This window comes from Panthera onca, chromosome A1 (genome assembly GCF_046562875.1).
Source record: "Panthera onca isolate mPanOnc1 chromosome A1, mPanOnc1 haplotype 2, whole genome shotgun sequence".
Lineage (NCBI taxonomy): Eukaryota > Metazoa > Chordata > Mammalia > Carnivora > Felidae > Panthera > Panthera onca.
In genome coordinates, this window is record NC_138339.1 from 5,168,082 (window position 1) to 5,240,170 (window position 72,089).

The following is a 72,089-nucleotide window of genomic DNA, read 5'->3' on the forward strand; positions in this document are numbered from 1 at the left end:
TCATCCCAACCTTGGTGTTCCCCCCCCCCCCCCCCCCCACCGCCCAAACCCTCACCACCCACATTCTGGACCTCTGGTTTCATGCCTTCCCATTTTCTGAGTCTAGACCCCAAGATGGGAGTGATCATCGATGACACCAGCCTCTCTCTGGCTTTGCTGGTTTCCTTTCAGCTGATTCGTCAGTCGCCTGTCACGCATGCTGTCGCTGGCAAAGACTTGGTCTTCCGGCTGCCATCCTCGCTTTCCCTGGGGGAATTCAGCCATCCTTTTGCTTTTTGTTCATCTGACACCTAAATAAATAAGTGTGTATGTAAATAAATAAATAACCTTGCTTGCTGGCCCTGCCGAAGTCAGAAACAAACTGTCTTTCTCCGTGAGATACGATGCTTGTAACTCTCTTCTGTTTGTCTTCAGGCAGCTTTTAATTCCAAATGCCCTGCCCTTGCTCAGCTCTCCAAGTGGATCTCTGCTGCACAACCCACCCAAGGGTCTGATGGCATTTTCAGCTTTCTCTCAAAGTCCTTCCTCTCCTGCTCGCGGTACATCCGGGGGCCCGATGGGCCCTCCCTTCCTCCTCACTGTCCTGAAGAGTAGGTCCGTCCTTCTCTCTGCCACCACCCCCTCCGGCCAGGCGCTCTGTCCCTCTCGGCCACCTTCCTCGGGGCCCAGCCGGAATCAGTGGTCTCCTCCCCTGTGCCTTGTAAGTCCTTTCTCTGCCTTCCTGCAGACTCTCTCGCAACAACACCCACCCCCCTTCCTAATCGTGAGGTCATGTCGGCCTCCAGGACCCCGCTTCTCTTTATCCCCGGTATTAAAATCTGACTTCGTTCCCTCCATAGCCCTTCAACCCAGTTGCTACATGGGACGGATCCTTTCAGTTTTGCTTGGAATGGCCATGACACCTGCTACTCTGGTCCTGTTTCCACGGCTGGCCCAACCGCTCTGCAAATGCCAGGTAGAGAGACTTCTAAACGTCACCTGCCAGGTCCCTCCTCTGACTCACGTCTTTCAGCTTGGGCTTCCCCGCTCCTTCGGGGTGAAATCTGAGTTTCTTAACATGGAGCGTGTTACTTAGCCATTGCCACAATAAAGCTTCATGACAAAGTGTCACAAAGCATAGAGGCTTGCACCTGTGTCCTGGGCGACTGCTCTCTTCCCTCTGTGCTTTGCACGTACCCTTTCTTCTTCTGCGTGAGAGACTTCTGGAAGTGCTCTGTCCACCTCCCTACACCAGCACCGAGATCTCTGCCTCCGAAAGCACCCCTACCTTCCAGGCTGGGTTAGGCGCTCATAACCCACGTTCCCATCATGCCACACACCCCCCCCCCCCCGCCCCACTTTCTGAACACTTTCTTTTTGGTGAGTATCTATTTATTCTTATTCTGTCTCCTGCAGCAGGTTGTAAGCTCCTTGAATTCAAGATGTTTAGTCTCAACTCCTGGTAGAGAACTAAGTCTGTCCTAGATGCTCAGTACGTATTTGTTGAATAAATGAACAGATGTGTGGATGGATGACAGTTTCTGAGCAGCCAGTTCATTATCCAGTTCATGCTATGAAGTTCTAGAACAATTACGAAGGCATATTTTAACACCTATTTAAAAATGACACACACATTCAAAGCCGTTTACGTACAGAACAATGATTTTCTTCTAGCCACCTTTTATGACCATCCTTGCTTTCTTTAATAGCTATGTTAGTTTAGAATACTAACTAAAAAATACTGTATTTCCCCTCACATTTTGGATCAACTTGATTAATTTTCTTTCAGCAGCATCTAAAGTGGGTGACAATTACATGGAAGCCTTGTTATTTTTGGATTTTCGCCTCAGGCACAGAGCAACTACATTTCACCTATAAAAGATGAGCACAAAATAAATTCCTTATTGCAATCCCCAAATTAATTCAAATACCACCCAGTTTTGACTTACACTTCAGAACCTGTCTGACTTATTTTGTTGTCCTGAAAAACCAAGGGTAGACTAGTCTTTAAGCTGATCCCAGCTGGTGCTAACCAAATCACATGCATTTTGATGTATCAAACCCCGAAGTTTGTTTATGCCCGGATCAAGGACTTGGGGAATGTGAAATTAACAAAAAATATGCTTGAACAAATACGTGGGCTTTGCTTGTGACCAGAAGTCTGAGTGACATTAGCAGTTTATTAATTCATGGTAAACTGGAAATTTAAATTTGTATTCGTCAAATACGAAAGAACTACATTACATTTCAGGGTGTCTTCTTACACTGTGTCCTTTCCACCCACAGTTTTGTAGCATAAAGCCAGACCCTGTAAGCCCTTTCTCAGGTGCTTGTACCGAGGTGCCCTACCGTTCTCCATACTGTGGGTTCTGTCTCACTGCAGTGAGTAGTAAACACAACTTGTTCAGGTACAGGTGTGTTCCCAGGGGCCCTTGGCTGGAGGAGAATGGCAGCACTTAACAGAAGACCCCAAATAATACCGACTTAAGCCATAAGGGTTTATTTTGTCTGGAGAAGCTGGGGGGGGGGGGGTTGTCAGTCCCAAGCTGCTGTGACAGTATCTGCATGTCCTCAAGGACCAGCCTCCTTCTATTTGATTACTGTCAGCATGTGGCTCCTACCACCATGTACAACTCACGGCCCAAGAGGCTGCTGGAGTTCCAGCCATCACGTCTGCATCCTATGCAGCAAGAATGGAAATAGGGAGGAGGGAGAAAAGGGTTCCCCTTCTACTTGTAGAAGACTCTTTTAAGAAGACCTCCCAGAAATCTTGCACATATGTTCGCTTATATTTTTTGGCCACAATGTATTCACGTGGCCACACGTTATTACCAGGCAGATGGGACGGGTCGTCTTTTAGCCGGACACATCGTCACCCCAAATAGTGTTAGGATTCTGTTCCTAAGGGAAAAGGGAGGAGGAGACATTCGGAGCACAACAGCCATCTCTACCACAAAGCGTTTCTGCTTCTTTATGGTCGAAGTCCCTTCTTTGACTAAAACTGTACATGGCTTGTACTTGCTCCCGAGGGTTAAGTGTCCACAGTTCGGAAATGGCTCTTCAAGGACCCTGTGTTGCCAGGCTTAGGTCAGAATGCTCCTTCCAGGCTGGCGTCCTTGCCTCAGGACGTGGACACCTGCCACCTGGGGGACCAGCCCCCGCACGTCTCCATGTCTGTATGTCCCACTTACTGTCCTGGGCCCCACCGAGTCCCGGGCCACACCATCTGCCCGTTCCTTGAGCAAGAGAAGCTCCAGTGGGGCAGGGAGTGCTCTAAGTGCTGAGGCTGGAGGCCGGGGAAAGCCAAGTCCTTGCTCTGTGTCATGTCTGTTCCACAAACACGTGAAAAAACCTCCTTTTCATGTGTGGGGGCTGGGGGAGAGGGGGAGGAGTCCAGAGGAAAAGAGAGGTGGGAGTTACAAGGAATCCATAGGGCCAGGATGGACCTTCCGCACGAGCACACAGACCCTGTGACTGGTACGGAATTGTAATATGGTCAGATCCCGGCCCCTCTGGACCTCTGGACCCAATGTCCCCTCTTCTCCAGGCTTTTCTTGCTTGTTCTGAACAAGGAAGAAGGGACGGAGGAGAACGAGATGGGAGGGCAGTTTTAGATAAAGTGTCTGTGGGAAAGTCTAGGGAGAAAGTGACATTGGAGTGTGATCCTGAAGAAAGGGAAGGAAAGAGCCTTGCGCGTGGTGGGAAGAGTATTCCTGGCTTAGTGAGCAGCTGTGCAAAGGCCCTGAGGTCTGCACTTGATGGACATATCCAGGGAATAGGAAGGAGGCCGGTGTGGCAGGGAGTTCAAGAGAGTGAGTAGTAGGAGATGAGTTCCGGAGGTGATGTGGTCAGGTCAGGTCACATAGGGCCTTGGGGCTCTATGTATAAGGACTTTAGATGAAATGGAAGAACTTGGGAGGTGTGTGTGTGTGTGTGTGATGATCAGTTGGTATCTTTTGCTGTGTCTTTCTTTAGCAGAGCCCCTGCCAGATGGAAATGTTTGTTAAGCCCCAAATGAAATTTTGGGATTGGTTTGTATTTTCTCGATTGTTGATGAAGGGTTGATTTTGGTTACCCCAGAGCAGAATACGTTGGTTTTTTGTAGATTTATTTTTTCTTTGCTCAGACTTTGAGAGTGTCAGATTATCCTTGCCGCTGGAGCACGTTGCTTGGAAGATTGGTTCCAAGTGACAAGTCACATGTAAAGACCACAGGCCACCATGTGTGGACACGAAGGACGGGACTGATCTCGCGGTGATGCTGAGGTCAGTGGACCCATTATGGATGCACGCTTTTCCTGGTCCCTGTCCTTTGTGTCTTGTGCTCAGATCACTCTCAGCTCCTCCCCCTCCCCCCAAAAGAGATTCAAAAGGAAGCGGGGCAAATAGAAAAAGGAGTAGAAGAGGGAAGCTCACCCCTCTCCACAAGTCACGTGATCGGATCACAGCTCCAGCAGCTCTGAGACGGACTTGGCGTTGTTCCGCAGCACAGCCAGCCCGTTCGGGCTGTCATACGTGAGGGCGTGTCATTGAAGGGCGGATGGTCTAGGGCTCCAGGGATTCCGTAGCAAAGGGGCCGGAGGGGACCCCGGAATACCTGGCCTGGCTGCAGGGAGGGGCAGCCCAAGTCGCGGACAGAAGCAGGACTCAGGTCTGGCAGCAGGCAGATCCCACAGGCAGCCACGCACGGGTGGCTCAACGGGGTCTCAGGCCCATTAAGTTTAAGTAATGGCAGTTGGTGTGGAAGAGACAAATGAGAAGACAGCAGCCGCACTGATCAGGAAGCAAATGGAAAGGCCCAGAAGGAAAGCACCTTCTCTGAGTGTCTCCCAGCATTCCGTTTGATCATTAGCCCTCCCAGCGCCAGGGGTGCTGAGATTTCACTGGCAAACACCAGGGGCCACGCGTGGAGGGGCAGAGGGCTCCCGAGTGGACGGGGCCAGGGGCTGGGATGTGGGCTCCCAAGCTAGGGCTGAACGGTGGCTGAGACCCCACCCTGGAGCCGGTTTCTGGGACCTCCCTTCCCCAGGGGGCTGGACTCGCGGGTCTTTCTGAACAGCACCTGCAGACAAGGGAGAGGTCTGAGGATGTAACTGGGGTGAAGGGGGCCGGGGCCACACCCAACCTACTTTACCCCAGTGCATCCCAGCGCCAGGCCCAGTACCATGGACACGACGGGTGTGTGACATACATTTGGTAAGTCTTAGAATTTGCTTTAAAGACTCATATCCATGGCATAGCCTGATTAAGATTGGAAACAAGCATTTGTCAAGATGGGAGGAGTTTTCAAGAGGTCTTCAAGAAGGTGCTTTGTGCCATGGGACTGCTTCACCAAAGGAGGCTGAGAGTGCACGCCACGTGGTAAATGTCCCCGCACGTGTATCCCGGGATCGCTGCTGATGAGTGACGATGGCCAGGTGGCCGTGGCTCTCGGCGTGTGAGCCTCCGTGGTGAGAGGTCACCGAAGGCCAGAGCGGGGACGGACATTTGCAGCGGGCACAGTCATCTCCGAGTGAAGAAGGTGAGCGATTCGCATGTCCACAGAGAACCTGGGTCATGCGTCCTGGCCTGGCTTCCCTGCAGCTTTCATACGCCCCGTGGAGACGTTCCAGTGGAGCAGGGCTGACCTCTGCTCAGGGCTCTGGGGACTGTTTTCTATAGTTTCGGTTTCTGTTAAAAGCCAGGATTAACATGCTGCTTGTGTCCTAAAAATGTAAGCAAGATGATAACATTTATCTGGGTTTGAGGAATTATACCAAATTTATTTATTTATTATTTCTTAAAAATATTTATTTATTTTAGAGAGAAGGAGACAGAGTGTGAGTAGGGGAAGGGGCGGAGAGAGGGGGAGACACAGAATCCGAAGCAGGCTCCAGGCTCCAAGCTGTCAGCTCAGAGCCCGACGCGGGGCTCGAACTCACGAACTATGAGATCATGACCTGAGTCAAAGTCAGACGCTTAACCGACTGAGCCACCCAGGTGCCCCAAATTTATTTTTTTAATGTTTATTTATTTTTGAGAGGGAGCGAGAGATGTGGGGCTTGAAGTCACGAACCGTGAGATCATGACCTGAGCCAAAGTTGGAGGCTTAACTGACTGAACCACCCAGGCAGCCCCCCCGCCCCGGAAATATAGCAAATTTAAATTGCATATGCATTTAAAGCAAACTACAAATAATATATGAATATGCAAATGTAGAGTCTTTATACATATTGCATTACCACAAACTTTGGGCCTTAAAACAATACCACAGGGGCACCTGGCTGGCTCAGAGGAACATGTGACACTTGATCTCGGGGTTGTGAGTTTGAGCCCCATGCTGAGTGCAGAGATGATGATCAATTAATTAAATTAAATTAAAAAAAAACCAACATCCCATTATTACCTCGCAGTTCTGTAGTTCAGAAATCGAGGCAGGCTGGGCCACGTTCTCTGCTCCGTGACTAGCAGGCTGAAATCAAGGAGCTGGCCCAACAAGACTGCGATCTGTGTCCTGGCGGAGAAGAAGACCTTTCCAGGCTCCGCTGGGTGTTTTCCAAGTTCACCACCTTGTGGTTGTAGGACTGAAGTCCCTGTTCCCTTGCTGGGTGTTGGCCAGGAGTTGCCATCTGCCCCTGGGGTCCTCTCAGCTGCATTCTGGCTGATGTACATGGGCCCTGTTTTAAAACACAGTGTATTAGTAGAAAATTGGAAGGTCAGTTAGGCCATCAAATCAGGAGATAAATTTCTATCGAAAAGATGGTTTGTATCTCATCGCCCCCTAGAGGCAGTGGTGGGTCACAGGGGCCAGCGCCGGGTTCCCCAGGAGGCAGAGGGAGGGAGGGAAAGTTCTGACAAGAGCCTTTATCCTGGTTTCCAAGGGAAGGAACGAGAGAGGTGGGGTAAGCATGCTCAGGATTGGCCGGTTTGGATCATTTCAGGACTCTGGGGCACAGGGGCCACCAGTGGTTGCTGGTACCCGGACCTGGGTCGATTAGGGCAGGTGGATAGTGGCCCAGAGTGTGCGAACCTCATAGAAGAAGTTGGGGTGTGGGCTCTGCATGGGTTGGATTGCATCCAGAAGCCACTCCTCAGATGAGGTGTTCACCGTCTTCAGGAATTATCTAATTCTGGAATGGTGGTCCCCCCCGGGGCCAGCAGGGCATCAACACACTGAAAATAAGACATAGTTAATACAGCCCTCCCATCACCCTAGCCAGTAGCCGGTATGGTACTCTTTCACGTTTGATTCTCTCTGACCTTCCCTTCTGCCACCAGCCAGAGAAAACTCTCTGCTTTTCAGGGCTCACCTATTGGAATAGATCTGCTGGGGTAACCTCCCAGTCAACTCAAAGTCAACTGATTAAGAACCTTAATTACTTCCGCAAAATCCCTTTTGCCATGTAGCCACCAAAATTGTGGACACCATACCTCATAGTCCTGGGGATGAGGGTGGGAAATTTGAGGGGGATGCATCTTAGAATTCTCACACATATAGAAATCATGAGGGTAGTATCTCCTCTTTGAAGAACCTTTGGAAAACCAGAAAACTACACAGAAGAATCTAAACATCACTCACGATTTTATTACTATTAATGTATTTCCTTTGAGTTTCTTTTTTTACTGCCCATATTTTCACGGTTAAAGACGTAATATGCTCGCTGTTGTATGTCCTTCAGAATTTCATAAAAAGTCTCCATATTATAAATTCTTTGCAATAATAATTGCCAGCAACTGCAAAGTCAACATGTACTAACTAACCCTTTAATATTGGATATTTAGGTGATCTCAAAGCTTAATATTTATGACTATTTCCTTAGGAGAAATTCCTAGAAACAGTATTACTGGATCAGAAGGCATAAACATTTTAAGTCTTTTAATACACTCCCAACAGTAGAATCTGCTCCCTGTCTATATCTATATCCATCTATCATCTAATATCTATATCTATCTATCTATCAAACTCTTTCCTTCCTGTCTCCCTCATTTTCTTCCCCTCTATCTTTCAGAATTCATGTTTTCAATAGATTATATAGAAATTATATAAAAATAGAAAATATATCCTAGTTTCACTTCTCTTACCTAAGAATAGACACAAGGTCATCCTTCATCATTTGCACAAAACCACGTGGTTCTGAAATTCCCTGGAAGCTTGTTGGAATACTTCCCATCAACTGACTTAGTATGGAATCATCAGAGATGGAACCCATTTTAATGACTGGGTCTACAGCGGTCCAAGGAAGGCTTAGGGCACTAGTTTTGCTTCTAATAACCTTTTGTCTGGTCCCCAAGGTCCCTCTGCAAGCCCCTGTACATCCAGCAAGGTTCACTGTGAAATCTCACACAAGTCAACTCTGAGAGCAATATCCATATTTTTGTTTCACTAACCCCCAGCTCAGTATTATTCATTCCTTCACTAGTCAGCTTGTAATTTTCCAAGGTGACCAACAGGTGAATTAAGAAATCCGTATTCAAATAGGCATGTGGATAAGAATTATTTTCTCCCCCTAATTCTGGCAGCATGTAATTGTAGTAGGAGCGTTGTCATGAAGCCAGACGTTTACTCCACATGAAGGATTTAATGTTTGCCATTACAACTCTATTTGGACAGGATTTTAGTGGGAGGGCTCTTTAAATCAGTGATCCACAGGCTCCCAGGATCAGAGAAGACAGTAAAGGAGGTCTTTGAACTATTTAACAGATATTTCCAATGACAAACACATTTGCTTGGACAGGGGTATGGAAATAACTAAAATGTGAAGTTTCTTTTTTTTTTTAAGTCTATTTATTTGAGAGAGAAAGTGTGTGGGAGAGAGAGAGAGAGAGAGAGAGAGAGAAAGAGAGAACCCCAAGCAGGGTCTGCATTGTCAGTGCTGAGCCTGCTGCGGGGCTCGATCTCACAAACTGCGAGATCATGACCTGAACCGAAATCAAGAGTGGGATGCTTAACTGAGTAAGCCACCCAGGTGCCCTGTAAAATGTGCAGTTTCAGTGCTGACTGGAATTAGAGCAATTTGATGTACCTAAACTGGTTTTTCTAAATAGACTGAAACCCATTTATCTATGATATTTATAGGATATTTGTCTATGATAAATATAAGTGGTAAACAATTTTTCATGCTGAAGGTTTGTTAAAAGTCTGGTGTACGTGTGGTTTCCTAGAAGGTGAGAAGGTTGGCTCTAATGTGGGAAGTCCCCTCTGCACAGAACCAGAAAAACCTCCTTAGAAAACATTCTCACTGTATGGAGTTTCTATCCTTCTAAAGACTTCATTATGTGGAAGCTGCAAGGTATAGCTAGAGGTGAAAACCTTGGTGAAAGCCTAGAAAATTCACAGTAACAACTAGCAATTCATTAATTACGGTTCTTCCCACTTCAATTGCCAACTATTTTCATGTGCCTTTTCCGGAAACTTCCAGGGCTCATGACTGTTATTAGTCCTCTCAGCACGAGGCCGTGTTTTGAATTCACCACGTATGTCTGAATAGTGGATATTTTTTTTATTCTCTAGCAGGAGTTCAATCCCATGAACCATTGAGAACCATTGACGGTTCTCTTCAAGGTGCCAACTGTTATTCATGCTAAAGTTGATCAGTGTTCCAACATGGAAGGACAAATGGCCACACATTAAATTGATTTAAGGTTTCCATAGCTTAGTTTGTTTCACATCCTACCCTGGACACCTCCTTTACCTAAGGGTCTTTGAGACATATACTCCATGCTGGTCCAAGGTGTGCGGGGCCTGAATGAATATAGGACATCACTTGCTTACCCCTTCATGGGTCTTGGACTTAAACCCACTAATTTCCTCCCTGCCAGACATAATTTTTATATTGTTCTAGATTGTGTCACAGTAAATTATTTTAGGTTGAAGCCATGGAAGATCAGCAATTAATATCTGTGTCTTTCCTCCCTGAATTAGGAACAAGCTGGGAAACAATATAGATGTCCAACCACTGGGGACCAGACTTTATTCCCAATAACCTTTTTTGAATTTTTTATGAATTACACTTTTTTGGAGATGGACTGTCTTAAAGGATTTTGCTAGTGGCATCATCATACCTGGTATAAATGTACAATGTGTCCCTTTTTTCGAAATGGACTAAATCAAGTTTCAATGAGGTGGAATAATGCAAAGCTGTTTCCTGAATCTTTGACGTGGTTTTGTTTTGTTTTGTTTTGTTTTGTTTTGTTTTGTTTTGTTTTCCTGGTGTTGTTGAGTATTGCACTATATTGATTGTTTTCTTTTTACTTTTTGGTACCTTATAGTCTTTTTAAAATTTTTTATTCAATTATTTTTTCTTTATAGAATGTAATTAGGTCTGCGAGTGAGTGGACTTGCTCTCACACTCCTCGATCCTACTTACCCACTCACCCGGTCACTAAGTTTTCCTCCTTGGGGGGACCCCTTGCAGCATGTTAGAGAACGGACCAGATCACACACTTGTGTGCAGGTGGGTAGAAAGTAGACAAAAGAGAAAAAGGGCCTGCGTAGGCCATCCTGTCTCTTCTCTCAAGTGCACCAGGAGAGAAACCATTTCACCTCCCCTGGGGCATGGTGAGGGCAGGGTGGCCCTGGGGCAGGACTGGTACTCCCACTCAGCTCCCTTTATAAGCACAAGGACAGGAGAAAAAAAGGTCTTCCTGACAGTGGGAAGGGGATTTATAGATCAGCCAGTTATTATTGGTGTGTTTGGGGGAGAGCAACTTTGGAAGTTTTTGTCTATAAACACAACTTTCACGAAAAGCTGACTTAGTCCGTGAATTTTCTAGGATCTTAGCATTTCCTTTTTCTCTTTTTCCTGTAAGCCTTGTGGATCTGTTTTACTCTTGGTTGGTCACACCAGCACGTGGGAGAGTGGATTCGTCAGGCTTTGCTGTGATAATTCGTGTAGCAGAGGAACCCCAGTGTCAACGGCTTCCTGCAGCGAATACTGTTTCTTGCTTAAGGAAGCGAGGGCTGGCTAACGTTCGCAGGGCTTGACTGCATGTGGCCCCAGTCAATGTTGGCTTCCATTGTGCCCCAGGTGCTTTCTCCTTCTGGACCAGTGGCCCCCTGGGACGTGTTTTTCTCATGGTGGAAGACAAGGTCACAAGGGCTGAGCAAAGCCATGGGGTACCATATCAAGTTTGCACTTGCATATGCTGCTTGTTCACCTTCCATGAACCAAAACAACCTGTGTGTCCATGCCCAAGGTGGAGCAGGGACCGGAGAGTGAACATTTGCTGAACAGCAAGGTGATCTGCCACACCAAAAACAGAGCTTCAGCAGGTCACAAAGGAAGTGGGCAGGGAGCGTGTTTGGGGACCACTTCCATTGGTTGGCCGTCTCCTCTCTTGCTCTGGAGTCAGATAGAACCGTGTGTAAATCCTGGCTGCAGACCTGTGAGGGGGACAAGGTGACTCTTGAGCTGTGACCGAGAAAAGGCAAATAAAGTCACAAGGGAAGGGAATGCCATATGCAGACAAGGTTATGCGTTTGGTACAACACAGGTGCACCAGCTCAAGGAAGGAGAGTAGCTGAGGAACAGGGAAAGGGTTGTGCGTGCATGGACACACAGATCTATTTCTGTTAGAAGAAACAACTTGTTTATTAACTTATGCAAAAGATCCCAGAAGAGGGAGAAGTTCAGGCACTGAAGACAGCAAGATCTGCACACAGATTTGCTGCCGCAGCCAAGATGCCGTTAATGAGTGTAGTGGGTCTGTCCTCACACCCCTGTGGTCCCCCCCTCACCCCGCCCCAAACGAGACCATGACTGATGGAGGGACAAGGACAGAAATGGAAAGTGGTTTCCGAATGAAGGGGGAGGGAGGGGAAAGCATCCCGGTGCAGGGCTGGGGGGCTGCTCGTGGAATGTGAAGTGAAGAATGGGGAAGGAAGTGGGGTCACAGCAGGTACCAGAGAGGGAGCAGCTCAGGACATGTTGTTTGAGATGCAGATGGTGACTTTCCTGTGACCCCGGTGCCCATACCCGTGCATTTTCCCCCCTGCACCGGCCTGGGGTGTAGGAGCTGGGAGGGTGGACTGCAGGCTCAGCGGGCCCCAGGAGCACAGGGGGTGTGTATGGTCTGGACAGTCCTGAGCCAGCTGTGGAGCCCGAGGGAAAGGGCTTCGGCAGCTTCCTGGACTCTGCACAGAACTCCCCCATCCACGCAGAAGACCAGCCACGGTGTCTCACTACGTCTTTCAGCTTCTGCTCTTCAGGGTCCACTGTGTAATTTGCGGGGCTTAGTGCAAAATTGGGAGGCAGGACCACTTGTTCAAAGATGAATACTGTGAAGATGATGGCAGAACGTGACACCAGGGACAGGGGCCTTCTATGCCCCAGGCCTGGTGGCTGCAGAGGTCACATGCCTGAGAAGCCATCTGTGTCACCCCTCTGTGTCCCACACTCCGATCTCAGCCCACTCACTTGCCACACCTTAGGGTCCCTTTGCCTTCTGTGTATGCCTCCTCCTATCTCCCGTGTTGTTCCTTGCGAGCTTCCATTCTAGAATCAAAATCCATTTCTAAGCCAATTCTTTCTGCTTTTCTGGGACCCTCTTCCAATTTCTGGGAGTACTCTTATCTTTTCATGTTTATACTCTACCTTATGTAAGGTTGTTAAGTGAATAAATGAACAAATAAGTGAACAATGAGCTTCAAAGAGTCAAATCCTATGAAATCACCCCCAGAAGCCCCGTCCACATGACCCCCGTGTGGGGAACTCAGCTCTTTTCTAGAATCAGGGGAACGTCCACATCTCCTCTCCCATTGGCGAGAGCGGTAGAGCTTGGATGTGGGTGTGCGGCTGGCGGCTGGTTCATTCATTAATATTCATTTGTGCCAGACACGTGGGGCAAAATTATGATTTACTTTTCAATCTTGAAAAAGCAAGTGACTTTATATTTACTTAAAAACTTTCCCTTCGGTTTCTTTTCCAAAAGACTTGAGTCTGCTTCTAAGAAAAGATGAATGGAGCTGAGTCATTCAGATGAGATGAACATAAAAGTTCAAGATCACATGGCAGGAGGGGTAAGGCGAGGATACTACAAGTTCAGGATCATAGCGTTTCTTTTGAACATTAGATTTGGCTCAGAATTTCTTGGTAGCAAAAGCAAAGCCAGGGATGTCACTGTTTTATGGATTTCTAGTTGTCAGGTCATGTTCAGATTGGTGCAGATGGGTGCCCCATACAGGTGCCATGGATGGACCCAGCGTTCCTAATCTTATCTGGACAATCCATGCCTCTCCACGAGGATTCCAAGGGAAGCATGAGCACCTGCACAGGGCTTGGCAAAGAGACCCTTTTCTTCCTTGGTGCTTCAGCCCCCACTACTAACTGTAATTCCTGAGAGCCAGTCTGGCCCACAGGAGCGCATCCTTCACCTAGAACATGTGGGCACCGCAGCTCAGGACCACGGACAGCGTCTGCCCATCAAGAGCCCACACCTGAATCTTTGGCAACTGGCTTCCCCTTGGGAAGACAAGGCCAGCCGGGGGACAGGCAGAGCAGGAGAGAATTTGCCTGTAGGGCAGGTCTACATCATCCATGAGGTCCTTTTTCTGGTTGACGCCCTGGTAGCTCATTCTGGCCAATCTCACCTTGCTAGCTTTAGGTAGATGGACAAAGGGAGAGGGAGTCTGGCCCATGAGAGGCACGGTCTGTTTTTTAATTAATAAAAGCTGAGAGTATATTACTAAACTGTAGTCTGCAGTCTGCGAGGCTTGTCTCTGGGGAGATGAGCTCATGTTGTCCGGCTGGGCTGCTTCCCGGCCTTCTAGGTCAGTGCAGAGCCACAGCCTCCAGAGCCTCGTGGGACGAATGGGCAGCATGTCCCTGTGCACCCCTCTGTCTTTCTCACATCAGCAGGTGACAGACACAGTGAGGCTCTGTCAGGAGTTGGGCAGTGGCTAATTTAGAAGCTCTGAGGGGAGATGTTCTGAGTTGTCAATTGAAGGGCATCCAAGGGCTCGGATCTCAGAAGTGTAAGTATTGGTGTTTTATTGTTATATAAATTAAACAGGCACATCCACCCTCCCCATGCAGGATCAGTCCACTAGATATACTTGCTGGTATGAGGAAAGGGGGTGAGCAAAGCACGTAAGACCCCCAAAGGAAGAAAATGAGACTGTTTTCATGTTATGTATACCCAAGACAGTTAAGGGCTTTCCCTTCAAACACAGAGAATGATCTAGAATAAAGTAAAGATCTAAGCAAAGTCATACATCTACACTTTGAAAGAAGTATGGGGTTAATAATACAATTGTTTATGACTGAAGCTAAACAGAATAAACAAGTGAAAAATCTCAGCAGGTCCTTTTGAAAAAGTATACATAAGGGACCCTCTTTGATCAAGTTGAAGCAACTGAAAATAAAAATAATATATTCATATATAATATAAAATAAATAGCAACATGATACAATCTATAATATATAATATTATATATGATGTTATATTATGATATCATTATAACATTATATTATAGCATCAAGTTGAAGCAACTGAAAATAAAAACAATATATTCATATATAATATAAAATAAATAGCAACATGATACAATCTATAATATATAATATTATATATGATGTTATATTATGATATCATTATAACATTATATTATAACATATAATGCAATATTTAAAAAATACCTTTAGGAGGTAAAGCCCTAGTGGACTTGAAAAACCCAAAGTAAATCATAGAAGGTTCAAGGACTTTCAGGCAGGGGTAATCTGCCAGGTAACAACCCTCACAACCAGGCAACACAGACCAGTGATGGACAGAACTTCCACGTTAGCATTGCTATGTGCCCCCCACTTACAAGCCTGGACCTTGAGCAGATGACTTCGCTGTGCCCCATCACTATTATGGGTGAAATAAGGATGATGAATGTCACCTACCTAACGGGACTGGTGGGAAAATCCAGAGAGAACCGTACCTGGTATGTAGTCAGCTCCCCAGAATGTAAGCTGCCGAAGCTATATTTAAACCAGTTCCAGAACTCGTCTACACGCTTAGAGACAAGGTTGTCTGAGGCATTCACTTACTTAAAATGCATCTCTGCTTTGTAACCTTCTGGCCAGGAGTGCACTATTGCATTTCGATTTTGAGCCATACCTTGAAATAGGCATTGTCTGCCTTCATATAACTGAATGGAGTCTGCTATTGGATAACACATTGCGGAGAATTATTATGTATACACATTTAGGAAGAAATGTCCTGGGCCCACTTTGGTGTAATCAGGTAAATAAAAAACTAAGGAAATAAAATATCGAGCATTTCCCTGACTGCTTTTGAAGTCCAGGACTCAGCACTGAATGCAGTAAATCTCAGCTGAAGCAAACCACGTAGAAATGACGTTTCTTTCCAATGCTGAGGGTTGTATGATTATTTTGAGGCTAGAGAATAAATGGTCAATCGAACTGGAAATAAAATTCAGTGCAATTTAATAGGCTCACATCTTGCTGCTGTTGATTTTCTTCTTTTTGTTTGCTTTTCCATAAAAAAAAAAAAAGTACTCCATGCAGCTGGGTTTAGAGCCATCTGTTTGGTGTCGTTTGCAGCTTGCCGTGCTAATGAAGGGGGAAAAATTTTGTCATCTTAAGGAATACTGACAACTCTTGTGATTCTCAGTGAAACAAAACCTGATCAGAAAATGGTCTTTTTGTTTATTGCTGTTTTTTTGATGTCTAATTTATTCTTTTTTTGATGTGCAAGCAAGGTACTGGCATATTCTTGCAAAGGGTGCATACCTTTCTCAGAAGGGAGCAACTTGTTTCTAAGAGTTTTTATTTTTCACTTCTTGTAAATTTCTCATTTTTCTCAGTAGCCCGACCTATTGCTGTGGCCTAGTTTTTAAATGTTTATTTGTTTTGGAGAGAGAGAGAGAGACAGAGAGCAAGAAGGGGAGGGGCAGAGAGAGAGAGAGGGAGACACAGAATCGGAAGCAGGCTCCAGGCTCCGAGCTGTCGGCACAGAGCCCAATTCGGGCTCGAACTCACAAACTGCAAGATCATGACCTGAGCCGAAGTCGGACGCTCAACTGACTAAGGCACCCAGGTGCCCCCTGTGGCCTCGTTTTTAAGAACATTCTATATATTATATGTATGATTTGCCATCATAACCAATGCTAAGTGTACAATTCAGTGGATTCCATCCCCACTGTGCTACAAACATGACGATTATCTATTTCACAAACTTTTTTTATCACCCCAGCCTTGGCCTGTTTTGGAGGCAAAATTCACCATGATTCAGTGCACTGGGCCTCCCGAGAATGTTGTCCGTGTAACCAATGGGAAGTGGGAGAGGTGGCCCTCATCCTGAAAGAGCTGGACAGCGACACAGACAGGTGGGCAACAGGGCTGGCCGGAGCATGGCCGAGGGCAGAGGGTCCCTCAGCGGTCAGCCCTTGGGCACTGACCACCCTGAGCCTGTCTGTAAGGCAAGGGCCTTGTGGGAAGCGGTGGGTTTCCTCCCTTAATTTTTCAGAAAATCAAGTCAGCTTTCTGACCTACGATAACCTTTTCTCAAGTCATGTGCCCTCTTTCCCCACAACAGCCGAACAGGTAAAAGCAGACACTTCCCCTGGCTGGTCTGGCAGCCAGCCACAAGGGCCAACCAGCGCTGTGAACCTCTTCCCTAGCTGTGTCCTCCCGGGCACCACCAAGGGTGCTCCCGCCTGGGCATCGCGTCTTTTTCATGGGGATGGGGAGGAGACTGAATAAAGAGGCCTTGCTCCTTGAGGCTGATTATTTGCCTTTCATCCCAATGTGGTTAAATTATAACCTACCCTTTCCTCAGGGAGCTCCATGAAGTTTCTAACAGAAACCGTAGGGGACCATCTGCCTTTTATTTCATCACTAAACAAACCTATTAAAAGTGCATTTCCCCCCTCAGGCCTACAGAATTGGAAATGAACACTGAATCAGCTAAAATCTAAATTATTTAAAAGGCAATTTAACCTTCTTTGGACTATTTGAACTCATTTAGTTCATTTAAAAATAAAAACAAGGTTTCAATAAGTATTAGGATATAATTGATGTTCAAATACAGTGTGGTCATTCGATACTAGTGAGAACAGAGCCTATACTTATCTCTTGCCAGGAGTCTTTTCTCCCCAGAAATTGTCTACATTTAGAAATTTTATATTACATGATATATGGTATATAATTAATACACAACTATATATCATATTAAATTTTATATTACTACTATTACTGTAATATTACTAATAAATTATTAATATGTTAGTGCTATTTGTTTAACCCAATCTTATTAAGTTTTGCAAAAAGGGAAAACTAAGAGAGACATTTTCTGTTCACAGAGAACTGATTCTCTGGGCTCCATACATCAGCTTGGGTAAGTATCTGCAGCATAACTCCAGGGAGAAACTTATCAAGCATGTACACGAGTCTGCAGAGCTGATACTCATGAGCTATTATTACGAGGGTGCTAGATTTGAAATAACTGGTAAACTTTAGATAAACCTCAGATCTATAAACTCTAAAGAGAAGAAGATAGACATGAGATGATGATTGTGCTGTATTGTTTGGACTTCTGTTGTTATTTTTGTTTGTGTCTTCTTTCCTATATCACTGGGATGGCAGAGGGGTTGGGGGTGTTGAGAAGTGTGTTTTGGGCTCAGACATCTAGAGAAGATACTGATAGCATCAGGAGCAAATAGGCACAAGGGCATGGGGACCTGGTAGACCAGGGAGGGGAAGGGAGAATGTTGGCACACAGGAAGAGTCGTCATCCATAGAGGGGCCCTTGGGTCATTGTCAGTCGTATTAACAATCCCCAGACGTGACCACACCACCTCTTGTAAACAAAGACCATCATGTTGGGCTCTTCAGCTCCTTCTCTGGCTGATTCATCGTCATGAGCTCTCCTGTCTATCACCCAGCTCAGGTGACGAGGAAAAAGAAAGGACTCAGGTGAATATATGCCCAGGGCAATAGTAGGGCAGAGACACGAAAACTTGAAACAGAACTTTTTGTCAAAGAATACTATATTTGGCTTAAAAAATAAATGAGATTTTTATTATTGAAGGAATTAATCAGTGTTGGTCTTCTTTAGCTCATGGTGTAGTACTATTTTTATCATCACATGTGTTAGGCAAAATAAAAATAACACTAAATCAAGAGTTAAAGAAAACCACATTGGTCACCACCCTGATGTTAGTGCCTCAGGGGTCTGCAGGCTGTAACCTGGCACTAGAAGGAACAATCTGTGCCAGACTGATCTTCACATTTTCTAAAGTGCAGGGTGTTTGATGCAATGTTATGAGGGTTCCATCTGCCAATATGGCCAAACAGCTGGCCTTGAGAGATTCTCTTTGCTTGTCTATCTTCAGCAGTGATGGGGATGTTTGTAGTACCACTCTATTATATGGCCACTCCCACCATGGATGCCATCCCAAGAGTTTATGGTGCCTCCTGTCAATGGCTGTGGGAGCCTGCCAGAGGGGCTCGTCATGCTGTCACAAGGCACACAGTGATGGTGTGAAAACTAACACAGCATCAGGGCTCAGTGCAGGGAGATGGCTGAGGGCCATGGGGTCTGCATGGATGCCATTGCTTGGGGGTCTTTGCAAGCCAACCTTGTGCCAACCCTGGCAGCTGAAGGTGCCAGAGAGCAGAGGTTGTGCAGTGTTGGTGGGACTGAAAGGGCTGCCGACAAGAGACAAGAAGTCTCCCAGATTCCTCTAGAAGAAGTTCCACTAAGGTGTGGTTGTTCTGTGATGGTCTCCATTGTCCACTGGCCACATCCCCGCTAGCATGGCCTGGGTGCATCAGGGGGGAGCAAACATTTATCCCAAGGCTGAGATTCTCTAAGTCTTGTCCAGCTTTACAATATTGTGTGTTTCATATGAAGTCATTCAGAGATATGTACTTAATTTTTCAAAACACCCAAATAAGAAACTCTCAGCATCTTTACTGATCCCATTAGAATTTCCAGATTCTCTTAGGTATGGTGCACATCATACCAAAATGGAATTTGTTAGTCAGGCTGTAATAACACAACATCTTTGTTAACAAAGACTTTCAGAATTGACCAGAGACCTCTTTCAGTTGCTACAGAAGAAACATTTCACTACGGAAGTCAAATTGGAATGAGTAGGCTTGACAGCTCTGAACATTTGGGCACAGTTTCATGTGTGGGGTATGTGTGCATGATGGGCAGTGCATGGTCTGGGGGGTGGGTGTACTTGGGTTTATAATTGACAGTAATTTACAAAGTTATTCCCACAAACCCCAACACTTACTATTTTGGGGTCCAGTGAGTAAGCTGACTCTTGCCCAAAGCCTTAAAGGAAGAAAGTGGGATAAAAATGAACAGGCAACAATAGTTACCTTTCCCAGAAGCCTTCCCAGCTGTCAAAGGAAATAGTCCAACAAAAAGACATTAAAGAAATATAAAGGTAACCTTTCATAACTGAAAGTGACAGATTGAATTGCTTCAGTTTCTTCCAACACAGAATTCAGTGGGAATTTAATAGTTGTTGGATTTAAACCATGCAATGGTTTCTAGGTGTAACAGACTCTTCTGTTTACCCCATTCTGTACCACTGTCTCCAGTTGGATGTGGCCAAGTTGGGTCACAGACTCATGGGAACTGATCACCGGAGGGTTCTTGGGGGTTCACTTTGCTAGACTGTGTTGTCTTGGCTTTCATTTAACTTCTGTGCCAGACCTCACCTTCTGACTACAATGGTGTCTTAGGGGGCACCCTGGATAGCCTGTGGGTGACATGACCCACAACACCTTGAGTGGCCCACTGAGGGAGAAAGGAGTGGTCTGTCCCATCACCTGGTACCAGGGTGGCTCAGTGCTGACTCCCAGGCAGGCCATGTGTCCTGGCCTTCAGAACTCATGGACCACATTAGGTCCTTTCTGGAATGAGCCAGAAGGCAAGTCATAGATGCTCAGAGTACTGGCTGTAGACACTGAAATACACCATTTTTGTCCATACTGGATTTTGCAGAGAGGGTACCTCCATGTCAGGATGGGCCATTCTTTGTGTGATGTAGGAAGCAGCCATCCTGATGAGCACAGCAAGGGTGCTTCTGGAATGTGTCCAGCCATCTGTGTAGGATGGCTCAGGGACCGACCCAAAGCAGCACCATGGGAGCCTGTCCCACGGGCACTTTTGCTGCTGCCTTTCATAGTAAGACGAATCCATACTCCATGAAAGATCCATGGCCATGGTAACAGGGAGGAGCAGATCCTGTTGTTCAAGGAAACATTACTGTCTGGGGCCACAGACCTCTGCATTCTCTTCTCTCACTTCTGGGTGACAGGCAGACCCCACACTGGGGCACGTGGCTTGGATACGCTGTGACTCAATGGGACCAGTCTCCTCTTGAACCACATGTTTCCATGCCAGAGCATGTCCCCGGTTGTTTTAGGACCTCCCACTGTCTAGCTTGTCAGTTATTTGGGGGGACACATTGTCAAAGCTGCACAGGTACCCTAGACTAGCTGGCTCATGCAGGTAAAAGAACATAAGGAAATCACCCATTACCCTCCTCTTGATTCAACAACGGCAATAACCACTGAGTAATAATAGCCAATGTTTGCTGAAGCACTTCCCAAGGATGACCTCAATGCATCCTCATGGCACCCCCCAGGAGGGTTCCTCTTAACGTCCTTGCTTCGAGATGAGGATATGGGGGCTGGACAGGTGGTAGCTTCCCTGAGTTCACAGCTCATGAAGAACAGAATGAGGGTCCACCTGAAGTCAGTTCTCTGCTTGTCCAGCTGCTTACATTTTTCTCTGTGACCAAAACACCTCAAATGCTGGGGAATCTACAGTAGACACATGAAGGGATTTTGTCATACTTTCCAGACTTTTGTCAGACTTTTCACATTTTTGTCATAGTTTTGTTTATTCAGGGAATCTCTATTTCTCCAGACCATTCCCAGATTATCTGTATCTCCCCATCCCCCACAAGTTTCCCTTTATGAAAAGACTTAGAATACTGCCTTTAAAGGACATGTTTCTTCAAGATTCCATATCTCCTCCTCAGAAACAAGACTTGTCCTTCTGCCCCAAGTTACATTTCTGCTTCCATGCCCATTTTCCTTCTTGTAGGAACTTACAACATTTTCACCCTGTGTTACAAATATTCATTTCAGTGTGTGTGTCTGCTCACACAGAGAGGGTGGTATCATGTGTGACTTTATCTCCTACGGTAACATAAGCCCTGATGCATACAGCATGCCTTTAAAAAAGTGTTGAACTGAACCAAGTCACCGGCTTGCACATCGGAGTGTTTCCTACTGTATCTGAAGCCTACGTGTTCTATCATGTGGAGAAGTCCTGAGCAATCTCTTGTCATGATCTGGATTTTCATACAGTTGGGGTTGTACTATATTTGCATCTCTTTGGCTCTGAAAAGTACCAAAACTAAGGAAATTTTGAATACTTGTGAATCAAATTGAGTATCTGTGAATCAAAAGGCATGTGGCTCTTCTCCTGGTTCAGGCAGTATGGACATCCAACCTGCCATCTCACTCTTGACCATCTTTGGAAGATGCCAGGACACCACTAGCTTGGTCAGGTAGGAGAAGGTGAAGGCAACGGTGTCATGGCGGGTTAACTTTGATTTCAAGGGATTTGTCTTGAGGAGACTTCACACTCATCAGTTCAGAGCAGGTCACGCGGTAGGGCTTGGGAAAGGCTATGAAGACAGAGAGGTGATGAGCATGAAGGCTGCTGGCTTTCCCCACATAACTGCATCTCGATAGGGTCCACCTTGCATGCACGCATGAAGGTACAGGGTGGGTAGGAGGTGACACCTCACAAATCTTCTACTGGATTCTTCTGGACAGTTTCCCTGGACAAGCAATTTTGGGCTTTTAGGGCTCAGTTAAGCAAGTGTCTGATTCTGGTAAGTCCAGGGACATTTCTTCAGAACTTCTCCAACTTGCCAAACAACACTTAGGAAGGCAGCAGCAATGGGGACCCCATGGATGCTTCTGCTCTGTGACTCAGTCTCCACTCGCTCTCACAGACCAGAGAGATGCTTGCTGCTCCAAGAGACTCCGCGGTGCCTGGGAGCCCTGTCCTTGTCACGCGGTTGTGTCTTAGCGCCTCTGCCTTGGTCTGTGGGAGAAACTTAACCATGCACAATCTTGTTCCGCCTTCCAAATGAATTGTAAGTTTTGTTAGTTTCCTCTTTTCCCTTTATTTTTTCCCTCTTTTTAAAATGACAAGCAGGAGGCAGCAATTTAGAAGGCCCATGAAAAATGTTTTCCAATCAAAGTTATTCAAGAGCAGAAACGTGTTCGAAATACATGGTTTTATAAAAATGTTTATATAAAAAAGAAGAAAATACACCGCATCTGGAACCAGGCACGGACATTGATTAGAACTTGGCTGAAAACTTAGAATCTGGGTCAAGGAGGGACATGCAGAAAATACATAGCCACCGCTCTGGCTGTGCTAATTCACCTGCAGCATTTCCTAACTGAATGAAATGCGGAGAAGTGCCGGGCAGTATGGTGGGCTGGCATCACGAAGTCTGGATTAGCGTCCTCTTGTTCCCATGCTGCCACATGGAAGGGTCCTTCCTTGGCTTCGGCCTCCCTGACCTGCAGACCTTGTCCCACACTCATCTTCCAGAGCCTGACCTCAGTCTAAGAAGGATCCTGCTCACTGTCTTTGCTAGTGTGCCTAATCCTAGTTTGGTATCTTAAAAACCTCTCTTGATCAACATTGCCTTCAGAGCAATCATTCTTAGAGTGTTTTTGGAGCATGACACATCTGAAAATCTCATGAAGCCTTGGCGTCTTGTCCCCAGAGAAAGGGCACAAACTTACAAATGGTGGACATCCTGTTTGAGATGAAGGACCCTCATCTGCAGTGGTCCACAGTCTGGGATATGCGACAATGTGAAGGTGCTCCCAAAAGTCAGTGTGAGGCTGAATTCAGGAGTCATCCCCCTGGAGCACTCAGGCTTGGGTCTTGGGTCTGGGACCCAGGCTGAGCTCACTTTTGCTCGGGGCAGTTTCATTTCAGGGCTTCCTGCTTTTCCTCCTACTGGCCCATGTTTGGAACTTGTCTCTGGTTCACTCTTCTTGTTAAGTCAAATTTGGGGAAGCAGATATATCCATTGCCCTCCTTACCTATAAGCTCTAGAGTTTTTATGCAAGTAACTCAGAAATTCCTGGATGAATAACACTGCCTAACACAGAGTGAGGTGCTAAGTAACCAATGAAAGTGTTGGATTATCCATAACCATTCCTTAGGAGGATGAATTCTTCCTCACTAGACATTTGTACAATTAAGGTTACTTAAAGAATCAAAAGAGGCAACATGATAAAGATCTACTTCCCTTCTACAACAAAAATGTCCTTGCTTCCCCAGAAGTGATGGGTGGGCATTTGTATTGTCAGATTACCACAGTTAGGCACTCTGGGTTTGCTTGAGAATTATTAAAATACCACAGTGAACCTGCCACTGTGTCGTATGATTTAGCAGACTCTGGTAAGTAGCATGCTGTGTTTCATATACTGTTTTAACCCTGTATTGCGTGACAGTCTTTTTGGATTATGGTAAAATAAAGATGAGTATGTTCTTGGGGAGAAAGTTAACATTTTTTGAGCATGTGATATTTTATTTGGCTCTTTGGATGCAGCCATTTTGCTGTGTTTGATTTTTGTAGCTGTTTTGACTCAGATTAGAAAGTGTTTCTTTGGACTTCTAGAATCTTTAAGCCATCATGTGATGTGTGAACCCAGAATCATCTTCTCTCTGCAGAACTAGATCATTAGCTTGATGGATGTTGGGAATGGTGTGGAGCTTGAGATGGGGGATGGGAGAGGTGCTCTCTGGTAGATCAACTGCATAAAACCCAAAGTAAATTTTCCACATTTGTTCATCTGAGATGGTGCCATCCATCATTCTAAGCAATGTCTAAGGATTTGGAAAGTGTTGGATGAGCAGCATCTCACACGCTCAGGTTTTGCCTGCAAAGTTACAGGGGCCAGCATTGTTCCTTTCTCCCTCAGCAGCAAGCACATGGTATCTACAATATCTTTGTAATAGTCACCTTTGCCATGGTCTCTCCAGGACCCTGATTCTTCTTGGAACTGTTATGAAGTTGAACGGTTTGCTAATTGTGGAAAGTCCCTGATTCAAATGGAGTGTATCATACTGGGTCATTTCTCTTCCAGAAAACACTTCATTCCATCCAAATACCCATTACTCTTGGAACAGCAGACACTTTCCAGCATTCAGAGAGGCCGTGTATTTTTAAAGATTTTGTGTGGGGAAGTGAAGAACATGAGCGTGATAAAAAATTGTGGTAATCTTGTGGCATGCCTGAGGTGGAGTTCTAATTTGGGGGTAGGGCATTGGGAAAAAGCCAAATCAGCTCTCGATTGTCTCAAGCAAGAGGCACTTGGTTTCATTCATTTGCCAAATATTCACCAACTATTTGCCACCTGCCACATATGATGCTAAGCTCTAGAGTCAAATGAGACACAGACTGTGCTTTTGAAAACATGTGGATGTGAAGGAGCTGACAAGCTCAGAGACAATCATAATGCAAGGAAGAACATGGATGAGAATACTGTGAGAGACAAGGAAATACTGACGGCACTCACGGCAGGGAGATAAACTGGATGAAGGTATGAGGCAGTCTCTCCATAAGGGTCTTTGGAAATAGACAGCGGGCACCAGGTCAGATTCTGATAGACAGCCTTGGCAGAGAGACATTGCAGCCAGAGAGAAGGTTCTAAGGCCAGTCTTGAGGAAAGGCAGTGAGGGAATGTTCAGGAGGTAGTGAGTGGTCTGGTTGTGTTTCAGGAGAAGGTTTGACCTAGGAGGTTCTGGGAAAGAATCTAGAAGGCTAAGCTTCCAGCTCAGTGGCCATATGTCTGCTTTGCCCAGGACAGCCCTCATTTGCACCTATTATCCCAACACATTTATTAATCATCGATTTCTTTTCTCAGAAACGCTTCCCCTTTCTCTGAAATATCCTGGTTCAGACAGACAATGAATTATATGGATGGGCTGACATTCTTTGGCTACTATTGTTAAATGGCAATTTCCTTCCATCCTAAAAAGAATAATTTTCTTAATAACTCCTGATTAACTGTGACATGTGTTTTTCCGGCAATTTCATGTTAATGGGGCAGAGTAGAAAATTTTATGTGATACGACTTGAAATTTTGAAAGTGGCTCAATATCCAAAAATCTCTCCTGCAGAAATATATGAAATTCAATAGTAGTAAGAACAATAATAATGATAGCCAATGTGCAGAGATAATTTGATTAACTAGGGACTATATTGTTTACCAGTTTATTTCAATGATTTCATCTTGGCAACAGCCCAAGAAGTAGAGAATGTTATTTTATCTCCATATAATAGACGGGGAAACTGAGGTTCCTGGCTTGACTAATTTCCTGACATAGTGGAGTTACTGAGCAGTGGGATAGGATTTGAGCCCAGGCAAACTGACTCTGGAGCCATGCCAAGTGCATTAAAGAAAATCAGACTACTCCTGGGAATGTAACTCTTTGGACACATTGATTATTATGATTATTAAGAAAATGACAAAGCCTTTCAATTTACAAATTACTTTTACATAATTTCTCATTTTCTATTCACAGCACACCTATGCTGTCAGTAGATATTTTTCCCCATAGAAACTCAGAGAAGTCAAATGTCTTCAAAAGGTTCACACAGTTGGGCAACCATTGAACTGGGTACCAAGTTGAGATCATTGGGTTCACATTCCTACTCTGTCTTCACAATGGTCTCTACAATGGCCTTAGTTGTGTGTTCATTGAGTAAATAAGTTTAATAGATACTTCAAGGATCGATGACCACTGGTTGTGGTGAATCAATGTCAAAGTGGCATGTGTTGGAGTGCCTGGGTGGCTCAGTCAGTTAGGCATCCGACTTCGGCTCAGGTCATGATCTCACATTTTGTGAGTTCGAGCCCCGCATCGGGCTCTGTGCTGACAGCTCAGAGCCTGGAGCCGGCTTCAGATTCTGTGTCTCCCTCTCTCTCTCTGCTCCTCCCCCACTCATGCTGTCTCTCTCTGTCTCTCAAAAATAAAATAAAACATTTTAAAAAAGTGGAATGTGTTTTCAATGTGTATAAAGTTGCCATAAGAGAAGTTCTAGAGATGTTCTGGATATATAGCACTTATAGTTAACAGTATTGTGCATTTTAAAACATGTTAAGAGGGTAGATGTCATGTTAAATGTTCTTACAAAAAAGAAAGACAAAATAGAACAAAGGAAGTTTTTGGAAGTGATGAATAATGTGTTTAGTACCTTGGTTGTGATGACATTATCACGGGTAAATGCACATCTCTACACTTTTCAAGATGTTTACATTGAACGTGTATAATTTTTTGGTATATCAATTATATCTAAATAAAGCTAAAAAACTCGAAGTTGTTATGGATGTTTGTACAAAAATAAGAGAGATCAAAAGTTGGAAGTCTGAGAAGGGAGAAGGAAGGGGCCAAAGAAAGGGCAAATGGGAATGGTTGGAGACCTCACTTAACACATTTTCTAAAGACTGGCCGAGACTGTTGATATGAAAATCAATTCCATAGTAGAGTTTTAATCTAGATAAATTGATGATTGGGAAGCAGACAAATTTCAATATTTGGGAGGAAAGCCTTGGTAGATTTCATATCTAGATTTCAATGATTTTATTTGTTTATTTATTTAATTTTATTTTAGAGAGAGAGCACACATGTGTGTGTGCACACAAGTGGGGGAGGAGCAGAAGGAGAGAGAGAGAGAGAGAGAGAGAGAGAGAGAGAGAGAGAGAGAGAGAGGATCTTAAGCAGGCTCCATGCTCAATGCAGAGCCTGACACGGGGCTCAATCCCTCAACCCTGGGATCATGACCTGAGATGAAATCAAGAGCTGGACGTTCAATGGATGGAGCTATCCAGTCACCACTAGATATTAATGACTTTAAAAATACAGTAAACAAAGCATGACAGTGTTACTTTTTACATCCACATAGTCCTAAAATTTGGGGGATAAGTTGTTTTGAAGAAATTCACATGTGCTACTGTGTTTTCTATTTAAAAGTTACACAATATTAAAGCAAAAACAGTCATCGTTATCTTTATAATGAATGCTATCACTCTCTCCATAGCACATTTGCTTTGTGGATGTCAAATGCATCTCTAGGCTCAGATAAGTCCCTTTTTCTTTCTAGGTGGCAGCTTCATGATCATCTCCCAATTGAATGCATTTTTGTTTTTCAATCATCTCCTCTTCTGGAATTGTGAAAGGACACAATAGTCAAGAGAGTTCAAACAGATTTTTTAAAGGAGTTTTATTTTAATATAAGAGAAATGGAAAAAAAAAAACAAGATAAATGTGCTACTTGGAGGTAAGTCTCTTGGAAGGACACTGGAAATCCATTTGGTGTTGGCATTTGTGAAGGTTAGGTTACAGAAGATTAAAATTTTTTTTTTTTAATGTCTTTGCTTCAAATTTTAACTTAGGCCAAGAAGGCAATCAGATGTCTGACCTGAATCTATATTTTTGGAACAAGATGCAGTGATATGACCCATTGGGTCAACTTTTACAGAAGCATCTACAGAATCTCCAGTAGAGAAATTCTGCTTCAGTATCTCTTTCTGTTTCTGTCTCAGGCTGGAATCATGATTTCCAGATCTGAGAAGTGGTTACCAGTCCATTTTGTACCTATTAATTTGTCAAAAGTTACAAGTGAGTGTAATGACTAATTTTGACGAAATGCCAGTGAACCTATTCCCCATACATTGCCACTGACAGTAAACTGATAAAGTCTATGGAAGGAAACTGGGTAGTTTAACCAAAACCTGCCTGTAGATCCTTAGGGATTAACCCAAGGAAAAATTAAAAAATGATCTCATTTAAAAAGTAATCTTTGAAATGCTATTAAAATTGTACAAACAAAATATATATGAAAATGGAATAGGAAATGTAATATCGTACTTTAACTTGACAGAAAATTAAACAAGTTTGTAAAAGATAATTATGAAGTCTAAGCAGTGATACATGTGAAAATATTTTATTTTGTGATATAACAGTAAGTGAAAAAAGATAAAGAGTTCTATCTTTGCTGTATTCACAGCTATAGAAGTTACTTCACTAATGTCATTACTATAATGTTTATGCTACAAATAGTTATAACAACAGTGGAGTAAGAGGGGAAAGGTATTCTTGTGTAAAGAAGAAATAGTTGTGGAGAACAGGATATAATTTCCAGAGAAGCAACACATGGAGAGTGAGCCCCTTCCTCCCTTCCCCACATGAGTCTACGTGAGTGTGAGGTTGGAGTTACAATCCAGGAAGGCAAAATTTGGTCTAGCCGGGTGGTGCCTTCACTTTGAACTTGACAATTTAGCAGATGTCCCATAGCTAGATGGGTAAACCACTGACACAGTCCTTCATCTACTCACCCATGAATTTCCATCCACTTTCCAGAAGATGGATTGCCCACCTATGGTTGTGGTCAGGTCGGAAAACAATAATGCCAGCCAAGGGAGAGAGTAATATTCAGGTGGTGACTTGGGAAGGGTAGGAAGCTAAAAGCAATGAGTGGAGGTGGAAGATTGCCTTTACCAGCTTTGCCCTACAAGGCATCCTGAGAAATGACAACAGAGAGTGACCGCTCTTGAACAACAACAACAACAACAACAACAACAACAAAAATATCTGAGTGGAGAATGATGGAACCAGAAGATGCATTGTGAAGTAGGCATATCTTAGTGGGGTGACATTTATGACTGATTCTCTGTTTTGAGGAGGGCTCCTCCTACTTCTCAAGCTCCCCAAGAGGGCCAAGACTCTTAGCCCTTCTCCCAAGTCAATAGCACTAGCTGAAGCAGTGGACCATCCCACAAAATAAAGATGAGCTCACAGGGAAAATTATGAGATAAACGTCAAAGAAGCAACCATTGGAACAACATCTAAGAGGTAAAAAACAAACAAACAAACAAAAAACTAATTTAGCACTAAGAACATAAATTTAAAATAAGCATAATAACTATCCTTGGAGAGATGAGGGAGAATATTGGCAACCTTTAATTATCTGCAGCTAAATTTTAGATAATACCAATGTGTTAGTCAGGAGTAGTTGAGATAGGATGTCTGGAGGAGAATGAGTGCATTTTAGGGTTCTTTTCTTGTATGAGAGAAGGTATAGACTTTGATGCTCTTTAGATATTTGTATGAGGAGTAACTAAGTATAGTTTCAATTATTCAAGGATAATCACCAGAATAATAAAGGATTTTGAAACCAGCAGGAGATAAATTTACATATCAAAGGGAAGGTAAGACAAAAGAAGATAAGAAACAAAAGTAATTAAGAATGGTAAATGGAAAACATAAAATAAGATGGCTAAAATAAGTCTTACTATATCCATACTTACAATAAATGTAAGTGGATTAAATAGTCTATCCCAAAGGGAGTGCAGTTTGAATTATGAAGAAGATTTCAGTGTATATTTACAAGCAATTTCAGTTTATTTTTACATAAAGACACAGGAGACTCAAAAAAAGAATATAGAAAGATTAAAAATAAGTGAATGTAAAAAATGTACATTAGAACCAAATGAAAGCTCGTGCAGCAATTCTAATATCAGACAATGGTAACATTTTTAAGTGAAAGACATCATGAAGGAAAGATGGGATTTTTGTAATAGATTTAAGGAACTACTCAAAACTGATATTTTTTCTCATTTGATGTAAAGAATCAAGAAGATTAAAATCATGAACCTATTGGAACCTAATAATATGACCTTAGCATATATAAAAACAGGTGAAGTGATGGGGAGAAATAGATAACTATACAATTGTAGTTACATTTAACACATTCTATTTTAACTCAGTAAATCAATGTCATAAGATAAACCATACCATAAATCTCTCATCTCTGAATAAACTTAAAAACCAAACCAAAGAACAAAAAACAGACAAAAAATAGTTGAGCTGAAAAACAAAATCAAAATCTGGTTCTTTGAAAGGATTTCATGTAGACAAAGCTCTGGCAAAATTAATCAAGGAATAAAGGAAGAGCAAACAAATTTTTTAAAGTAGAGAATGAAAAAAGGGCAATTATTTCCAAAGATGTGTTGGTGGACCGTGGCAAAAATGGGAGCTCTCCTGCTGATCTGTTAGAGGTGAACACTATCAAAGCCATTGTTTTGAAAAGCAACCTGGCATGGCCTAGCAAAAATGAGTATATAGATATCATATAATTCAGCAACTCTACTACTCTTTTTATATTCTTCAAGAAATCTGCCCAAATATCCAAGGAGATATGGTCAGTGAAGTGAGGAATCAGAGGCAACCTAGGAGTTCAACAGTAGGGGGGTGGATAAATATGGTGTGCTGTGTGTTTAGGATGGGGTGCAATGCAGAGACAGAAGGAGGAAGTATATCCTTGCATGACAGCAGGAACAAATGTTGCTCTGAAAAGAGCAATGCACAGATGAGATTTACTGCAAAATGAACATGTAAACAAATTAAAACACACACAACTAACAGCAGTATATATAAATGAATGCATGGCGATACAATTTATGGCAAGTGGGTTGCAAGGACATTTAGCAAATGGCAGTGGTTTCCGTGGTGAGGAGGTCAGGGAATGGGATTGGGGACTGGGTCGAAAAGGGGAAAATTTATGCAAAAAAGATAAGCATCATCTCCATTGATGCTAATGTTCAAGGATCAGGGCATACGATCAACTCAATTCTTGCTTCTCAGGGCCACCCTTCAAAGGAAAAGAAGGGGAAGGAGGAGGGGAAGAAAAGAAGGAGAAAGAGAAAGGAAAAAAAAAAACCCCTCCTTCCCTCAAGTATGTAACTGTTGTTCCACCTCACTGCCACACTTAGGTTCAACCCTAACAATATCAAATAGGATCCATGCCATCTCTCTGGGTTGTCCTCCCTACATATTGATTAATAAAATCCCAGTACTAAGAATTAGCATTTGTAGTGCTCCTCATTTAACAAGAAAAGCCACATAGATTATGTCATTGGATCTATGCAACAACTTTGCAATGCAGGAAAGCCGGCATTACTGGTAGGCTCAGTTGATAGAGGTCATTGGTTTTCAGGGGAGTAGGGACTTATCAACATGGACACAACTGGCTTTAAACTGTACTACCCCCTCTCGTTCTTCCGTACTACCTCTGTGTATCCTGGTGGGTTGCGGCCATAAGCCGATTCAATCTTGGTACTTTGACTTGTCCAAGATTCCAGACTGCAGTTCTTTGTTGCAGCTAAACTCTCATTTTTATACTACATTCCTCCACATTCACCTCCTATATATTTATTTGCAAAATGTTTACCTGTACATTGTATTTTTGAGGTGTGAGAGTTGTATTCAAATGGGAATTGCTTAAGAAATCACTTTCTGTGTGACAATTTACAAGTCAGTGAATCCCCTGGGACTCAGTCTTCATCTGCAAGATAAGGGTTGAACTCGGTGAAAATGCCTCTTGTCGTACTTTGAATCCATGAATCCAGGAATATAATCTTAAAGTTGTGCTAAAATCAGCCTCTTTCTTGGTTTTCTATCCTGCAAACTTTCTCAGAGTTCTCCAGTTTCCACTGCTTCTGTATCATTACCATTTAATGTAAAAACAGTGTGTTTCAGTAAGAACAAAAAACCAAAAAAAAAAAAAAAAAAAAAAAAAAAAAAGGGTGGGCGCCTGGGTGGCACCGTCGGTTAAGTGTCCGACTTCGGCTCAGGTCATGATCTCACAGCTCGTGAGTTCGAGCCCCGCATCGGGCTCTGTGCTGACAGCTCAGAGCCTGGAGCCTGCTTCACATTCTGTGTCTCCCTCTCTCTCTGCCCCTTCCCTGCTCATGCTGTGTCTCTCTCTGTCTCAAAAATAAACATTAAAAAAAATTAAAGATAAAAAGCACAAAAGACCCAGTGCCTCGAGAAGAATCCTCAAACTGTATTGCGATTTTCTCTTACTCAAACAATTCCCCTTACACCTACCTTCTGTGCCTGGGGATTGAGAGACACAATGATATAAATGGCAGTAAGGTGTTTTGTAAGAGTTTGGAGGTAACACTTCCTTCCCTGCTCTTGGGATCAAGGAGCTGGGACATAGGTACATGGGCACAGGTTCCCCAGTTGGCCTCCCTGCTGGCTCTGGACATTGGACAGCACCTCCTGGTTTGGGACGTGTGCCCTTTCTTTTTCTCAGCTTCACTGAAAATTCTGCTTGAAAGTGAGAATAAAGCAAAATTGTAGGCCGATCTCCACTTCCATCCAATCACAACATTTATTTATTGGGTGATTTTCAGCACAAGGGAATATTTGTATGGAAATATGTGAAATATGCTTTAAAGGGAAGCTAGAATTTTTGAAGTAAAAAATAACATAATGACAATATGTAACAAATAAGCTTTTATTTATGCCAACCCAGAAGCAACTCATGTCCAATTGGCACATACTTTCCCGTTCAACCTAGAGCATATTTTGTCTAGTAAGACATGATTTAGCATTTAGCAAGGAATTCTGGTGCCACTGAGGAAAACTTAGGAATATCAGTAAAAGTCAAGCTCTTATAAGAAGCAGGTATCCAGTCGATGAGGGGTTTAGGTGGTGCCAGAAAGAGCTTGGATCCTTGCCGTGCCACTTATTGGCTGTGTGGCCTTGGGCAAGTCAGTGACCTTTCTTTCCTTGGATTTTCTCATTGAAACATGAGGATAATCACAGGACCTACTTCATGGAGACATTGTGAAGATTAAGGGAGTGAGTATATGTGAAGCATTTAGAAGAACACTCGGCATACGGTAAGCACTTGATTAATATGAGCCAGGAACCCTTTGTCATTATTATTTTTATTTTTATTCACCAAGAGACGTCAGCCTATGTTTTGGCAAAGATGGGTGAACAGTGGAATTAGTTGTAGGAAACATGCTACATTCCCATTTAGATGCATGCATCAGCTTGTTAATTTTTATTGCTATGTGTTGAATGAACATACCACACCTTGCTTGTCCATTCATCAGTTGCAAGACATTGGAGTTCTTTTCATTTTCAGCAATTGTGAACCAAGCCCCTCATTTCGGGGTTTATGTAACGACTAACCAAGAATGTTTGTAAATGTCCTATGGAAAAAAATCCCTAGGAGCTGTTGAGCTTGACCTTGATGTAAGCATTTCCTCAGTCTATGTTTTCCACCCGGGTCAACCCTTTGCAAAATTCAGCTCTGTTCTTACACCTACGCTGGTGTCATTATCCAATATTTATTTTATTTAATTATTTAATATTTTAGGAGTAATTTAAAAAGTGACCCAGTTTGGTTTTCTTCTGCAGCTTATTTATGTTCATCTAAGTGGAAATAAGGACAAAAAGGAAAAGAGATGAATTAGACTATAGCAGTCCAATTTCTCAGGTTTTCAATTAATGATGGATGTTTACTAAGATTTCTGTTCTCTTGCTTCATAGTCTCACTTTGCTAAACTTCAGGATCTGTGTGGGTTATAAGGTGCCTTCCCTAGTTTCATTTGTAATGTAGATTTAAAAATTCTTTAATATTGTCCAGTTTTATATAACCACACCGTTTTGTGAATATGTTAGTAAGCGGTTCCTTTTCAAGCTTATTTTACAAAGATGTGCTTTTGCTTTCTCGTTAACATTAATAGACTTTTGGTGGCAAAACCCATCCGTTATATATAGAATTGCCAGTTTCTGTGTATAGTCTGAGAGATTTTTAGCCTTGTTAAAAAGTTCAATATAAAATGTTGGGCATTTTTCCTTACTTTTATCCATGAGTATTCGGCTAGACCTTAACAGATTGTTCTGGTTCTGTGCTCGAGCCTTCAATGTGTCTGTGGGATTTTAAGACATGTATTGAATAAATGTGTGGACATTCTTATCACCAGAGGATGAAGCTGACAGGGGTGGAGTGAGGGTGGAGGTCATTAAAGGGGCCCCTGCTTGCTTCACAAGGAAACTTCCCTGGGCTTCCTTTCACATTTGCTGAGATTTTCAAGAATCTAACATCAATTTGAGGCATCTTTGTATCTCCTTCATTGGTAATATTTGACATATGCACCTTTCCAGTTTCTAAGGAATGGATGTAATTCAACCCAATTGAAAAAGGAAGTTCAGAGGAAGAATTTCGGCCCCTGCTAGTATGCACCAGTCACAGTTACCCAAGCACCCTGTGGATCTCTGGCTGGTTCATCTCCTAAGGGTTGGAACTTCCCTGTGGAGTTCTTGGGACCAGATAGCAGATGGGGCAGCTCGCCAAAGGTTGTCCATTTCTTGAGTGCTTTTATTTAACTGGGCACCACCCCCCCCCACCCAGGACACTGTGCTGTACAAATGATATTCTCCATAGACGTGGCTCCCAGGGGGAAGCCCACAGGCTACAATATCTATTGAATTGAATTGGTTTAAGCTTCTTATTAATAGAACCAGCACAAATGTTTTGGAATCTGGTTAATTCACTTCCTTTCCTCAATTTCCTGAGGAATCTTTGTTCCTATCACTACAGAGTCTCCAACAATGGTTTCAAAACACGGGGTACCCTAATGAGATCTTATAATCTTTAGTATCTTTCCTTTATTAGACAACAGAGGGAGTGCTCCCCACCCCCACCTCACAGCTTGTCTCTCTTTAGGGTCTGCTTCTCTCAGCCTTTCCATGGAAATGAGACCTTTCACCTGTGATTTCCTGCCTTTGAACTCTGTCTCTCACTGGATGAATTAACTGCACTTTTCATGTTTCTTTGTGCATTGACGCTCAGAAGTGAGAACGTGTATTCCTTTGGATATAGGAATTAAAAGAAAACTCTCAAGTAGTTTTTAATTAAATCAGTGATTGAGACATATTTAATAAACAGTAAAAGTCACCCTCTTTAATGTATGATTCTGCCCATCAACTTTTACAGTCAGGTAGCCACCAACATAATTATGATACTAGATAGTCCCATGACCCAAAAAAGCTTTCTTATGTGTTCGTAGCCAACCCCTCCACCCAGCCTCACCCCTGACATCACACATTTGTGTTCTTCCCTATAATTTTCCCTTATACTTCATATACACTGAGTTATGCAGCATTCGTCTTTTGAGTCTTCTTTTTTTCTTTTATTTTCTTTTAACTTTTCATTGTTTTTGAAACAAACACGTGTTTTGCCCATTTCTTCACTGGATTATTTGTTTTTTGGGGGGTTGAGTTTGATAAGTTCTTTATAGGTTTTGGATACTAAGCCTTTATCTGATATGTCATTTGCAAATATCTTCTCCCATTCTGTCGGTTGTCTTTAGTTTTGCTGATTGTTTCCTTCGCTGTGCAGAAGATTTTTATTTTGATGAGGTCCCAGTAGTTCATTTTTGCTTTTGTTTCCCTTGCCTCTGGAGACGTGTTGAGTAAGAAGTTGCTGCGGGCAAGATCAAAGAGGTTTTTGCCTGCTTTCTCCTAAAGGATTTTGACGGCTTCCTGTCTTACATTGAGGTCTTTCATCCATTTTGAGTTTCTTTTTGTGGATGGTGTAAGAAGGTGGTCCAGGTTCATTCTTCTGCATGTCACTGTCCAGTTTTCCCAGCACCACTTGCTGAAGAGTCTGTTTATTCCATTGGATATTCTTTCCTGCTTTGTCAAAGATGAGTTGGCCATATGTTTGTGGGTCCATTTCTGGGTTCTCTACTCTGTTCCATTGATCTGAGTGTCTGTTCTTGTGCCATACCATACTGTCTTGATGATTACAACTTTGTAGTATAGCTTGAAGTCTGGGATTGTGATGCCTCCTCTTTGGTTTTCTCTTTCAAGATCGCTTTGGCTATTTGGGGTCTTTTCTGGTTCCATACAAATTTTAGGATTATTTGTTCTAGCTCTGTGAAGAACGCTGGTGTTACTTTGATAGGGATTGCATTGAATATGTAGATTGCTTTGGGTAGTATCAACATTTTAACAATATTTGTTCTTCCTATCTAGGAGCATGAAATATTTTTCCATTTTTTTGTGTCTTCAATTTCTTTCATAAGCTTTCTATAGTTTTCAGTGTATAGATTTTTCACCTCTTTGGTTAGATTTATTCCTAGGTATTTTATGTTTTTTTGTGCAACTGTAAATGGGATCGATTCCTTGATTTCTCTTTCTGTCACTTCATTGTCGGTGTATAGGAATGCAACCAATTTCTGTGCATTAATTTTATATCCTGCAACTTTGCTGAATTCATGAATCAGTTGTAGCAGTTTTTTGGTGGGATCTTTTGGGTTTTCCATATAGAGTATCATGTCATCTGCAAAGAGTGAAAGTTTGACCTCCTCCTGGCTGATTTGGATGCCTTTTATTTCTTTGTGTTGTCTGTTTGCAGAGGCTAAGACTTCCAGTACTATGCTGAATAACAGTGGCAAGAGTGGACATCCCTGTCTTGTTCCTGACCTTAGGGGGAAAGCTCTCAGTTTTTCCCTATTGAGGATGATATTAGCGTTTGGTTGTTCATATATGGCTTTTATGAGTTCGAGGTATGATCCTTCTATACCTACTTTCTTGAGGGTTTTTATCAAGAAAGGATGCTGTATTTCGTCAAATGCTTTCTCTGCATCTATTGAGAGGATCATGTAGTTCTTGTACTTTTTTTATTGATGTGATGAATCATGTTAATTATTTCACGGATATTGAACCAGCCCTGCATCCCAGGTATAAATCCCACTTGGTTGTGGTGAATAATTTTTTTAATGTATTGTTGGATCCAGTTGGCTAATACTTTCTTGAGGATATTTGCATCCATGTTCATCAGGGAAATTTGTCTATAGTTCTCCTTTTTTAGTGGGGTCTCTGTCTGGTTTTGGAATCAAGGTAATGCTGGCTTCATAGAAAAAGTTTGGAAGTTTTCCTTCCATTTCTATTTTTTTGGAACAGTTCCAAGAGAATAGGTGTTGACTCTTCCTTAAATGTTTGGTAGAATTCCCCTGGACTTTTGCTTTTTGGCAGATTTTTTATTACTAATTCGATTTCCTTACTGGTTATGGGTCTGTTCAAATTTTCTACTTCTTCCTGTTTTAGTTTTGGTAGTGTATATGTTTCTAAGAATTTGTCCCATTTCTTCCAGATTACCCATTTTATTGGCATATAATTTCTCATAATATTCTCTTATTATTGTTTTTATTTCTGTTGTGTTGGTTGTGATCTCTCCTCTTTCATTCTTGATTTTATTAATTTGGGTCCTTTCCTTTATCTTCTTGATCAAACTGGCTAGTGGTTTATCAATTTTGTTAATTCTTTCAAAGAACCAGCTTCTGGTTTCATTGACCTGTTCTACTTTTTTCTTGGTTTAGATAGCATTGATTTCTGCTCTAATCTTTATTATTTCCTGTCTTCTGCTGGTTTTGGGTTTTATTTTTTTCCACTCCTTAAGGCATAAGGTTAGGTTGTGTATCTGAGATCTTTCTTCCTTCTTTAGGAAGGCCTGGATTGCTATATACTTTCCTCTTATGACTGCCTTTGCTATGTCCCAGAGGTTTTGGGTTGTGGTGTTATCATTGTCATTGACTTCCATATACTTTTTAATTTCCTCTTTAACTGCTTGGTTATCCTATTCATTCTTTAGTAGGATGTTCTTCAGTCTCCAAGTATTTGTTACTTTGCCAAATTTTTTCTTGTGGTTGATTTTGACTTTCATAGCATTGTGGTCTGAAAATATGCATGGTATGATCTCTATCTTTTTGTACTTATTTAGGGCTGATTTGTGTCCCAGTATATGGTCTATTCTGGAGAACGTTGCATGTGCACTGGAGAAGAATGTATATTCTGTTGCTTTAGGATGAAATGTCCTGAATATATGTGTTAAGTCCATCTGGTCCAGTGTGTCATTCAAAGCCATTGTTTCCTTGTTGATTTTTTGATTAGATGATCTGTCCATTGCTGTGAGAGGGGTGTTGAACTCTCCTGCTGTTATGGTATTACTATCGATGAGTTTCTTTGTGTTTGTGATGAACTGATTTATATATTTGGGTGCTGCCACATTTGGCGCATAAATGTTTATAATTGTTAGGTCTTCTTGGTCTATAGGCCCCTTGATTATGATATAATGCCCTTCTGCATCTCTTAATACAGTCTTTATTTTAAATTCTAAATTGTCTGATATAAGTATGGCTACTCCGGCTTCCTTTTGTTGACCATTAGCATGATAGATGGTTCTCCATCCCCTTATTTTCAATCTGAAGGTGTCTTTATGTCTAAAGTGGGTCTCTTGTAAACAGCATATAGATGGATCTTGTTTTCTTATCCATTCTGTTACCCTATGTCTTTTGATTGGAGCATTGAGTCCATTGATGTTTTGAGTGAGTACAGAAAGATATGAATTTATTGCCATTATGATGCTTGTAGAGTTGGAATTTCTGGTGGTGTTCTCTGGTCCTTTCTAGTCTTTTGTTGCTTTTGGTTTTCTCCCCTCAGAGAATCCCCCTTAAAATTTCTTGCAGGGCTGGTTTACTGGTCACAAACTCCTTTAATTTTTGTTTGTCTGGGAAACTTTTTATCTCTCCTTCTATTTTGAATGACAGCCTTTCTGGATAGAGAATTCTTGGATGCATATTTTTCTGATTCAGCACATTGAATATATCCTGCCACTCCTTTTTGGCCTACCAAGTTTCTGTGGATAGGTCTGCTGCAAACCTGATCTGTCTTCCCTTGTAGGTGAGGGACGTTTTTTCCTTGCTGCTTTCATGATTCTCTTCTTGCCTGAGTATTTGGTGAATTTGACTATGATATGCCTTGTTGATGGTCAGTTTTTGTTGAATCTGATGGGGGTCCTCTGTGCTTCCTGGATTTTGATGTCTGTGTCTTTTCCCAGGTTAGGAAAGTTTTCTGCTATGATTTGCTCACATAACCCTTCTACCCCTATTTCTCTCTCTTCCTCCTCTGGGACCCCTATTATTCTGATGTTGTTCCTTTTTAATGAGTCACTGATTTCTCTAATTCTTAAGTCATGCTCTTTTGCCTTAATCTCCCTTTTTTTCTGCTTTGTTATTCTCTATAAGTTTGTCCTCTATGTTGCTGATTCTCTGTTCTGCCTCGTCCATCCTTGCTGCCACTGCATACATCCGTGGTTGCAGCTTAGTTATAGCATTTTTAATTTCATTCTGGCTATTTTTTTACTTCTTTTATCTTTGCAGAAAGGGATTCTAATCTATTTTTGACCCCAGCTAGTATTCTTATTATCGTGATTCTAAATTCTCGTTCAGATGTCTTGCTTGTATCTGTGTTGGTTAAATCCCTGGCTGATGTTTCTTCGTGCTCTTTTGGGATGAATTCCTTCATTTTGTCATCTTGAAGGGATAAAAGAAATTAATGAGGTAGAAAAATTGAAATTAAAACAAATTAAAAATATTAAAATTGAAAATTAAACACACACACACACACACAAATTGAATAGATAATGCTAGATCCTGGTGTGTTTTGGTATGGGTGTTGAAAGTGGTTTGACAGATTAGAGAAAAAAGGGAGGAGAAAAACACAGGAAATCATTTGAGAATTTGAAAAAATGAATACACTGAAGTAGACTAAAATGAGATGACGGGGGTAAAATAGAATTTGAAAAAATATCCACAAAAGTAAAGAATATAGTAGAAAAAATTAAAGAAAAATATTTTTAATAAAAATTAAAAATAAATGTGATTTTTTTTTATTTTCTGTATTTAAGAAAAAAGAAAAGAAATGAAAAAGGGGAAAAAGGTAAAAAAAAGAAAATCATTTGAAAATTTGAAAAAGTGAATACACTGTAGTAGACTAAAATAAAATGATGGGAGTAAGATAGAATTTGAAAAAAATTTACATAAAAGCGAAAAATATAGTAATAAAAATTAAATAAAATATTTTAAAAAGAAATTGAAAGAAAAAATGAAGTTTTTCTCTTTCTGTATTCAAGAAAAAGGAAAGAATTATAAAAGAGAAAAAGAAAAAAAGAAAGAAATTTGAATAGATGGACCTGCTAACAGATTGACATAGGACTGAAATTGCTTCGTTTCCCCTGGAAGTCAGTCTATGTAGCTCTTTATAGTCTGTAAACTAAGCAGACGGTGAGACTTCTGCTCTTGAAGAGCGAGGTTGGCCCAGTTGGGCGGGGCTCAGTGTAACGGCTCCGCTCTCCACCAGATGGCGCTGGTAGACTCCTGGGGTGGAGTGTTGGGGCGCTCGTAGGTGCGTATGCGCCTGCGCGGGAACGGTGAAAATGGCGTCGCCCAGCCACCCGGTCTGTTCTCCCGGGTCAGCAATCGCGCACCCGTCCTCCGTCTTCAGCTCTCGTCTGCTCCCCGCTTTTTCACCGCCCATGACCAGGCCCCCGGCAGCAGCTCTCTCCCAAGCCTTGTCTCAGACGCGGCTGTTTTCCCCGGCCCCTTACTCCCCAAGGACCGCGGCCTTGACCCGCTCCGCCCCTCTGCGGGAGGGTCTCCCCGAGCAATGGCCGAATGAGCAATGGCAGAGGGTCGGCCGCACCCAGGAACGCCCGCGGGACCCTGCTGCTGCCGGTGCCCCGAGACTGCGGCCGGGTGCCAGCCCCCCCCCCCCCCCCCCGCCCCCCCCGAAAAAGTTCACGAGACAGCGTAGCAGCAGCATCTCAGGGATGATGGAAAATCGCAACACACACCTGGCACCAGGCTTCACCCTCAACGACCTTGTTCCAGCACCAGCGAACGTGGCCGCCTTCCGGGGTCTGCCGGGACCGGGGGGCTTCAACAGTCTCCACCAACTGTCCTTCCGGCAGTGGAACCGCTTCTCCCCGTGTGGCCCGAGAACCTCCCGGACCCCACTCGGCTCCCGGGGACTCGCCCTTCCCACCAGAGCACCGCCAGGTAGGGAGCTGCGGAGTTGCAGCCCTTGCGCTCCCCTTGTTTACAGTCTTAATGGAATTTGAACCCTCGCCTTTCTCCCTTCTCCCTTTTTAGTTCAGTCCCTGCGGCTGTTTCCACTTTTCCACTTTCTCTCCAGCTGCTTTTGGGGGGAGTGCTTTTCCCGTATTCTCCCCCGCCCCCCCAGTCTCTGTCCTGTCTCCGCTCACAGAATCACCTCCCTTCCTGCACCTTCTCGCTCCCGAAGTTCAGCTCTCCGTGCCGCGTACCTGCTGAATTCTGTGGTTCAGGTTGTGCAGATTGTTGTGTTAATCCTCAGATCGGTTTTCTAGGTGTGCAGGATGGTTTAGTGTTTCTCTGGCTGTATTTCATGGATGTGAGACGCGCAAAAAACTTCCATGCTCTTTCGCCATCTTGGCTCCTCCCCCTTATTTAAAAAAAATTTAATGTTTATTTTGAGAGAGAGAAAGAGAGCAGGGGAAGGGCAGAGAAAGAGAGAGAGGGGGGGGAGAGGGAGAGGGAGAGAGAGAGAAAGGGAGAGGGAGAGAGAGAGAAAGGGAGAGAGGGAGAGAGAGAATCAATCCTAAGCAGGTTTCATGCTGCCAACGCAGAGCCTGACTCAGGACTCGGATCCACAACTGTGAGATCATGACCTGAGCTGAAATCAAGAGCTCAACCGACTGAGCCACTCAGGCGCCCAGCAGCTTGCTTTTTAAATTTTATTAATGGACTCCTTCAACGAAGAGAGGTTTTTACTTCTGATGAAGTTCAGTTTATTGATTTTTTTTTCTTTTATGGATCATGATTTCAGTGTTTAAGAAATCTTTGCCTAAATCAAGGTCACAAGTATTTTCCTCTGTTTCTTAGTAGAAATGTTATAGGTTTAGGTTGAGAGTTAGTGTTTGTAAATGGTGCAAGGTCTGGGGCAGCTTTATTTATTTGTTTGCACACAGATGTCCAATGGTTCCAACACTATTTGTTGAGAAGACGAGCCTTTCCCTTATTCAGTTACTGTGGCAACTTTGTTGGAAATAATTTGATTATTTACATGTAAGTCTATCTGTGTACTCTGTATTCTGCTCAATTGATCTATGTTTCTACCCTTTTCATCAATACCAGATTATCCTGATTATTAGAGCTTTATAAAAAGTCTTGAAATCAGGTCATGCTAAGTCCTTAAACTTGGTTTTTCTTCTTTTTAAAATTGTCTTGATTACTCTTGTTTCTTTGCCTGTTTTCATGTAAATTTTACAATCAACTTACCAATTCAACAGACATTTCTGCTGCGATTTTGATTGGGATTGCATTGCATCTATAGTTCAATTTGCGGAAAATTGTCAATATTAAACCTTATAATCAATGAGTACTGTGTATCTCTCTACTTACTCAGTTTTTCCCCCATATTTTTCCTCGGTGTTTTGTGGTTTGAAGCATAGAAATCTTGCATATCTTCTGTTATATTTGAACCTAAGTATTTCTTTTTTTTTTTTTTTTTTTTTTTGCTGTTCTGATAAATAATAGGCTTTTAGGTTAATCAACTTATTTCATCATTTTCTATTACTACCATTGTTTCTTGAATTTTTCCCTTCCTTTTTCTACTTTACTTTTCTATTTATTTCCCTCCCTCCCTCTCTCTCTCTCACCTTCACTAGAATCAGTTGTGCATAGTATTTCATAAGCTTTTCCCCTGCAACCTTAATTTTTAATGCCCGCATCCTCTGAAACCATTCACTTATGCACGACATTTAAGTTTACCAGTGAACATATTTATGCATATGACTCTTGAAGGAGGGAATATCTTTGTTTAAAATTCTCCATTCCTGGGGCACCTGGGTGGCTCAGTAGATTACGTGTCCAACTTCAGCCCAGGTCATGATGTCACAGTTTGTGGGTTTGAGCCCCGCATTGGACTCCTGCTGACAGCTCAGAGCCTGAAGCCTGCTTCGGATTCTGTGTCTCCCTCTCTCTCTCTGCCCCTTCCCCGCTCACACACACACACACACTCTCTCTCTCTCTCTCTCTCTAAATAAACATTAAGGGGCGCCTGGGTGGCGCAGTCGGTTAAGCGTCCGACTTCAGCCAGGTCACGATCTCGCGGTCCGTGAGTTCGAGCCCCGCGTCAGGCTCTGGGCTGATGGCTCGGAGCCTGGAGCCTGTTTCCGATTCTGTGTCTCCCTCTCTCTCTGCCCCTCCCCCGTTCATGCTCTGTCTCTCTCTGTCCCAAAAATAAAATAAAAAACGTTGAAAAAAAATTAAAAAAAAAAAAAATTAAAAAAAAACATTAAAATTTTTTTCTTTTAATTCTCCATTCCTTATTGAAGATTTTTTGATGGCAAATCAACTAAAGGGAAAGTTCATGATTAGCCTGCCCAATCATAAATATATAGCAATATTAAGAGTTGAACTACATTAGAAGACAATTATGTTAGTGAAATATACTGAAGTATAAATGATCTGTATACACGTGCAGTGTTGATAAGTCCTTCTCTTAACTAGGTTCAAGTGGCACATGGTCTCCACGGGATTTTCCCATTTGATTTTTATCCTTGAGGTATGGATGCTGCAAGGTGTTCCTTATGGGACTATCATCTACTTAGCTCTTCTCCTTCCGGTGAACATAATGGCGTGTGATTTGCTGCCATTCCAATCCTTGCCCCCGCAGTCACCTTTGTGCCTGTTCTTACGCACAAGTGTGAAAGTCTTTCCTCAGTTTATTTTTTCATGCCCTGTATTTGGAAACTTTCTGTTTAAGTTTGTTGCCGGTGTCCTGGAAACAGCACATGGCTATTTTTCAAGCCAACCTGATCACCCCTCAAGTGGGTGCCTCCAGTTCCATCACGTGCTGTGGCAGATGCTGTTTGCGGCCACTTTCCACCTCACCTCTGCCCACCTGAGTTCTCCTGAGCTGAGACACGTCCCCGCAGGCTGACACCCTCACCTCGCGTGTCCGTGTCACCCTTTGCCTTTGCTTGAGGGCCTTCTCAGGGGCTGCAGACCCTTGCTCTGCCAGAGACAGGCTCAGTGATGAAACGATGAGAAGTCGAGCCACAGGGAGGCAACTTTGGTAGACAGGGCCGGGCCTCAGTGCCTCCCTTGTGTGACAAGTTCTCAGGGTTTGAGAGGGTCCCCATTGCAAATGAGCTCCAAGCGCCCAAAGCGCCCACCAGCTCAGCGGCGTACCTTTATTGGGTTTCTCACTTTTCCTATCTCACATATGTTTGCTGGAATTGTCTCCCAAAAAGCTAACCCTGTCCCAGTCTTTCCAGCAGGCTCTGCTTTGGAGGGGTCCACACTAGGGCCGTTCTGTTACGAACATTACCTCCTTATCTTTGTATTTTCTCTTTACTTTGCTTTTAGTACTTTTCCTCTGTTTCTGTGTTTGGCTGGGTTGATCTAGGTTTTTGTTTTTGTTTTTTTGGTTTTTTTTTTTTTTGTTTTTTTTGTTCACGTTTTTCTTTTGGTCTGAGAACTACAGATTACATTTCTGTTTCTTCAGTGGTTGCTTTAACTTTTTAAGATATGTACACAAATATAAATTTTCCAACACTGTCTAAATTTATTTTTACTTGTTTTGTCCTCAAAAAGAAAAGAATGTTGGCTTGCTCTACCTTTACCTTCTGCTTCTCTAATTAGTTCTCCCCTCATTTCCCTTGTTGATTTCTGTCAATATTTCACCATCTGACTTTTGTCAATGCTCAGTAGTTGATGAAGTTAATCAATGCATTTCATCAATGTCTGTGCTCACTATTGTTTCTCAAGTACCAGGCATTCACTCCAGGGTTATTTTTCTGCTTTTTAAATACTTACTTTAATACAGACTATTATGCAGAAATGGTCCAGGAGTGGTGATAAACTTTCATTTTTAGGCTCTGCAAATGTCTTTTTTTTCTTGTTACTTTAGAATGATAGTTTTTAATCTGATGTTATGTTTTGCCCTGAGCTTTTGGAAGATATTGTTGTCTTCTGTCATCAATTGTCATTTGATCGTCATTGATGAAATATTAGTTTCCTAACTAATTTCTGGTTTCTGTGTAGATAATCAGCACTTTCAGTCTGGCAGCTTTGAAGATTTCCTTCATACCGCTTATGTTTTATTATTATGTAATGATGTGTGCAGATATTCTCCATGTCTTTTCCATATTTTAAACATCTTATTTCTGTCTTCTGCATAGTATACATTTCAGAAATATTCTCTAATTCTTTAATTTTTAAAAATTTACTCCCCAAGTGTTTTTTTTTAATGGGGTATTTTCTTTCTTTTTAAAAAATGTTTGTTTGTTTGTTTATTTATTTATTTATTTATTTATTCATTCATTCATTTTGAGAGATGGAGAGAGAGAGAGTGAGCACAGGTGAGTGGGGGAGGGGCAGAGAGAAAGGGAGAGAGAGAGTCCCAAGCAGGCTCCATACTCAGTGTGGAGTCCAATGGTGGAGGGGTGGGGGGTTGATCCCATGACCATGAGATCATGACCTGAGCTGAAACCAAGAGTTGGGTGCTTAACCAACTAATCCACCAGGCATCCCCTAAACTGGTGTTTTCTAATTAACAAACTATTTTGCTTTAATTTCCAGGAATTTTAATGCACTGTTGTTATGCTATTATGTTTTGGTTCAGAATCTCCCATAAAAAAATGTTATTTCTTACTTCAATCTCTGAGTATCAAACATAACTTCATTTTAAAGCCATGCTTTACATTTTAAAATGATTTTTATTTCATCGGGGGTCACTTCACTTCCCGGTGGTTGATTTGTGGTGTGTTACTCTTAGCGCTGGTGTTTCTCACTTTAGATCTGCGGGCTCATCTCATCACCCTCTCTCTGTGTACATTCCCTTCATGCCCCTCTTCTCTCTCCCCCTGCCCCGTCTAGTCATTTTGTGCCTGCCTCCACCTTGTTTCTCTGGAGCTCAGAGTCCAGAATGGAGTGTTGTCCTGCTGCTTTGGGTGTCCTGATGCAATTAAACAACAGCCTTGTGTTGCTGACACTCAGGTCCTACCTGCAAGCCAGGGTCAGCTTCCTCGTGCCTTTCGAGATAAGCAGCTCACATTGCCTGCCACATTGGATCCTACTGTCCTTTCCTTGTAGGAAGAGGAGTCTGGTCCAGCTCAGTTCAAACTGAGAGCTTGGTTTTGATCCTTAACTACCTAACAGATGTGATGAGGGAGCACAAGGCAAGCTGAGGAAAAGCACAAGCTAACAACACCCCCTACCCCTGGTGGGGGGGGATATGTGTGATATTCCTCAGGCATTCTTGGCTGCCCAAGAACAAAGGAAAGGGAAAAACCAATGATTAACTGATAGAGATCACAGTGATGCAGGACATGAGTCTCCATTAGTTTACAAATATCTTAGTAAATTACAAGAAAAGGCAATCTTATTAATAGCCTCATTTCCAGGAACCTACAGACTCAGTTTCCTGGAGCCCTATCATCACTCTCCACTCCATAGTGATGTGGGGAACACAGGCAAGAAGAAAATGTAAATAACAGGGGTGCCTGGGTCACTCAGTCGGTTGAGTGTCCAATTTCAGTTCAGGTCATGATCTCGCAGTTCATGAGTTCCAGCCCCACATTGGGCTCTGTGCTGACAGCTCGGAGCCTGGAGCCTGCTTGAGATTCTGTGTCTCCCTCTCTCTCTGTCCCTCCTCTGCTTGCTCTCTGTCTCTCTGTCTCCCTCAAAAATAATAAACATTTAAAAAATTAAAAAAAAAAAGAAAATGTAAATAGCATTAAATTTCTTTATAACATGCAGCCCACTGACAAATACTTGAGGCAAATAGAGAGTATAACATTTCTCCAGGAACATCATACTGTCTTAATGTTACTGCCTTCCTAGAGAAAAAACAACCTTAGCCTGACAGTAGCTAGGCCTCCAGCTTAGCTAGGCCTCCTATCTTAGGAGTCCTCATTAGCATATGAAAGTCCTTCTGGAGGCCTCCCTTTTCCCTTTACCTCCCCAACTCCATAGTACAGAACCACAACCCTAGTACACAACCCTAGTGCAGCCCTTCCTGCCCATTGGTCCTGTCCCTGTGCTTGAATAAAATCACCTTTTTGCACCAAAGATGGATGCCTCAAGAATTCTCTTTTGGCTGTCAGCTCCAGACCCTACCACACCAAAAGCCCATCACATGCATCCTCCCAGATACTTCTGTCTGTCCTCAGAGCTGGACAACAGCAGGTTCAGGTCAGCCTCAACTTCTTTTTTCTGTTTCTTTTCCTTTTCTGATGACAAAGATGTTTGTCCTGCTTCTCTACTCAGTTAGGTTCTCCTAATCCTCTCCGTTGCATGTTCTTGGTTACTCCTGTGTGTTTGATGATGATGATGGTAGTTGAGTGAAGGAAGATTTGACATACAGACCACACCACCTGGGCCAGAAGTCCATTGCTTCCTTCACCAAGAGTTCAAAGCTCTATGCTAATGGATATACATTTCAAGTGAGATAAATACAAATTAATGAAAAAATACAGCATCAAAGTATAATGTTTTAGAATGGTATTTTTCAAGACAGCTAATCTCTCATGGTCAATAACAGGATGAGAGGAAGTCCTTAGGGACTAATGAGGGTGCAGATTCTTAGAAATTCATGGTCTGGCTTACTTGCCAAGGCATCAAATGGCTTCAGGGGAATTTACACTCTGATTAGTGTAGAACTTTGAAAGATAAATCTGTAATGGCTGCAGAGAAGCAACAAAATTAATGGCTGGCCATCTGGCTTGGTTTTATTAACCTATTTGTTCCAACTGTGCTTGTTGGCTTCTGTAGATACAGCAAATGAAGATGAACTAGCTACAAGAAATTTTTAAAGCACTTCTGAGATTTTTCTCCCTCTTTTCTTGAAAGAATTCGTGTAAGACTATAGTTTGGCATAGGTGTTTATCCACTTAACACACGTTGATGGCACCTATCACGTAGCAGCCCTGCAGAATGCCCAACAGGAAACACGTGGGAGGGGCACGGCCCTCGTGTCCAAGGGCACCTTGGAAACTGCTCTCGTTTGCATGCTGCTCATGCCCCGTGGTAGCCTGTTTGTTTGTTTTCAAATTCTTAACCATGTGTTGGGGATCTTGTAAGAGTGAAACGAAAGTCTTTCCCAGGAACCTAGAGGGTTTTCTTTTTTCCTTCCTTCCTTCCTTCCTTCCTTCCTTCCTTCCTTCTCTCCCTTCCTCCTTTTCTACATTTTCCTTCTCTATTCTCTTTCCTCTCCTCTTCTTTCCCTTTCCTCCCTCCCTTTCTCTGTTCCTTTATGAGATACAAGACACACTCTCCTTTATGGCTTTTGGTGAAAGAATCTAGGAAGGGGCTGCCTATCCAAATGCAGGGTCCCCAATGCAGGTCTGAGGCACCAAAAGGAAGGCATTATGGCACACTTCAGCATCTCCCACCTTGCACTCTGATAATTTGGCCAGCTAGGTGATCTTGAGGAAAAATGAATAAACTAGTTACAAATGTAAAAAGAGAAAGATGTGAAAGAAGAGGAGTAAGAAAACAAGGATAGAAAGTGGACTGCGCCTGCCACTCTTCTCACAAAATTGGAAATTCTTCCCCAAATAAGGCATTTGAGAGCTGATACTTGATCTTAAAGGATGCCCATTAACACTCCCATCCCAGTCTTGTCTTCAACGGCACTCTGGCTAGCCAGCAGCTGGAGAGCAGGAGGAATGGGAATGGTGGTCAACAAGGACCTGACAGCATTACAAGCTATGACAGGCATCAAGGGTCATGGGAGCCACTTACAGATATTAGGGCCATAGGGTCAGGGTGTCCACAGGGCTGGGGTGTCCATGAGGCTGGAGTGACCATGAGGCCAGGGCGTCCACAGGGCCATGCTGACCACAGAGTTGGGGTGCCCATGGCCCCAGGGTGTTGTAGTAAGCCCTGCATTTGCATTTGGAAGTGCTTGATTTGAGACTTCTTTCATTTGTCAGATGCTTGATGGGGTGAGTAACAACTGATTTGAGTCTGTTTTCCTGTACAATGTATGGAGCTGTTTACCTTACAGCATTGTGTATAGATCAAACACTTCAGGATAAATGAAAGATCTCTGCAGAAAATGAAGACAAGTCAACCATGTAGATTTGGCCTTACAGTTGTGACAGTTGACATCCAGGCCCCTGCAATCAGAAAGCTCATTCTGAAGGATTCTTCGTTTCTTTAGGAACAAGTGGTTTAGTGTCTTCCTGTCCATTGTTCTTCTTGCTTTTACTGTTGGACTCATACCTACTGATGTGGCCTGGGAGAAATATGGTGGCCCTATAGGCTTTATCTCTAGGAGACTGGGAGCCAGATTTGGGTTTTTCTCTAGACTTCTTCAGCTCACTCTCCCTTTCTCTTTTTTTCCTCCGTCTTTGAGAAGATGGACAAGAATGGAAGAAAGGTCAGGCAAGGACAGAGAGAAGTCAACAATCCAAGTATTTGATATTTAATTTGGCTTCTACTGTCTGTTAGGGATGTAGTGGTGAAGAAGGCATAGGTTTCAGGGAAGGCTGGGTGGGGCAGAGGGAGAGATGAGTAAACCAGTCAGTAAACTGGGGGTTGCAGATAGTGGTGGCTGGCATGAAGGTTACGGTAGGCAAGTGTTTTCCTTTCTCTACCACCTCCATTGCTGTACCTTGTTTGTTTCCCAGAGATATGAATTTGTGTAATGATAACAGCGACCACCTCCTGCACCGTTCATAACATGTGCCCAGCACTGTGCATTCCTTTGATCCTTTACTTCTTACCATAATTCTACCAGGTAGGTGGCATCTTTATCTTCATGGAAACTGAAACATTAGTTAACTAACATTAACGAAATCAGTGTACTGGGTGCCTGGGGTTCTCCTGGGATGCTGTGATCAGGGGCAAGGTAGTTGCATCCACACACAAGGACTGATAGGCACCCCGGAGGCACTTGACTGCACATGGTTCCAGGCCTCCTCTTGGGTCTCCACATGTAATGTTCTCTGTGTATCTATGTCTCATACCGTTGTTTTTGTCAATCATGCCTTTGGTTACAATATTGGTGAGGAGGACCTCCACCAAGTGGAGGACTGATCACTTTAGAGTGACAGTCCTCAGTCCTGCCCCTGTATCACAGCCAGTTCTGTGTGTGTCTGTGCCTGCTATGCTGGGAAGTAGCTTTTGGGGGCTCAGGGATCACCCACTTCTCTGAGGCACAGACAGATGGGGGAAGAGTTTTCAGGTTTTGTTTTGGCATAGATTTCCATATTTATGTGTGTGCCCTTGTGTGTGTATGTGTTTACTAGGTTTACATCAGCTGCTGGCCTCAAATAACCCTCTTCTTGACTGTAATGAGGCCACATTTTGTTTTCTCTGTGAATAAATGAGATCCCAAATTATCCAACATCTGCAGAGCTTGAGTTAACACGATGCCACCTTCCCTCCCCTGTCCTTTCCAGAACAAAACCCAGCTTGCCATGTACTCTATGGATCCTTTTAGAAATGTTGGTAGGAAAGCTTTTTCCTGGAGGCTGAGTTTTATGCCTTATGGTATATTTTTCTCAGACTTTTTAAGAGTTTTGATAAGAGGGATTGCATTCTATCCAATTTAAGTAGTGTTTACTGGGACCCCCCTGGGTGCAGGATGGAGCACAGAGCCGGTAGACGCTGGCATGGGCTTCTCTAGGTAGCAGGTTCTATGGGGATCCACCTCTGTCCTGGGCTTCCTGCCACAGGCCCCATGTTCCTCCCTGTACTTACACCAGAGACAAATCCCACAACATCTCTGGCTCCCATCTTTTCCCTCCATGAAATTAAAGAGTAGGCCATGGCAAACCGTCTATAAAAGTCCTAGGATTCTGGATTTGTTTGTAAATCTTGTCTTGAATCTCTCGTGAAATAAATAAAATTTTCCCTCTCCCCTTAATTCAGTAAGCGTAAGGTGCTTTTGAATGTGTGTAAAAACTGCACAACTGTTTAGAACATGTCAAGGTAGTGAACGCTGGTTAAAAGATGCGCATGTGACAAAATTTATCCAAAATTCAGGGGTAAAGAGTCACTTTCTGTATGAATGATCTCAGATTTTTTTCATAGGTATTTCAACCATTATTTCCATATGCTCTAAATGATGTCAGCCAGTTTTTATAAGCTTGCAGTTAATGTTGTTAACATATATGGATTATATCTAGAGGTTGATTACATTTAGAAGTTCACTGTTTTATGATTATATCAAACTCCGGTGTCAAATTGTTCTCATTAGCCTATAAAAGAAAACCCAGTTATAATTCATTAGAAGGCATAGGCTTTTTCTTGATACTAAATCTGGGAAAGAATTCACAGTGTGATTGGAAATAATAACAAATGTATTTAAATGTTTAAGTGAATCATGCTTTGAGAAAACTCAACATATGAAGTAAAATAATATTAAACCAGCTTAATAAGATGTGAATATCAGTTTTACTTCTGTATTTTAAATAAGCTTCTCCTAAAATATTTAAAGTACATTTGATCAAAATTTTTTTTTGAGTTTTAAGATTTTCAAAAATGTCCCCCTATCTTTATTGAGATATAATTGACAAATAGGAAGGATATGTACCTTACCCTATTTAACTTCACAGGAAAGGAATGCAGTTTGTGACCAAAAGTAGACCTTACATTCTAGGTCAAGGTAGCCTTCTGCATTCTGCATTCCAAATTAGCAAATTTTTACAGAGAGCATCTCCATTTCTCCACAAATCCCATGAAAGCATGTTAAGGGCTCATTTTACGAAAACAGCTTCAATTTATCCAGAACTTTTGTTTCTTCAGGGTAGTGAGGATAATGCCGGCCTTGCATTGGTTTTCTCAAGCCTCCCTACCGTTAAAGTAATCTGCAGGATCTCATTCCAGACCTGCTGGATGAGACTCTGCAAAGGAGGGTGGGAAACTGAACATAGGGTGAGAACTCCAGTGAAGCCGATCACCCAGAAAGTTCGGAAACGTGGTTTTGGGCGCTGCCTGGGCTGCAGATGAGCTCTAACATGCAGACTTATACCCTGGCTTGGTTCTGATTGTGGATGAGTCACCCTAATTTCATGCTGACCCAAAGAGAGGGATGCTAAAGTCAGTTAGGACATTTGAGAGCATCCAGCATCCAGGGACTTCAAATGACTCCTTGTTTTCAAACCTGCCTTGAAAACTCAGAACACCTGCCTGATAGAGTAGAAGGCAACATACACAACAATAGTACAAATGGGGCTCTAGCGCTGGACATCATTCATGATAAACATCTGAGACCAGACACTACAGGCAGGATCTCTAATCCCCCGAAGAACTCAATGTGCCCAAAGGAGCAAGGCGGTCTAGGTAACTCATGTGCGATTATCCGGTATATGAGAAAAATGGAATGAGAAGGCTTCTTGGGTTCACTTCAATTTCCACAATATCCACAACAATAAAAATGTTTCTAATAATGGGTGCTTTATAATTTGCAGGACAATTTCACAAGCACGTCCTCATCAGATATCTAGCAAGATGTCTCTTTTCCAACCCACAAGGAAGTCATGGCCATTCTTCACAAATGCTGCTGTTCTCCCACGGAAACCTCCCTGTCTTTCTTCATCCAAATTCTGCTCATCAGATCTCGCTCAGGTCCTATTTCCTTGCACTCTTCCCTACCCATCCTATTTCCGACCTCTGAGTCATGACAGCAGTACTAATAAGTTACCTGCACCATAATGCATGATTTTACTGTGATCTGTGCTATGGATTTTTCTGTGATTGTTTTAATCTATTTCATTCATTCATTTATTTCATCTAATTGTAATAATTCCATCATCCCCCAATGATATCTTGAGCTGTTTAAGAATCACCCTCATTTTCGTGATGCATCTGTGTCCTTCATAGCACCTTGAACAAGCTGGATAAGTACTTACTCTCTCTTTTGATAGAGAGTAAGTCAGTAAGTCAGTGTCAGTCTGCCAAAACTGAGCTTCCCAATTTTTGTGCTGGGAATGACTCCTGCCTTTTGTTTGCCTTTGGAGCTGCGAGAACCCCAAGCCTATAAAGTCCTGCTTTCAGCATATTTATGCTAGCAGGATGGACAAATATAACTTTCAGTGGGCACCTATAAAGCAAAAAAATTAAAAAGTTTGAGAAGCATTGTGACAGCCTGATGACCAAATGCATTCCTGGTCTTTACTCAAAGCCTCGAATTCAGAGGGAACCTAAGAAGCTGATAAATCTATTTTAAAGAATCATGTCTCTTGTAAAGTACAAACTCCAACATGATTGTGTTTAAGACGTTCATATAAAGAGCAAAACTAGAGCATTCCATAATAAGTCAGATGAGCCCTAGAAGTGCCTGATGGCTACGTTTTCTATTAATGTAGAATTGATTTCTAAGATAACTTTGTGAAGATACTGCTTTCTAAGCATAATGTCAATATTGATCATGAACTTACAAGGGATGTCTCATTATATTAAAATTGTATGGAAATATTTAGAAAGAAAACATAGGCTATGCACAAAGGAAATGTTCAACAGTGAGTGATCTTGGTCACTGGCAGTTTTTGTATTAAATATGAGATAAATTAGATGCACAGTAGTTTGACTATGTGAATTTGTGGTCATGAGGCCATGATCAATAGTAACTCAAAAGAATGGGGGGCAACATAATGGGGCAACTTTGTGGGTGCTGACATATTCCAGACTTGTGAGGTTGTATTTTTCATAACCCATCTCACTGGCTCACCTCATTTCTTGAGGGAAGAAGCTGAAGCCACAGAGGTAGAAGCCTAGTTCAAGGTTACACATCTGGTTAGATAGCAGAGTCAGATTTATCAACTCAGGTTCAAAGATCTTTCTGTAAGCCCTTACTTTCTTCGAAACCGAGGGAGGATGCGGGCTGTCAGACAAAACCATGGGACATGGTTAAACTAGAAGCCCAAGTTCAAGGGCAGCTAGAGTGTAGTGGGAGGAGCACCGGGCCAGGTGGTAGGCATGGGGCTCAAGTTCAGGACTTCCATTTGCCAGATGTGTGATCATGAATTATCCACAAGCAAACCTTTACATTTAAGGTTTACTTAACACAATAGATGTTTGTTCCTTGCTCTTTTCGAGATCGGATGTGTTGTTTCTAATCTGAGGGCAGCTTCCCCTCTGTGCTGGTTCAGAGTTCCAAGGTCCATCTCTCTGTTGTCCTTTACTCCCAGCTGATGGATGGGGGAAGAAGAGGGCCAGCTGTGCTGTTGCTTTTTGCCTCTGGCAGAAAGGATACCCACTGCATCCCACACTTACAAGACTGCTCACTTGGCTCCTTCTGGATACAAAAGGGACTGGGAGACATAGGACCTTATTAGGAAGCCATTTCTCAGTGACAGCTATCTACTATGGGACAGAGAAACCACAAGTTTTGGGGGGATAGCCAGCTGTCTCTGCCACAAAGACATTTTGCACCTAGATAGGTTTGTTTTTTTTCTTTTTTTTATGTACACAATCCAGACATCCAGGTGCTAAACCTTCTTCACTCTCATAGTTTGATATCAGCCATAATTGCCAAGCCTGAGTCCAGGCCTGTTTCAACTAACTTACCTAGAACCAGGCATCACTTTCCTGGTAGAGTCCCACCTTTTTTATGGCCAGCTTCTCTTAGAGACTGTAGCCCTGCCCAGTTCCCAGAGACCAGTCATTCACCAAAGACTGCTCTGAGCTGATATCTGCAGGTCTAAGTACTTTCCAAAGGCATTCTCCAGTACCAAGTTCTGCCAACTCTCCATATCAGAATGGCCCTTGCTGCTGATAGTGTTATTGCCATTTACAGTGGAAATTGTGCTTGGTTGACTAGGTGGGACTTTCCTCAGCATCTCCCCTGCCCTCCATCCAGCTGAATGGGATCTAGGTTGTTTTTTGGGGTGGTCAATCCAGGTCTCAGGTGCCCTTGTGGAGTCTCTGTCTTGTTTTTAAGCAACAAGCTGCAACCCAGGCCATGTTCTGGCAGTAGACCCCGGCAGTATTTAGTACTGAACGTTAGATGTCCTGTCATCTTGTCATCTTCATGACTCACATTACTTCATGACTCCTAATCCCATGGCTCTTGCTGCAGTTTGAAAAGACGATGACCCTTGTCAAAAGATCTTTGTTTTAAGGCCACGTTGTCAAAGGGCCATTACTCTAATGCCGCAAATTTCAGAGAAGAGAGCAAGAACACCACCTGCTCAATGTTGCTGTGTGGTCTGTGCTCCAAACTCTCAGAACATCCTGATTCACCGAGTCACCACCGACTGGATACAGCCAGATGAATTATGAAGGCTGTTTTCACAATCACTACCCACCCCACCCCCCAAATGCCTTGATTTTCTTGGATCCCTCCAGTAACTTGGTTGATGATTTCTGATTTCTAGTATTGTCTTGGGTCATTTTCCTCTGCTGAAAGAGAGATGGTTCTCAAATAGAGTCATCTTGGGAGCTGATGAAATAATGCATGTGGAAAGTGAAAGTGAAAACTATTTTGCAAAATATGAGCACCTTCGCATTTGAATTTAAATTATTTTATATTATATTAGTAAGGAAACTACTCAACTCTATGTACCAACAGTGACTGAGAAAGGCCATTATCTACACAGCTTGGACCAAAAAAGCCCAGAAATTTGAATTTCCCAAATTTGGTTACTTTGCTCCTCCTGACAGATGTTTCTCATGGCATTACTGCCCATGATTGTAAAGATGGCTGCTCTAGTCCATAATTGATCTTTCTCTTCCCATCAGAAGCAGGGAGAATGGCTGCTCTTGAGCTGGGATAGAGGTTGCTTCCTATAGGCATACTGACTGATAAGTGTGGTTCTTGGAACTTCCCCTTGAGGAGGTTAGAGGAGAGGCTGGTTCAGTTTGAGTTTCTAGCAGAGAGATTGCTGGACCAAGCATGACTAAGTGATCTTCCCCGCCTTGTGCAGCAAGATCCAAGAGGACTCTCCTTCCCCAGCCTTGGCTGTTTGGGCATTCTGGGGGAGCAGGTTCTTCCTCTGTGGGTTAGAAAAGAAACAACACTCCCAGAATCTGCTGATGACTTACATTATTGGACTGAGCTATGATTTCCCAAATTGGTTCATCCAGTTTTATGATGGATATATTATGGGGAGATATAAGTCTATTGCCAACCCATTTACAAAATTGCTCTCCCAGTGTGCCTGGCTGCCACTGTCTTGAATAAGGAAACTGATTTGGCTGCAAGTTTCCAGTGAGCAAAGTTAACTCATTTCACAGATTTCAGGCAAGAAAGAGCTTTCAGAACAGCAGTTTCTGAAGTTTCAGAGAAGGCTTATTTTTAGATAATAACTCATTATCATGAATTCAATGCAACGTGTACATATAATAGTCATGGTGCCTTGATGGTGCCACAATAAGTCTCTGTAGATGCCCTTGTTTCCAGAAAGTTTACAAGTTGAAGAGACAGGACATCTGAAGGCCAATAGGTAGTAATGGCAAGTAACATTTGATTCATCTTGAAGTATTTGCCTATTTTTCTTCCCTCTCACTCATCTTTTGAGGTTTATTTACCCTCCACGAGCCCACAATGAACAGAAACGAGATTCACAGAACACATTAGCCTAGGCGATGATTTTCCTCTGAGTGGGAGAAATGTAGGTACCTTGTGATGAGTTCTAGACAGCCCAGGGCAAGACACTCAGGTGAGTATCCTTCCTGCATGGACCCTCCTGCACCATGAGAGGGGGCTCTTGCTCTCTCTTTCTTCCTCTCCTCTGGTATTTCTACTCTCAAGGAGGTTGTACTGGAGACTTACCTCTTGTGCTTCGGTAACAAGGTAACGTCTTCTCCAAACGTGCCGTCTTGTTGGAAGTTAAGAATTTTAAGCTCCAGAAATGGTCTCGTTTGCATTTTTCAAAGGCAGAGAGCAGATGAGACTACAAAATGTCTTTCCCTAGAAGATATCCTTTGGTTAGTTCAGAAGATTCTGTACCCAGGGTTATGCTCTTTATAACACTGAACTATTTTTTTCTCAGGTTGTCTGTTGGATGGTTTTCAGTGGTGGTAACTCAGCGCCTCAACTTGGATCCTCAGGGCTTGTCCTGAGTCCTGTCTGGAGTATGTGCTTAAAGGATGCTGGCTATTGGTGATAGTTTAGGAAAACTATCCAGAGGTGTTATTTCTTTGTTCCAGAATATATTTGTGAGCAGTATGACTGGAAATCTCAAGGAGTCTTATAAATTTAAAATGGGCATTTGAGCTTAGAGAAAATCAGAATGAAAACTTCAAGTACTTTGAAACGCTTGGAGACAAATAATTCAAAAATCCCCATGGCATTGAACAAATGGCTTTAGCATCACAGGGAACAAACAGTGTGTTATCAGCTCTTTTGCACATAGGAGATTAGAATAAAGTTCATAACCCTGTAAGTTCTTTGTAACAAAATTGCAGTATTTAGAGGCAAAAATAACAGACTACCATGCAAAGAAATTTTTGACACCTACTGTGATTGACATGAAAATGGACAAAACTCTCCAAATAATAGGATCACTCAAGTCTCAGCAAAAAGCCGGCCCTTGAGTTAGCAAGGGAAGGCAAACTGGATCTTGCCGCCCCTGTAGATACCTGAATATGAAAAGTGGCCATCGGCAGAAGTCATTGCCTCAGATGGCCTAACAATATTTCCACCTTCACTGATGGAATGCATTTGGCGGCCGGGGAAATGGGATGGGGTAGGGGTGCCATGCAAGTGGGCTTTAATGGGTCTCCCTCAGTCACGGGCTCACTCCCAGGACTGACCCAGACACATATTCATGAACACTGTGTCCCCACAGGATTGCACACTGACGAACAGGGTAAGGGAGACAACAAAAATGTTCTGAATGTGCTGAAAATTGTGTTTTCATCAATTTCATAAGTAATACAAATGTATTCTTGTATAATTTTTCTATAGGGCCTGAAATTATATTCTCAGTCTGCTAGAGAAGGATAAGAATATGGACTATGGTCCACCAAAGCTATTAGTGAAAACTAAATACATCAATCAAGACTCATGGCGGCAAGTGACAGAAAATCTAACCTAAACAGGAAAGGAAAGCCATCGGCTCCTTGACTGAGGAGTCTGGGCATAAGCCGTGCCTTCAAGCATGACTGGACCAAGGGACTGAAGAGAAATCATAATGCCTTAGTCTCGTTTGCCCCATTCCTTGTCTTTGCTCTTCTCTCTGTTGGCTTTATTCTCAGGCAGGCTTTGCCTTGGGAGGTCAGACCACTTCCGGTGGCTGCAGGCTCATTGCTGTTCCCGCAGCAACCCCAGCAAGAAAGATACAGTCCATGTGCTCAACTCCCAGCAAAAGCCCTGCGATGATCTCGGTGGCTCTGGGTGCTGTGCCCATGTCCTCATTAGTCCCTTGCAGTGGGGACAGGACACGTTCTGATTGCTTAGGGTCGTATGACCACATCTGCAGGGGGCAGGGCCAGTTTCACCCACACCCAGGAGACTAGAATGTGGTTGTGGTTTCCTCCAGGAAAATCTCCGTGTTGTGACCCGAAGGTAGGGAAATTAATGGCAGCTTCAAAAACAACAGACGCCTCTCACAGCAGAGGCTCTGAATTAAGGAGAGACGAGAGGGAAGGGCCATCGTGCGGCCCCACTCAGATCCCTTCTCAAGAGAACCTGCTTCGGGAGCCTGGCTGGCTGACACCCTCCAGCTGCCACGCCCATGGGTCATTCCAGCCAGGCTCCCATGGGCTGCACCCAGCCAGTGACCGAGCGTGGCGGGCGTCCCAGAACCCGGCCACTGCTGCCCAGGGCGGATTCCTCTCAGAAGCAGTGGGTCCAGGCGCTGTACATCAGGTCGCCGAGTCTTTCTCAGTACTCCGTACAGTCTGAGACTTCTGCCGCCCAAGCCTCCTTGTTCTCTCGCCTTTTACCAGGAGCAGAGCTGCACCCTCATCTGAAGGCTCTCCACGCCCGCCCCTCCTCCCCTGTAGCCTTCACAGGCATCGCCCGCGTCGTCTTTCACATGTATGCTTGTTTCTTCTTTTTCTGATCGCCTGGTGCTCTTTCATGGAACCGTGGCTCACTGTCCAGTGTCCAGTGGCTCTAATTAACAACTGCCAGTTGAACAAAGTCACTACAGGTGTGACTATAAGCCGTGCCTACAGAATTCTGAACCACTGTTCGTAAAATGTTACCGTCCGTGTTTCTTTGCAACTGTTTATTTACACTCCAGTTGGTTAACATTCAGTGTCATGTTAGCTTCAGGTGTACAATATGGTGATTCAAGTCTTCCAAGCATCACCCTCCTTCATCCCCATCACCTATTTCACCCATCCCCCCACCCTGTCCCCTCTGGTAACCAGTTTTTTCTCTATAGTCAGTTTCTTGGTTTGTCTCCCTCTCCGCCCCACTTTGCTCATTTGTCTTGTTCCTTCGATTCCACATATGAGTGAAATCATATGGTATTTGTCTTTCTCTGACTTACTTCACTTAGCATAAATCTCTCTAGTTCTATCCATGTCATCGCAAATGGCAAGATTTCATTATTTTCTATGGCCGAGTAATATTCCATTATATATATATAATAATGGAGAAAGAAGAGGAGGCAGAGGAAGAGGAGAAGGAAGGGGGGGGGCAGGGAGAAAAGCCAGAAGAAGGAGAAGGAGAAGAGGGAGAAGAAGAAGAAAAGCCAGATATTTAAACAGGAGCTGACACACACATTGCATGTAAAAAAGCAACAAAACCCAAACAAACCAAAAACACCACTGGCTATGGAGTGGAAAATGGCTTTGGGAAGGGAAGCCTATTAGAAAGATTCGTAAGCATTAGCCACAGAGCCCACGTGGTTCTGATTAATGGACAAATCACCTCGGGGCGAAAGTGAAGGGTGGCTTGTCTGAGTGTACCCATAGTTCTCTCCTGGTCACATTTCATAAATGATCGGGAGATGAAAGACAAGTCTAAGAGTGAGGGGCACCCGGGTGGCTCAGTCAGTTAAACATCTGACTTTGTCTCAGGTCAGGATCTCAGGGCTTATGAGTTCCAGCCCCTTGTTGGGCTCTGTGCTGACAGCTCAGAGCCTGGAGCCTGCTTTGGATTCTGTCTCTCTCTCTCTGCCCCTCCCTTGCTTGTGCACTCTCCCTCTCTCTCTCCCTCTCTCTCTCCCTCTCTCTCTCCCTCTCCCTCTCCCTCTCCCTCTCCCTCTCCCTCTCCCTCTCCCTCTCCCTCTCCCTCTCCCTCCCTCTCCCTCCCTCTCCCTCTCTCTCCCTCTCTCTCCCTCTCTCTCTCAAATATAAATAAACCTTAAAAAAATTATAAAGGTCTAAGAGTTGAGAGTGCACCACCAAAGTCTTGGCGGGTTGAAGCTGTGAACCAGATCCAGCAACATGAACTTGAGCAGGGTTACGTGTCTGCTCCTGGTCTAAAAAGCATGGAGCCTGCACACGTGATCACCCCCTTGCTTCCCTTCCCGGGTCCTGGCTGAACTGAAAGGTGGCCACGGGAGTCAGAGATTTTTTAAATGTCAGCTCAGTGATAAAACCCACAAGTTCCACTTGTGTGGCCAGATGGGCTTGCTAGCCATGTCCGAGCTGAGCTCAGGCCCGAGGGCACCTCCCCACCGGCACTGGAGGAGGGGCTGAGCTGAGCAGTGTCTCCCAACCTGCCATCAGGCATGGTGCTTGGGAAGGAGTCAGTCAGGCGAGTGAGGGCTGGGGCAGAGGGCGGAGCCAGGGCTCCTGGAAAGCACCTCCAGCTGGAAATCTGAAGGACGGTGGGATAAAAGTGCAGATCCCTGCCTCCCCCTTCGAAGGCTGGGGACACTTACTGCAGCAACGGGGCTTTTAGTTGATGGCAGGCTACTTGTGAGTGGATGGCTTTTTGTTTCTCAGCTGTACGATACTGACTGATACAATCTCAGCCTGGGTGCATTAGTTTGAGCGTATCGTCTAGAACTGTGTGTGTGTGTGTGTGTGTGTGTGTTTGCATACACACCACCTCTTACCCATTCATCAGTCGATGGACACAGGGGCTCTTTCCATAATTGGCTGTTGTAGATAATGCTGCTATAAACACTGGGGTGCATGTGCCCCTTTGAATCGTGTTTTTGTATCCTTTGGGTAGCTACCTAGTAGCATGGTTGCAGGATTGTAGAGTAATTCTATGTTTAACTTTTTCAGGATCCTCCACACTGTTCCAGAGAGGCGGCCCCAGTTGCCCGTCTAATTATTTCTCAGTGTTTTCTTCTCAGGGGACTCGAACTGCACAGCCACGCACACGCCTTGCACAGCTCTGCCTTCCAAATACATTGTGTGTGCTCTCTTATTTTGGCCAATGGTTTGAGGGAGGTACTGAATTTCTGTACTAGTGGTGATGTGTTGTGGGGAAAGAAGATAAAGGCTGAAGGCTAATTCCTCTTCGGACCAAACAGCACATCCTTGAGGAAACAAGCTGATTCTGAATGGTGTCCCCCCCGTCCCCGACTCAACCACGCTCAGATTTTCAAGTCACCCGTGGGGTAGGTCACATAAAGTCAGATGCTCAGTTAATTTTATGGATCGTAACAAAACAAAATGTTTATTGAGTGGGCTTGGTCACTGTCAGTAGATCAGGGTCAGTGGAGAACTTTATCCAGGTTCACTCACTGAGGCACGGGGAGCTGGTGACGGTTCTGAGCCCTGGGTGGTGGTCAACGCTGTAGTCAAGGTTTTTGCTGTTTAATGGAATGGAAACGTTGTTGGTAATGCCTGCACGGTTGCTGCAGAAGTCAGAGGCTGGATGGGTTCCTGGCTCCATCTTTACTGACAAATGCGAAGCCGGTCAAGGCAACAATTTCTGGAAGTTCAGTCTGGAACTTTGTTCTCTGCTGTAATTTGGCTACTGTTATCTAGTCTGCACAACATGCATGCTGATAATGAACACTTGTGATGAACAGTACATTTTTTAGTGGTGACATTTTTCTTCTTAAACATACATTAATCAAGATTTTCAGCAGCAACCTAGAATCTGATCGTTAAAACTGACCTAAATGAGCAAAGGACTTGAGTAAACATTTCTCCAAAGAAGACATACAAATGGCCAGCAGGCATATGAAAAGATGCTCAGAATCAGTAATCATCAGGGAAGTGCGTATCAAAACCACAATGAGGGGCTCCTGGGTGGCTCGGTCAGTTGAGCGTCCGACTTCTGCCCAGGTCATGATCCCACACTTCATGGGTTCGAGCCTCGTGTCAGGCTCTGTGCTGACAGCTCAGAGCCTGGAGCCTGCTTCAGATTCTGTGTCTCCCTCTCTCTGCCCCTCTCTCACTCTGTCTCTCTGTCTCCCAAAAAAAAATAAATGTTAAAAAAAATTTAAAAACAAAAACCACAATGAGATTGTTAGGACGGCTATCATCAAACAAACAAACATCCCCCCTCCCCGCCAAAACCCCCAAAGTAACAATTGTTGGCAAGGATGTGGAAAAATTGGAACCTCCGTTCACTGTTGGTGGGGAGGTAAAATTGTGTAGCCTCTATGGAAAATAGTACACAGTTTCCTTAACAAATTAGAACTACCCTATGAGCCGGAAATCCCACTCCTGAGTATCCAAAGGAACTGAAATCAGTATCTTAAACAGCTATCTTCACTCCCATGTTCACGGCAGCATTATTTACAATAGCCAACGTATGGACGTGACCTTGATGTCTGTCCACAGGTGAATGGATAAAGAAAACGTGGTAGAGACATACAATGGAATATTATCCAGCCTTAAAAGGAAGGCAGTGCTGCAGTATGAGACAACATGAATGGACCTTGAGGACATTCTGCTCATCGAAATAAGAAGGACAAATTCTGCATGACCTCACTTAACACAAGGAGTCTAGAAGAGTCAAGCTCTTAGAAGTAGAGAATAGAATGGGGGTTCCTAGGTGCTGGGGGAGGGGGGATTGGGGAGCTGCTGTTCAATAGGCATAAAGTTTCAGTTCTACAGGGTGAGTAAATTCTAGAGATCGGCTGTACAACGTGGTACCTATAGTTACCAATACTGTATTGCACACTTAAAAACGTGTTAAGAGGGCAAGTCTTATGGAAGTGTTCTTACCACTTCAATGAGGAGTAGAAAAAGAAATAAAGCAAATCCTGGGGAGCTGTTCTGTGGGTCATGGTCCCCATTTTCTCTTAATGGGTAAAATTTTAGCTTTTAGTTTAGGATAATTTTTGCCTTAGCTCTATCTAATGAAGCTCAGTTCATTAGGAAAATCAGTGGGAGGGACTGGAGAGATGAATTTCCACCCATTCCATTGGAAAAAACTCCCTCTCTAGGCTGAAAAAGGCTTTCCTAATTAAAAAGAACATTTCTCCTCTGTGGCCGTGAGGCTGTGTCGACTTGAAACCGCCACAGCACTTATCAGTGAAAAATAGAGCATCAGTCATTTGGTAAGAATTCCGAACACAAAACTTTCTGTCTGTCCAAGCCAACAACGGCATTTCTGTTTAGTTTTGTCCTTCCCAAGACCCATTACTCCTGGGAATTCTTCAGCGTGCATTCCGTTTTTATTGGTCCAGACTAATTGGTGTCAAAAATATTTATTATATGTTAGGGTAGTCTGTGGTATTGTCATTTATCTTCACAAACGTGGACAAAATCCTGATAGAGTGTCCCAAACATATGCGTGTGCGCAGGCGCCTGTGTGTGTGTGTGTGTGTATGTGTGTGTAAGTGCGCACATGCTTGTCTGTTAAGTTGAAGGCTCAAATGAACATGAAAGGTGAAATGATTTTTAGTTTGCATATTTTAACCTAAAACAGCTTCAATTTTGTTATGATTTCACATACTTTCCTCACATGTTGAGAAAATACAGTCCTGGAAATTAGATTTGTAATGAAAACAAGGACATCTCTCTCATTGCTAATCATAGTTGTCTTAAAAGATTTCTCATCTTCTCTATGTGAGAAAAACAATTTGACACAACATTTAACCTTAGATTCCTTTATCTCTGTGCCTTCGTCACCAATATTGCTTCCAGCTTTCTAAGGAGCAAGGGTTTTATCATGTAGGTGCCGAGCACGAATAATCTGGAATTAACTTTCTGTCCAAAAATACTCTAGTAATTTGATATTCTTGAGGTTCTTTGACTGTTGTCTGTAGATAAACTGATCTTTTACATAGGTTCCTCGGGTATTTGTTTTGAATATCATCCTCATAAATGCACTCAGACAATGGCTCATGGTCAGCACAGCAATGGAGAATCTTTGGTATCGAATACAGTTACAAATCTGGAAAATATGCACCAGCCTTTGCCTTTATTTTTATTATTTTTAATTTTTTTTTAATATTCACTTATTTTTGAGAGAGAGAGAGAGAGAGTGAGAGCATGAAAGGGGCAGAGAGAGGGAGACACAGAATCCAAAGTAGCCTTTGCCTTTAAACTGAATCACTGCATTGACCTTTTTTCTTATTTTTCTGGTGTTGCTTTCCCTCTGTGTACGATTTTACTCAGTTGGTTAAGAAGCATAGAACATTTTTTTTTTATAATTGAAATTCAGAAAGACAGAGTTTAATTAGCTTGATTGAGCTTGCAGCCACACTGGTGTTTTTAGTTAACTGGGGTGTGCTAAATAAAACAAGCAAACAATCTTTATTACATCCTCAGGCAGAAGCCGAGAGCTGGGAGTTCCTTCCGATCATATGGCGCTGTGCCAGGGGTGAAGTTTATGGGGACAGTGTCTCTGCCTTTCCTCCCTATTTCCATGTGGGTTTCTCGTTCACCTGATGGATGAGCATCCTTCAGTTAGTTTCTGATTTCTTTCAGAGGGAATTGCTCTGTAGGCAGCTGTCCCTTCAGTGTGTCCACGGAAGGAGGGGAGCCCAGGAGACACTTCATTGAAAATGACGGCAAACCTTTTCTGGCCACGAGTTGAAACTTCTTTAAATTAATTGTGTGAAGGGTTTTAGGAAAAAAGGTTGTGTTGCTGTGCTTGTCATTTATTTGTTTTATCAAACACTGGGCACAGGCTCTGAGTTCTGTTCAGTGAAGTGATTTACCTAAGTAATTTATTCATTGATTCATGTTTAACACTTGCCAACAAACTATTTTGCCTAATTGTCTCACTTTCTTGCTGATAGCTTGACCTGGGTGGGGCGACTAATCTACCGTGGGACGTCAGGTGGGCCTTCCCAGCCATGCCAAGCCCAGGCTATGCTGCCACCCTAATGAATGTCTCCACACTGGCTGTCACCCAGCAGGCAAAGCCGCCCTGTGCAGGTGCTGCTTACCTGACAGGCTTTTCCTTGTCAAATGTCCACCAAGATTTCCATTAAAGCAAAGAGAATGGCACTGATACTACTCTAAATGGTGGGGCTATTTCTTTGACTGACTGTGGGTTCTGGCACATGGACTTTTTTTTTTTTTTATTTGAGAGAGAGAGAGAGAGAGAGAGAGAGAGAGAGGGAGGAAGGGAGAAGGGCAGAGAGAGAAGAGACAGAATCTGAAGCAGTCTCCACACTCAGCATGGAGCCTAATTCAAGGCTCAATCTCACAACCCTGGGATCATGACCTGAGCCAAAATCAAGAGTTGGACACTCAACCGACTGAATGACCAGGTACCCAGTGGATTTTTTTTTAAAACCAATGCTATGATTACCTATCTGTCGATCTTCAGTGAGGCTTGAATTGCCCAATGGGTATGAGGTGAAGTGGCCAAGACGGGCCTTGCCATACATAGTTTTCCTGGGGTCTGCAGTCTTTGCTCTCTTGAGGAGGCTTCCTAGTGCTGCTTTTGAGAACTATTCCGATAAGATGACAAAGCAAGTGACTCTTTCCAGTTATCTTGTCTGTGAATCATACAACCACAACACTGAAAAGTGGTCTGAAACTCAATTACAACAGTCTCAACCCTCGTCAGTTCATGATGTAGTTGAGAGAAGAAGGGATATTAAATTTTTATTTGAGTTTTATTCCTTTCTCATTAGCCCAGATATTGCTATTCCCATTAAAGTGCTGATAAAATTTGTCTTTACTGATACCAAACAACCATATGTCTAGATTTTGGATGGGCTATTTGGACATTATGTGGATTCTTATTCCCTAAGCAAATGTTGGGTGGTTGTTTCTTTTTTTAAATAATTTTTAAAATTTAATTTATTATTATTATTAATGTTTTTATTTATTTTTGAGACAGAGAGAGACAGAGCATGAGAGACAGAGCATGAGCAGGAGAGGGGCAGAGAGAGAGGGAGACACGGAGTCTGAAATAGGCTCCGGGCTCTGATCTGTTAGCACAGAGCCCTATGCGGGGCTCGAACCCACGAACCGTGAGATTGTGACCTGAGCCAAAGTCAGATGCTTCACCGACTGAGCCACCCAGGTGCCCCAAATTTATTATTATTTTTTAATTTAAATCCAAGTTAGCATCTAGTGCAACAATGATTTCATGAGTAGATTCGTTACTGCCCCTTATTGGGTAGTTGTTTCTAACGTCAGTCAACTTGCAGAGGTTTGAGACTATGGATGCTCCCCTTTTCTTTGCTCATCACTCACTAGAAGTTAAGAGTCAGAAGAAGAGATTCTCAAATGTGTGTCTATGTTTGTATGTGCAAACTATCCCAAACTCTTTGTTGGAGTTTGCCTGTACTGCTGAAAGTAGAGTGCTCTTCCCCTCTCTTGAGAGATTTAAGATGTATCCCCAATCCCATCCAGAACACTGAACGTCAACTAATATAAACCGAAATCATGTATTTAATTGCAACTTCTGCAAAGTTATTGGCATAGTAAAGGGTAGTTTGTATAGCATCTAAAAAGAACCAAATAGTAAGAAAACGACTGTATGACTAAAAACATCTTATGACCAGAGAACAGAGACCAAAGGAATGCTGTCGGTAAAAAGTGCCCTGAATTCTACCTGTTGCCCTCAGGTTGTTAGAGTGAGCAGATAAAATCAAGCAACACTAAGCGATATGTATGGCCCCTTCCAACCACATTAAAATGACTTGAAAAATCTCATTTCAAAAATAAGATAGATAATTTATATTCTTTGCCACCTGTGATGGTTAATTTTATGTCAACCCTGAGTGGTTAAAGGAAGCCAGGAAAGCTGGTGAAACATTATTTCTGGGTGTGTCTGAGAGGGTGTTTCTGGCAGAGATCAGCATTTAGCACAGTGAGTAAAGACAATCTGCTCTCACCCATGTGGGCGGGCATCATCCAATCCTCTGAGGGCCCAAATAGAACAAAATGGCAGAGGAAGGGCACATCCTTTCTCTCTCTGCCAGAGTCGGGACGTCCGTCTTCCCCTGCCCTCAGACATCAGAGCTTCTGCTTCTTCGGCCTTTGGACACCAGTGGCTGTCCTGTTCTTCGGTCTTTGGCTTCAGACTGGCAGATACACCATAGGCTTTCCTGGTTCTCAGGCCTTTGAACTGAGATTGGTAACTTCACTGGCTTTCCTGGCTCTCCAGCTTGCAGATGGCAGATGAAGGGACTTTTTGGCTGCCATAACTGTGTCAGCCAATTCCTATAATAAATTTATTTTCTATACACATACATATATGTATGTGTGTGTATGGTATATGTACGTATGTATAGATATCTGCATATAGTATATGAGTGTGTGTGTGTGTGTATACAGTCCCCATCTTATGATGATTTGAATTACGATTTTTCAACTTCAACTTCATGATAGTGCAAAGGTGATACACATTCGGTAGAGAACATGCTTTGAATCTGATCCCTTCCTGAGCTAGTGATTTGTGGTATCCCAGTCAGCCACGTGACCGTGAGGGTCAACGGCTGACACACCGGCAATCCTTTTGTACCCACACAGCCATCTGTGTTTCACTTGCAGCATAGTATTGGATAAATTACATGAGATGATCAACACTTCGTATAAAATACATTTTGTATTAAATGATGCTGCCCAATTAATTGTAGGTTAATGTAGGTGTCTTGAGCAGGTTTAAAGCAAGCTGGGCTAGGCTTTGATATTCAGTAGGTTAGGTACATTTTCAATTTATGATATTTTCAAATTATAACGTGTTATTCGGGACATAACCTTGTCATAAGACAAGGAAGAAATGCCTCTTATAGACTCTGTTTCCTCTGGAGAATCCCAACACACCATTCAGCTTAAACCTCCATCACACAACCATGGTATGCTATTTGCCAGACATTTCACTCGTGTGAATGCTGTCTCCCCCTTACATGTGGACCATGGTGACCAGCATCATGTTGCATAACCTTCCCGTGTCCTCTAATGCCACCATAAATCCGGGACAGACTTTTCAGAAGTACTGATTATTTATAATATTTCCACATTTAAAAGTAAAGCAGATGAGTCAGTAATTCCGCTCTCAAGCTCACAGCAACAGGGGGAACACACTGAGAAATGAGACGATTATTACAGAATGAGTTATATGGTACCGTGAATGATAAAATAAAGCTTATATAAGTCACAGAAGCCAGGAAAGAAAATGCTTCAAGAAGGGTGAACTGGCCACGTGTGACAAACACCTCTGACAGGTCCAGTGAAACAAAGACAGAGATGTGACCGTTGGATTTGCAACACGGGCTCAGTAGTGACTTTTCCACATGCGGTATAACTGCCATGTAACCAAGTGGTGGCCAAGGAAGACTCCTGGGTGGGTGGGAAGGAGGCATACACGCTTGGAGGCGATGCCAATAAACCTCTTTCCAGAGGAAATGCGCTGGGAAGGAGACGGGAGGCTGGAGGGGGTGTAAGGGTCAAGGGAGGATTTTTTTTTTTTATATATATAAAGTGATGAAATGAAACCAGTAGCGAAAAAGAAAAGTCATGTGCTGTGGAAGTGAATGACATCACGCACCTACACCCATGACACAGGTACATATGAGGGCAGGGAGTGAAGCTCGCCGTACTCATTGCTTCTCCAAAATGTTGTGTCTAATTGTGGAAGGACTTCATGGTCACCACAGAAATCACAGAAAGCGTAAAAGTGAAAATCCACATTACCCAGAAATCAATCATTCCTAAATAATTTATCTTAATATTTTACTAGTTCTGTCTGCTTTGTTTCAGCTTTATATTCAATATTAATATTTAGTAGGGAAAGTTTCCTTCATTAATCTTATGGTATCTTCTTGATTATATACCTCTGTTTATTTTTCCAAAAACATTTTGAGCCCATTTTATGAGATTATGAAAATATATTATTGGGATTTAAATTTAATTTTGAGAAATTTACAAGTAACTGTAGTCCATATTTCTATCAACAGATTTCCTATTTTCTCACTTTCTTCATAAAGGTAACATATCTTGTTCATAACACATCTTATTAAGCTAGTTCCTGTATCTTATTATTTTTGTTGTCATGGAATTTAATTTTACTAAGTGTCACAACAGCAGTTTATCATGATAGTAGGTCAGAAATTTTAAAGGGAGTTTTCTTTTGAGACTATGGATCCAAATCCTTACCGATGTAAAAAGATTGAAATGGACTTTTATTTGTATAATTCTTATAACCGTTACCTACAAGCAGTATTAACCTTCTTAGCAAGTTTTTATGCGTACAATCCAGCACTATTAATTGAAGGTGCTATGCTGTTCAGTGGGTCTCTATGACTTACTCATTTTGCAGAAAAACAAACCATGTGCCCTTTGACCCATACCCACCATTCCCGCCCTCCCCCCCCCCCCACCGCCCCCCACCCCAGCACCTGGCATCCACAAGTCTGCTGTCTACTTCTGTGAGTTTGACATTCTAGATTCCTCATATAAGTGAGATCATGCAGTATTTGTCTTTTGGAGTCTGGCTTACTTCGCTTAGCATAATGGCCTCTAGGTTTATCCATGTTGTCACAAATGACAGGATTTCCTTTTTATTATAAGGCTGAATAATATTCCATTATGTGTATATTTTGTCCATTCATCCATCCAGGGACAATTAGGTTGTTTCCATGGCTTTGCTATTGTGAATAATGCTGCAATGAATACTGAGAGCAAACATCTCTTCAAGATTCTGATGTCAATTCCTAAGGATATATACCTAGTTATAGTTGTTCTATATTTGATTTTTCTGATGATGCTCTATACTGTTTTCCACGGTGCTTACACCAATTTACAAACTTACCAACAGTACATGAAGGTTCCCTTTTCTCCACATTCTTGCCAACGCTTTTTTTTTTTTAAGACTTTATTTTCAAGCAATCTCTACTCCCAATGTGGGGCTCAAACCCATAACCCAAGATCAAGAGACACATGCTCCTACACCGACCCAGCCAGGCACCCTTTTCTTTTTTTCTTTTTTCTTTCGTTTTTAAATTTTTTTTTTTAAAAATATAGTTTATGGTCAAGTTAGCTAACATACAGTGTATACAGGTGTGCTCTTGGATTTGGGAGTAGATTCCCAAGATTAATCATTTACATACAACACCCAGTGCTCATCTCAACAAGTGCCCTCCTTAATACCCATCACCCATTTTCCCCTCTCCCCCGCACCCCCTCCCCCACCACCCATCAGCCCTCAGTTTGTTCTCTGTATTTGAAAGGCTCTTATGGTTTGCCTCCCTCTCTGTTTGAAACAATTTTTCCCCCTTCCCTTCCCCCATGGTCTTCTTTTTTAGTAATGGCTGTCCTAACAGATATGAGGTGATATCTTACTGTGGTTTTAATCTGACTTTCCTTGATAATTAGGTACGTTGAGCACCTTTTCATATTTTGGGTTAAATGTTCTTATCAATCAATCAATCAATCAATCAAGAGTTAACTTTTGGAGGTGGATAGGTTGATGACATTGATTGTGGGGATGGTATATTTATCTCCAAAGTCAACAAATTGTATACACTAAATATGTACAGCTTTTTAATTCTAATCATACCTCAATAAAGTGATTTAAAAATAAAATAAAATCAGTGCCATAATGCTGATTATTTTTTTAAAAGTTTATTTATTTATTTTGAGAGAGAGGGAGAACATGAGTGAGGGAGGGACAGAGAGAAAGGGAGAGAGAGAATCTCAAGCAGCCTCCACACCCAACACGGAGCCCAACATGGGGCTCAATCTTATGAACTGTGAGATCATGACCTGAGCCAAAATCAAGAGTTGGATGCTTAATGAAATAAGCCACCCAGCGCCCCATCATGCTAATTACTGACTCAATATATCATATTTTTTGCAGTAGGACTGAATTTAGCCTTAGTATAAAAGAGATCATCTTCTTTTGTATGGTATAAAGGTCCTTTGATCACTCATTTTTAGCCAAAAGTATTCACAATGGACTGAATGTTTACGTTCCCCATACCCCCTAAATTTATATGTTGAAATCCTAACCTCCAAGGTGATAGTTTTGGGAGGTGGGGCCTTAGAAGGTGATTAAGTCATAAAGGCAGAGCGCCTCCATGAATGGGATGAGGATCTTTGTCAAAGAGGCTCTAGAAAGCCCCCTATTCCCTTCCTCCATGTGAAGGCACAGTGAAATGACACTGTCTATGAACCATGAAGTGGGCTCTCACTAGACATCAAATCTACCAGGGTCTTAGACTTCCCAGCCTAATATTTATTTTCCAGAGAAATAAATATTTGTTTGTAATCCACCCAGGTTATACTATTTTTGTTATAGCAGTCTAAACCAATGAAGATAATATTATTTAAGCATCTCCTTATATATTTCTCAAAAGCTAACTATTCAAGCAGATAGACTATAGGTTTTGAACTTAATGGGGTGGTTGGTACACCATGATCACTTTTGACCCTTTGCTTAAAGAGTCTATACATACGTATATCTTTGCAAACGTGATTATTTACAACAATAATTTATTTTTCTGAAGGATATATTCTTTTTTAAATTTTTTTGTATGTTTGTTTATTTTTGAGAGAGAGACAGAGCATATGAGCGGGGGAGGGACAGAGAGAGAGGGAGACACAGAACCCAAAGCAGGCTCCAGGCTCTGAGCTGTCAGCACAGAGCCCGACACAGGGCTTGAACTCATGAGCCATGAGATCATGACCTGAGCCGAAGTTGGACGCTCAACCGACTGAGCTACCCAGGCGCCCCTGAAGGATATATTCTTATATGTTCCCCCCAAATAAACACAACCAGATGTTTCTCTCTCTCTTCACCTTGAGATTGGATATTTCAACTCTAGAATGGCTAAAATATAATCAATGCCTAGGAGAATGGGTTGAAAGCAGGTCTCTAGTTGGCTATCTTAGAGTATTCAATTGACAGATGGTGGGTAAAAAATACAACAACATTTAACACAGATGTTTGCTTCTCTGCAAATATGGCATCAGTCTCGCCATCAATGTCTGGTGGCAATCAGTGGTGTTGGGATAATTACCACGTATGTCTGTTACCCCACAATAACCTCTGTAGAATCAAGTTGCTGACAGGTATTTATTCCAAAAACATGGGAAGCGACACATAAAAATTCATTTTTAATATTTGGTATGTACAAATGAATGACTCAAAGCCATTCATAACTCAAAGTGC